The following is a 71,068-nucleotide window of genomic DNA, read 5'->3' as shown; positions in this document are numbered from 1 at the left end:
AAATGTACTAAGGGAGTCCCCGAGTACATAATAGTGGTTTTAGTAAAAGAAATTCACACTAATTTCTCCTGCTGAGGTTGTCACAGAGTCGCTTCATTAAAATTTTACCACGGTATGTTCAAAGTAAGCACTAAAGTTAGATGTCCTAACAGACAATAAAAATTTCAATCTGCAATGTTATTTAAAGGTATACGTAAATATCTTAAAAAGGCTATCTCAATGAACACACGAGTACCAACGCCTACAATGATCAAAGGAAGAATCCGTTTGTCCGTTTAGACATCCATATCTCGATCACAGAACGTCTCCGCCTACACGCATGCAAAATGTTGCTGCAAACATTTTAATGTTGCTAAAATTACATATCTCACGAACGTTTGTCTTACCTAATATAATTTATTAGCTTAGAAAATTGTAAAACAATTCTAAACCTTATATTACAGTTTAATAAGAACACTTTTCCTTTACCTATCTTTTGTATTATACCAACATAAATTATAATTACAGATGGATATTAATGTGTGATGAAAAGTGTAATTTATAATTTTACTAACAGATAGAAGGTTTTATCAAAACCAATTATAATGAGAAACGGTATTTAATAATTATATAAACCATAAAATTAAGTCACATATTATTAAGTTAAAATCTAATGATGTTAACTTCGAGAACCTTCCTTTAAAGATAACGAGTAGAGAGCAATTGGTAATGCAAAAAGTTGCTCTTAACATGAAAATCGTCTTTTTTAATCGACTTCAAAAAAGGAGGTTATCAATTCGTCTGCTTTTTTTTCACATTTGAAGGCATAAACCTTTTCTATTTCCAATAATAAACTAGTTACCGAAATCGCAATTCAGTTCAATGATAAAATAACTCAAACAAAGAAACATTTTTTTATGTAAGATGTGAGGCAATGTTAATTTATATTGAAATTAAAGGACAATAGTAGGGGCTGCATCGAAATTCGATCGGACGTAGCGTAATTTTACAAAACGTATACAAGTAGCGGCTTCCAGGTGACACTCGCATCAACATGCCCCGCTAGAGGGCGCTATCTACACTTTACTGTGCGATAGAAATATTGACCCGTGTTAGATGTAACCTAATACTAAACGAACTAGTCAAGTTTAAAAACCTCGAGTTTTTATGTTAAAACCTAGACCGATATTGTTACAGTAACTAGGAATTCCAGGATGGTAATTTTCTAACTCTACACTTATCACCTTACCAAGTAAGTTAAGAATTTTACTGAATTTGTTACAGCTAACAATAATGAGCCGACACGACAAATTAATGTTATTACAAAATATAGGAGTGAAGTTGTTAGTAGTATTGCGTTTCGTCTGATGAAAAATTGGTTTAAATCTGATCCTTGCGTTCCTTTTATAATCTTATTCCTTACACTCTCTAACTGCCGAACTCATAGTTATTAAGTGTTCACTTAAGAAACCCCTTAGTGTGTAGTCAAATATTATTAAAAGCTTAAATATTTTTATTTATTTTCAAAGTCAATAATATAGCAGGTAATAAATTTAATTTTAGTAATCTTAATTGTATGCTTTATGGTCATAAATTATTTTTAGCGAACGCCTCTTTTAACATTACAGCCTACGCCCACTTAGATTTATATTAAGTTAAGCAACTTATTAACATGATAACTGTTTAACTATGAACAAAAATATTACAAAAGTTGTTAGTTTTGCATCGATTAGAGTTAGCATCATATGAAATGTATTTTAATTTAAAACTATATTATGACTAAAAAAACCGGCCAAGTACGAGTCGGACTAACGCACCGATGGTTCCGTACAAACCTGAAGGTTTAATGAATAAGTAAAGTTTACGGTTTTCACAAAATTTCATTTATCTTTGCTATAAGAGGTCAGAAAAAGAGTCTTGATAGACGGACAGACAACAAAGTGATCCTATAAGAGTTCCATTTTTTCCTTTCGACGTACCGAACCCTAAAATCTGTGACATTTTAAATGAAACACTTGAACATGCTGTGATGAGTTCGTAGAATGTGACATAAGACAAATAGTGTAAGGTTGTTTCTCGTTGGGCCGATCGGCCTAACGATCAATCGGTCCAATGGGATTTTTCCCTTTGGGCCGGGTATAACTACTATTTTACTTAAAATTTTTATGATTACCAACTTTTATCATCGATTCAACTTGCTTCTTGATTCATTGTCGAATTACCTGATAAATTCAACCATCTCATTCATACATTTGGAAAAAAAAACAGAAATAGCAACACTGTCCCTACACATATTTTAAAATGTCACCTCTAATCGCAACATTCATAATGATATTAAAATTCTTAGATAACCAAACGCAATTATAGTCGTAATCTAATATTAGGTCCTTACATATGAAATTGGCGTTTTTCGTACTGGCCACTTTAATCACGAATTTCTCCTCTTTGGTTAGGAATTCCAAATTAAAATTTTTACAGCTATAGACTCATGTATTTGTGGTTCGATGACCGTCATTCATTTGTTTTTTTTCTTCTGTTTTTTTCTGTTTGCTTCACTCTTTTTACAAAATGGAAAACTTAAAATATCGCATTATTTACGAGTACGAGTTCCGCTGTGGCACTAGTGCTGCGGAAACGACTCGAAGGGTGAATGATGTGTATGGCGGTCGTGTTGCAAAAGAAAACACAGTTCGTTTTTGGTTCCAACGTTTTCGTTCTGGAAATTTCGATCTGCAGAACAAGCCCCGTGGACGGCCTGAGACTCAAGTTGATAATGAAGAGTTGAAGGCTATTGTGGAAGCGGATCCATCGCAAACCACGTCCGAGTTAGCTGCAGGCTGCGATGTTAGTGATAAAACTGTTTTAATTCACTAGAAGCAAATTGGGAAGATTAAAAAGCTTGAAAGGTGGGTACCTCACGAATTGACTGAAGCAAACCGGCAAACGCGCGTCGACTGTTGCGTTACATTACTAAACCGGCACAATAATGAAGGTATTTTAAACCGAATCATTACCTGTGATGAAAAATGGGTTCTTTACGATAATCGGAAGCGCTCAGCGCAATGGTTGGATCCTGGCCAGACAGCCAAATCCTGCCCCAAGCGAAAATTAACCCCAAAAAAGTTACTTGTAAGCGTTTGGTGGACTAGTGCCGGTATTGTTCATTACAGTTTTCTCAAATCTGGCCAGACTATTACGGCTGATGTCTATTGTCAGCAATTGCAAACCATGATGGAAAAGCTAGCGGCTAAACAACCTAGGCTGGTCAATCGCTCCACGCCACTGCTGCTTCACGACAACGCTAGACCACACACTGTGCAACAGACGGCTACTAAATTAGAAGAGCTTCAATTGGAAAGTCTAAGACATCCTCCGTACTCCCCGGACCTTGCTCCAACAGATTACCATTTTTTTCGAAATTTGGATAACTTCTTGCAAGGGAAAAAATTCAACTCCGATGGGGCAGTCCAAATCGCCTTCAAAGATTTTATTGATTCCCGTCCGACTGGTTTTTTTAGTAAAGGGATCAATGAACTACCTATGAGATGCCAAAAGTGCATAGAAAATAATGGTTCATACTTTGATTAATTAAATATATTATATTAAAAAATATTCGACTTTTTGTTCCTCCCATACAAAACGCCAATTTCATATGTAAGGACCTAATATAATATATAAAATTCTCGTGTCACAGTTTTCGTTGCCATACTCCTCCGAAACGGCTTGACCGATTTTGATGAAATTTTTTTGTGCTTATCCGGTATATATGAGAATCGGCCAACATCTATTTTTCATACCTCAATTAAGTTTTTTTTAACTGCGCGCGGACGGAGTCGCGGGCGACAGCTAGTTCTCTATAGATATCACTTGTAATTTCCTGTACGCAATAAACTATTCCTAGTAACCGTAGAATCCCACTGCACTAACAATTGTAGTGACTATTGTTGTCTCTATTTTATTGTAGAGTAGGAAAGAGATGAGAATATTTTATGTAAGTGTGATAGTCGAAGCCCAAAGTACATCAGGGTTGTTATCTTAACAAGTTATTTCACAATGAAGGCAAGTTGTAAAATGACGAACCAGTTAAAAGAATCCCCTACAATTATATAAATCGATTTTATATTAATCCATATGGAAACTTTGTTAAAGGCGATAGCACAGTTGCAGCTATGCTATATTCTGGAATATAAAAATAGCAATCGAAAGCTATAAAACAGCAATTAAAAATGTTTTAAATATCTTGTAATAATTAACTCTGAAAACTAGTAATAACATTACATGTTGATAATTGTGTTGTCATAATGTAGGCAAGTAAAAACCACCTTCTAAGGAAACAAAATGGATACTTGAACATGACCGAATTTGACAATTCCTACTATGCCCGATAAAACACTTTAATATAATAACCACGACCTTTAGTAAAAAAGCAGAGGAATAAGAAAGACTTCTTAATCTTCGTATCAAATGTTGATTCAATAAACTTGAATAAAATTAAAATCATAGCATAGCTTGTAGTGTAGTGCATTATAATGTCAACATAATAACTTTAGTAGGACGGGATATTTAATTAATTTTTCACCGGCCCCGCCATTACGAGGTTCGCGCGCAAAAAATATGGCCGCAGCAGAGATGCTATCGCCTTTTAAATTTGATTAAAGATTGCATACATTAATAAAATAAATATTGAACTTATTCTATCTGTGGATTTATCAATTTGTTATTTAATAGAATTTGGCGTTAAAAATTTACGATAAAAATTATCGGTTGTTGACTTTAAATTTGAATAAAACTAACTGTCTAGTCACAATAACCGCCGAGTGACATTTCTCCGCGAAATATTCAAAATCACACAGTCACAATTATTTATGGCATATCTACGAACTCATTTAACATTTCTTTAAAAAAATTACACCTTGATACGTAAAGGTACGCCATCTATGATCTAAGACGACCTCGAACAACACTGTCATTCTTAATCTCTTGTCATTTATCTTGGGAATCTTCAATTTAAGCTTCCGAAGTATTGTGAACGCAATTCACGATCCAATGCAGTAAAACAAATATTCCGGCGTCGTATCTTATCCGGTATTCAAGTCTCCTATGCAAATAAATTGTGATAAATTGAAATACGCAGTTCAGTTTGGTATTTGCAAACTATGAGTTACGTCGTTCCGATGGACTTACGAGTATATTGGCAGAGTGTTTTTTAAGGCTTAAGTTGCTAACACACATATGATTGCACGGCCTAAGTAAACTATATATTAGTGTCACGGATTTACACAAAATCATTCTAAAAATATTACCTTGGAAGTTATTTAAAAAGCTAAAACAATTACCAATGTCGTTAAAAACTGTTCAATCGAGTTCGGTACATGAGCAATGTCAACATATTTATTTACTCGCGGCGCGCGTCGCATCGAATTTTCCACTTCACTCGCTGACGAATTAATCGCACAAGCGAGGCGTGATCGAGTGCGTGACTTATCGAGTTACAGTGGTAATAAGATATTGCACCTCGCATACTTTCAGGGTAAGACCTCTCGGTGGCCCACAGAGAAGATACTCGTAGAAAACCCGTTCGGAGTTTAAAAACTCGTTTTTTGTAAGTAAATCTCAAATTTCTTAGTAATTATTATCTGTTACAACATTTGTAGTTAATAAAAGATCTATGAAAGACATAAATTTTGTCTTAAACTTTTTTTTTATAAATCTACACAATCTTTTAATATCACATTCATATGGTTAGTATCAAAAATTGTATTTAAACTTTAAGCTATATTTAAAACATGCTACAGTCAATAAATATAAATTTAAGATTGTATATTAATAATTTAGTATGCATTCTATCCTGTAATAAAACACATTCTGTCAAAAAAAATATTGCATAAGAACCTTATGATTTAAATAAGCAACATTTATTTATGACATTGAATTGTCTATTGCAAAATTGTTTAAATTCCAATTTGTATGCACAAATTAATGATACTTAATTCACGAAATATTCGTCGTAATCAGTAATCACCAATAACCGATCTCTAACCTTATTTGCTCTTTTAAACTTCGGAAAACTTAATCTTTGGTACAAAGGTGCAAACATTTTCGAATCGATCTTAAAGATCGATTATTGGGTTCGACCATCAATTAAACTAGCGGTCAAGGCTGATCGAAGGCATAAAGATTTCCCTTACGTAAAATAAAAAGATTTTACTGCAAGAACGTTGATTTTCAATCGGACTCTCAGAATCCTCATGAGATGTACGATATACCTCCTGCCCCAATTTCCAGACAAACTCCAAAATAAATCCTCAGAGAAACGGCGCGAAAATTTGACAGGCCGTATAACATAGAGTAATGCGTGTTTGTTTTTAAATGGCCCGTTTAAATGCAACATTATGGTTGGAATGAGGTCGCGAAGGCGGTCTCTGCCATGAGATATAAGGCTTGCTCTGAGACTTTTGTGTTAAATGTTTAAATTTAATGGCTAGAATTGTCTATGTTTTTTTGTCTTAAGATTTCATATGTAAAAATTATTAAAAGCAAGTTTTAAAGTTTTTAAACTTTACGTTACATATTAGTAGCTTTTTATAAAGTTAGTTGAAATATCTATATTAATATCAAATTTTTTTTATGTCAAATTGTTGTACATCTATAATACAGTAGTCATTCTATTTTAGTAATATTATAAATTGCGAATTTTCGAATGTATGGATGGATGAATATTTTTTAGAATGTATCTGCAGAACGGCTCAACGGATCTGGCTGAAATTAGGCATAGACGTAACATAGTCTGGAAGAACACATAGGCTACTAGGTTTTTTTTAGTTCCGCGCGGACGGAGTCGCAAGATAGCAAGTATGTTATATTTTATACCTTTACTGTCATTCATTTCTTAGTTTTTTTTAATATTCACAGTCTGGACAAGGAGACTTTATTATGTAGCGATTGATTTTTATTTGATTGGCATTATTAAATTTAAAAGTTAGTTGATGATATTCATACTTCCATCTTCTTTAGAGTGTTAAGTTTCACTCGATTTAAAACGACTGAAGTTTTCAATTTTATCGCATCCTCGGAAGTAGTTTGAAGAAGTTTCTATGAATTTGTATTAATTTATGGCACAACGATACCGCCCATCGCTCCATTTCCCTTATATTTATTCATATTACGTTTGAAATACGCTTTACTTGACCTATATTTTGTTAAGAATCATTTGCCAAGAGATATTTACACGAAGATTTTAGGAAAATTTGTATTTTATAGTGCATATAAAGTTTATTACTATAAACATAAATATAAGTTATGCCTTGAATATTTATAATGTGATAATTGCAATTCATTTTTAAAGTTATAGTGGGACAAGTTTACCTGGGCCGGTAACAGAGGCGCTACTGTCGCTTATATTTTGTCAGAAAATATGTTGAACTTACTGACATCTACAATACATTAAGGATCTTGTAAAACTTCTTTGACATTGACAGAGGGGCGCCAGTGAGCTGTCATAATTTAGTTTGACTTATCGTTAATTTATTAGTCCAAAATCCGTGTTTCATCTTCATCCCTTTCTTTATATTGATAAAACAGAGATAACCATATGTTTTATTACTTATGCCCAACGTGTTATATAATTTTTACGGTCTATAAAAGTAAAATTCGTGTTTTGATAAATAGCACTTGACAACGTTGAGTCTCCACTGTTATACCTGTATTTCAACATTGCCATCCCTTTCCTTATCTTTCAAAAAAACGGATATAACAATAATGTTAACCATGTGTTAAGATATTTAACGGTTACAATTATCATATATTTACTCAAAAAAGTATTCAATTAAATTTTAAACCTAGATAGAGAATCATGGGCTAATTAACGAGATATAAATTAAATTACTAACTGTGACTTTAGTAAATGCGTTCTGTGCCTTATGACGTCATCGAAAATGTTAGTTCGTAGACAAAATTCAACTTAATGTAAACCTTTTAGTAACTGTGACCTATTTTGACAACATCGAAAGTGTCGTTGGTAATCAGCGAATGTTGTACCAAATAATATATTTGCGGTTGTTGGAGGCGCCATCGGAGAACGTTAATTAGAATATTACGTCTCCATGAGTGAGTGTGAGTCAAGTCAGAAAATCACGAGCGGCTTGTCACGCAAACGACGGCCTGCAGAGTTGACTGGAGCTGGGAGTATAAGTTAAAAGTTTTAAGCGTTTTCGTTTTTTTATTAATTACAATGTTACTATGGCTATTATATTTAGAAAGTATCTAACCATGAAAAAGATAAGTTTTTAAATATTTCAAAAACTTAATAGAAGTATAATATTTAGCCGACGGAAGGATGAAAATAATAACATTGGTAATGTGTTAAAAAAGTGTGCAAAAGATATTAGAACTGCACAAATAACATGCACTTAGACAAGATAAAAAATAAACGAAAAAAATTTATAATATTAGTAAAAACAGAAAGAAATTGCTTTGACTTACTAAAACAACTTAGTAGATATGTAAAATGTTCATAATTTTTAGAACAGATATAATTTTTTGACTATATTCCAGTATATCTGATATATATTAATATCTTGTAGTCATATATTATTTAATTTATTTTCAAATCGCTCGTAACTTGTACCACAGTATAAAAGCGACCGCAACCGCGTCAGGTGCTCATCACATCACGTCTGTAACCCGATCACCTGGCCGGAGCAGCGGCCCAGAAACATCGAGCCCCAAGCCCCGGCCTCGGCTAACTACCGAATTCTGTTGAAGAAATTATCCGACTATAAACGGCCGTCTAAAATTAATTCTACCACGCGATTGATCGCTAAAACAAATTGCTACGGCAGAAAATACATTAAGTTTTAGTTGCAATTGAGTTTTTTACTGTTTGTTGTATGTTGTTTGCAATGAGTTATTTTGTTTGCGAACGTTTTACGGATTCGATGGTTTATTTAAAATATAAATTAAATTGTGTATTGGATTACGCTTATATTGAATGATGAAGTTGATAAATAATAGACAATTTGGGGTTTTACTAAGTTTTTTTAACGTGAATTTAATTTTTACGCAAGCTTTCAATTAAATTAAATATGTGCAAAATTAAGAACAGTTATGTTTGCATTTATAAGAAGAAATTTAACTTATAAAAACAAATGAAACAATTATTTATATTCATTTATTTTCGTAATTAATTTAAAAGTTATCATAGAATGCGATGGAAACTGACATCCGCTTTATTCTCAAGAGTTGATTTTAAAAATCTCCGTAGAACAATTTGCCGCGAAAGCTTCGGAAGACAACGTCGAAGGATTTTTGCACGATTCTAAAACGTAGGAAATGAACCGTTAGAAGACATGTACTGACTGAAAGGAAAAATCAAACGTAGTGGTAAAATCCCAAGAGTCTTTTAGATGGCTGCAAAAAGTTTTAAAATGTTTCTCTATTAGGTGATAGATATTTTTTTCTTTGGTCATTGCAATATTAACCCTTGGTTTTTGAGACCAAAATATTTAAAACTAGCTTTTGTCCGCGACTCTGTCCGCGCGGAATAAAAAAAAAAAAAAAAGAAAAGAAAACGGGGTAAAAATTATCCTATGTCCTATTCCTGGTTCTAAGCTACCTGCCCACCAATTTTCAGTCAAATCGATTCAGCCGTTCTTGAGTTATAAATGGTGTAACTAACACAACTTTCTTTTATATATATAGATATATAATATATTCTGTTCTTTGTTTTGTCAAAGGTAATGACAGGGACGGAGATGTTTTATACAGAAAATTTGGACTCAGAAACCCAAGATTATAGATTATTTTTCTTTTAATTATTTCGTGGTATAAGTGTTAATTTTCTTTATTACTTTAAAGTGGTTTCGAAATTCTGTCTTTTTTATGTCATATAGAAAGTTAACGTTACATTTCGATTTGATAATTTTGGCACAGAAATGCTGCCTATTGAATATTTACATATTGCAATCTTATCTTATATTATATATCTTATATCTTATATCTTATACTCTTTATATCTTATACTATTAATGTCATCTAACATATTGGAGGGGGTTATAGGAAAGCATTTTAAATCGTAAGACTGGTGTGGATCGATGCGGTTTTATAAATAACAGTCGTACCGTCTAGTCGGCGTGACTCCGCCCCTAACCGCCCTACCCTGTGAGCCCAGGTCAATGACATCGTAGGGCTTAGAGTACTAACAGCAAGGGTGGGACATGTGCAGTCGACCGCATGGATGTCTATGCTCTCTGTTTACCCCATGTTGGGAAGGTGGTGTTAAAAAAACTAATGGCCAGCATGTTCGGTTTTGGGTTACCTGTTTATTGATTTTAGTTACACATGATGAATTTTATACTTTCTAATATTTTTAAATAAATGAGAAAGCAACGTTTTAATATTTTGAATATGAACCACTGAACCAATTTTGAACAACTTTGTTAAAAATATTTTTGGTAATGAATCTAAGGATCGCAATCCTAATTGAAAAAGTTGATCTGTCTTTTACAAGGCGAAAGATTCTTTTTTTTTGTACAAAGTAATAAAAATAATCTTAATTTGTATCCTATCTGCAATTAAGAATAGATTATTGGAGATAATAGCTATGAAAGGTATTTAGTATTATCACAAATATGTTGTGAAGTGTGCGTCCGGCGGGCAACAGCAAACTTTCCTAATTAATTAAAGGCAACGCGCAATCAGTACGTTTTATTAGATCAATAAAAGGCAAATCGACAGCCTAATACGAAAATCTCGTATCTTTAGTTTTTGGCCTTTTGGTAGGACTTCGGCTGCGGGACAAGATAGGTCTTATTTAAATGCATGGGTTCTGTTCATATTGAAATGTTCTGACAGGATCAACGGTTTTGTTTTCCATAGTTGACATTTTGTTGTAACCGAAATCATACGAGTATTAGACCAAAGTCTAGTGTGTAAATATAAAATAAATAATATTTATTCGTATTTTAACGATTCCAATAAGGCTAAAAGCTTATGCTTAAGGTATGGTTTATGACATATCGAGCGGCGGGTTCGAACCCAAAACTATGATCTGTTCAGAAGTGGGTACTTTTAACCATTAGGCTATTGGCATTTCACTTAAAAATTTTCCACTAATTACAAAGTCAGAAAGTTTAGCATTTCAATTTAAATTTCTTAGTAGTTGTTTCCAACTGAAGAAAAACGACAGGTGGAATAGATTAAAACCTTTTCAAAGATTCAAAAACAATTTCAAGACAGTAGAAATTAAATTAGAAATATAATTGGTGAAACTTTACAAGTTGTTTTTATTTTGGTTAGGTCTGAAGGGAATATGCAATTACATAGTTAATTTTTAAAACTGTATTTTATGGATACGTGGTGGAACAATGTCAAAGAGATTCAACAAAGTTAGAGTGGACATTCGAAATATTTTCGCACAAAAATGATGTCATAATTATTATCATCTCATACGAAGTACTTACGTAGTCCATTCGCATAAAACATAACCTATGTTAATCAGTCTTTAAACTTCAAATATTAGGTGATTGTATTAATTTGTTACGGAACCCTATGTGTTAAGAGAATCAAGTGAGGGAATTAGTAGATGGTTAAATAAAATACAGCATATTTCGTTTATTTAATCCATTACTTAATTGCGAAATGCCTTATTTGTTTGTAATAAGATTATGTTTACTTTTTGAACTCTTTCAATGGATATTTGTAAACTTTTAAGTAGCTTTAGAATTTTATTTATCAAATTCGTACGAAATAATTAATTTAAATTTACATTTGTTAATATAAACTACTTAATAATATTTAAGTTATAAATATGGAACGATTTCATAATATATTTTTTTGAAATCATCAGTTGATAAGGACTATTGTACAAGCAATTGTGTGAGTTTCTATTCTTACACGTATTTATACAATTTGTCATCTCGGTTTTATTAAAAAGAATGACAGGGATGGTAATAGTGTTTTTATACAAATGGAAACACAACACGCATCTCAATATTCATTACAAAACATATAAGGAATGACCTAACATGATAGGCTGATGTAAGATGACGTAAGCATTTGTTGTCCATTAACGTTTTGTCTAGATGAATATATGTAGTTATTCGTTAGTTAATATCTCTGATTCAAAATCAAGACTAATTGAACCCACCATTGAGTCAATTAGTGCTGAATGAAGATTGACCGAACGGTAAAATTGAATATAAAATAGTGTCTCTGAAGATTGAAATTTATACTCTGTGACTTCATGTTTTTAGTATTATTGAGTACGCGAAATAGTAAAAGGACTAAATAGTTGAATAGTTTGATTAGAATCCACGACCATGTGCTTTGATGTCCTTACCTTTAACCATTAGGCTATTGACGCTTCGCTTGATCTTAACATGATGTTAAGATCCTTCCTTCCGTACAAGTTACTTAGCATCCGTTATATAAGGCTCTTTGAACACAAGGCAATGTAAATTTTCAAAATACGGTGATTTTAGTCGCTCCGCGGTTTATACATTCACGCGTCGCCGACATTTCTATCTGTCATTGCCATTGCCATTCGCTGGTCACCTGTTTGGCAAGAGCGTCGTGAGTAAATCGCTGCGATTTTCAAGATGGCGGAGCAAATCTTTACAGTTGATAGTTTGTAAGTACGCATCAGCCGAGTAGTCGCTATGCTTGTACTGTCAAAATAGACAACTGGCGTCGACGATTCATCGTTGCGATTCGGGACGCAAAGATACAATTAGTTTCAAAGCTTTACGTTGCCTTGTGTACGAGGGGCTTATGAGAATTTTTCTTCGATCTTTCAAATAATATTTAGAAAATCTTGTTTCCATAAACATTAGAGTTCAAAGGGATTTAAGGGTAAGTACTTTTATAACCTCACCGAGTATACGGATGTTGGATTAACTAAAAAGGTAAGATTGTGTATGATCTCTAAATCGGATTTGTTAAGTTTTGTATCCTTCGTCTTTTATCAGGTTTCTTTATAAATGTTATAATAGTTAAGATTGGATGGTTTTTATTTTTTTGTACATAAAAATTCATATTATGTTGGCATAATTAGTGAATAACTCAATGGACTTTGATGTTCAAGTTTGTCTGACTATTTTATTTCTTCTTCTCTTTCTAAAAATAATCTATAACCATTAAGCTATTAATAAAACGGTTCGTTTTCAATGTGATACCGTGGATCAATGGCTCAAAGTTGTTATCAACAGACGACACTGTTTCCACGGTGCGTCCTAACGACTGTCCGTAGCATCATAGACCGTGGAAACGCGGCATTATGAAATTTCCAAACAAGTCTCGCGACGATCCGCTGATAAATGGGTAGCAGTTTGCAGACATGAAATTTAACGCAAGTTGAGAAAACTCAATTTCCTGTTTAAAGGTATACGTTGTGCAAACAGGCGTCGAGTCTGACTTCTGTTTATTTTGAAATGCGAAGTACGCGTATTTATAGAATAAAGGTCATGCCACACGAGTAACAATTGCTTAGAATAAATTTTATGACTTGAATTGATAGTATGTTACAGTATTTTATTTATTTATTAAAAAGGTACACCAATCGCATGTTCAACAAGCACCAACAGGTACATTTTCAGCAACTAAGGTACAGCTTTTTTCATAAAAATTACTAAGGCTATTTAGACTAAGGATTCTTCATCACTTTTTAATCAAACATAAGGTATTTTTAGCCAAATTTTTATATAATTTACTAGATTTATAAAAAAGTGTGGACTTCACGTTGATGTAATAAATAATTATTGGCAATAGATATTTACAAAGGTGAAAAACTTACTGAAATATGTATACCCCAAATGTCACCGAATCTAAAATGACACTTTGTGAAACTAATCACGCACTACAAAAAAGTATTAAATAAATTTACTTTTTTCTCAGCAGTGCGGCGCTACCATTACTCTTAAAATAGCTATCAGAGTAGGAAAACTTATTACGTTCTAAGTTTTTGAATACCATTTTATACAAAACTATATGTTAACTTCTATTTCTTTGTATTCCTCTCTTTGAGAAGAGTGGCCAGATAGAATAGATAAAATTTTATTGTCTGTACTTAATATCGGCCGGTTTTGACATGAACCGATTTTGACGGAAGGTATCTAATGCACTCGGGCATTTTATAACCTACTTGTTTTTAATTCTGCACTGACAAAGGCGAGGGAGACTGCTAGTTAAATATGTCTATATTGGTTTATGTTTTTTTAAATTTTCAGGAAATCTTTCAAGGCCCTATCCTGATAAAACTTTTATAAATCGAAACGCATAGTCAGTTTTGATTTTTTTAATTATAGACATTACTTTTCAATTAGTTATTTATCATTCTATATACATATAAATATAAACGTATATATAAGTTATAGATTTTACGGCTTAAGAAAGCTTTCCCACTTTAATTAAGATTTTCTAAGAGCTCATATATAATGTAGAGGGCATAATTGTGGCTAGAGTCGGGTAGCAGGTGTCAAAATGTCAGATAAATAATTTTGTCGTCTCACCACGACTGTCGGCTGGATTAAGGTCTAATGGATCTGCCGCCTACGTACGTATTTTGTTCGTGGTATTATGAGATTTTGGAGGTATTCTAGACAATAGTTTTACACCCTATTAGAATTTATGTATGTTCATTTATACGTGTTCAACTTCAATGAATACTCGTACCTCTATTTTATAATAATTAACGGCTATTATTTCGAGCTTTAAAGATTTGTAATCTAAATTTTTGCATCACGATTTCTGGCAAGTTTTGCTGAAATATTTAAAAGCAAATGTACTTGTCAATTGCACGGAAACTACAATTTATTAATGTTAAATTGTTACGTCTTAAATATAAACACCTTAAACATGGCCAAATATGATTAATACTAGCCGTATAATTATAAGAATCAATGGTAAAATTGTTCCTGATGGAATTATACGTGAAATTAGGTTGGTATGGTTTAAAAATAAGTCTCGTTTGTAACGACAAAGGTAATTTGATGTTGCTTCATTATTACTGAGTAAATTGGTCGGCCTCTAGTTACCGATTCGATAAAACGCCGGCAAATTGTTGTTAGTCGATCAAAGCGATTTGGCGTACGATGACACGATCACTTTAAAATTCTAATGCCATGTACCAAGATAGGTTGGTCATACTATAATAGTTGTCAGGAAATCAGTAACAAGTAACCAAGTTTTTTCTTTAATTTTTGTTCTAAAAACAATCTTAGATTAAAAATGCTAGGTGTAGCCCGCGATTTACCATCAAGGTCCGTTTAGCCCTTCTGGAGTTACATTAAACATTTATTAATTTATCCATACTTTCGCATTTATAATGTTATTAAAAAAGTATGATGATATAAAATTCCATAAATCCAAGTAACGTCAAACCTAAAAATAAAATAGATGGAAAATATATACAATAGAAAAAAAAATTAAATAAAAACTGCCACATATTGTGGTTAAAATTTTCAATTTTTAAGGGACAAAATAACTGAATTCAAAGTTATATAATTATGAATAATCGCTTTAAACCAAGTTTTACGCACTTTTGGAAATAAATTAACAAATGCCAGATGCCTTTGGTGTGGTTTATCCCTCGTCAAACGAGATTTTAGTAACCTTTTTAAAAAACTTCAAGCTTGTGGCAATTTTTTTGTCACTTTATAATTTTTTTTACAAAGTACATTTTATGTAGGCCAGTAGAGTTATACAATTTATAGTAAAATAGGAATTAAAATTTATGTTAATTATTACCAGTTGCGTTAATACAAAAAAAATCAACATTTCGACATATAATTAAAATTTAGCCTTTGTCCGCGACTCGGTTAACGCGGAATTAAAAAAAAAAAACATATTAAGTAGCCTATGTGTTATTTCAGACTAAGTTCTACATCTATGGCAAAATTCATCAAGATCCGTTTAGCCGTTCCGGAGATACCCTTAAACAAACATCCATCCATCCATTTAAACATTCACATTTATAATATTAGTAAAATTAAATCTATTATAGCGATCATACGTAACCCTTGCAATAAAGCTGGGCTTTAATTATGTAAGCAAAAAGGTAATAGAAACCGCACATAGTCACGCAAAATGTTAGAAAGAAACAATTGCGAACATAAAAAGGGAATATTGAATAAGTTCATGACGGAGCAAGTATTTTAATTTAAATACATAATGGGTCACTGCAAATACGAATGTAATGGCGTTTAATTGTAGCATTTTAAACACACGGCATTTCTCACGGATTTATTATTTGCATAAAGCTTACATTTATACGTTATGAATGAACTTAAAATGTTGCTTTTGTATTTTTAATGGCGCCTCATATTTAACTCCACATTTTCAATTATAACCTCAAAAAAAAGTTTATAAACACTAAAACATACAAATTTGATTTGCAGTTGATCAAAAAAAAAAAAAAACTAAAATTAGACAGAATAGTTTTGAAAGTTCTATCTTTCTACAAAGACCGATACTGAATAATCTAGTTACTAATAATTAGTGATGCAACGGAAGTGTCTTACCGGAACCAGAAACGGAAACAGATGTCAAAAATAAATTTTAGCAGAAACGGAAACGGAAACGGATGCGGAAACAGAAGTGTAAATAATAATAAAAAACATATTTACAAAAATATTTTTTTCGGTAAAAACAGTTTGTATTCGTTTTTAATTTATTAAGGCATTGGATATCGGTGTCCTTTAGCCTTCAATGTATGTATTTTTACTGCGCTGCAATAAGTTAAAATACGCGTTTTTTTTAATTTATTTTCAGGAAACAAAATTACACTATTTACAAATTAAAGTTCGCCAAACCACTCGTGTTGACAAACGACAAATATATTTCTAACTATATAATGATGATGATATATTACATGGTTACCACTTATTCAAAAGTACATTTAATAACTCGTAAGTATGAAATAGTCACATTTTGCCAGTTGTCAAATTTTATATGGACAACAACTAGACAGTTTACTCCAGCAAGAGAAACTGATTGTTTCGATCAGCAGCAGAAAATATTACGCGCTTAAATTCACAAAATAGTTAAACAAACAAATGCGACAAGTGCCGTAAGGCCACGCACGGACTGCACGTCTCGCGCCGCGCATTTGGATCTCTCAGCCGTCGTAAAGTTCCGTTTTATCTCCGTTATAAAAGTTGCGGAAACAGAAGCAGAAACGGACGTTGAAAAGCACGCGGAACTTCCGCACTTGCGGAAACGGAAACAGACATCCGTTGCATCACTACTAATAATATACTTGGGAGGGGGAGTGGGTAGTAAGTCCGTCAAGGCGATAACAAATTAACTGCATGTTGCCTGAGAACATTTTTATAGAATAGGATTTTTCTAGAACCATCATCATCATCTCCTTATCCCACTCATGTGGGGTTGGCGTACAAGGTTTTATAAACCTTAAAGATTTAGCTTCTATTTTTACGGCCGCCAGGCAGGCAGTCACCAACCCTACTTGGGAATTTTCTAGAACATCTTATTTAAAACATCAAATAATATAATAGGTTAGTGTATGTAGTAATAGATCCCACATTTCTTGTTCTTAGTATTTCACAATTATTAAAATAAATAATTAACGTTCAATAAAAGGAAAGTTCGTATTCCTTATGCAACTGTAAGTTATAATTAAAACGGGTATTTCATAATAATGGTGTGCCGATGAGTCCGGCCCTGCATTATATACGAGCCTTCGCTGTTCATTCGATCGTTTCAGCGACATTTATAAAGCTCTTTTGTACTTCACGATACGGTTTTCTTAAATTTAATTTTTTTATATTATTTGTAACTCGATATCTCAAATGTTAAGGAAAATTAAAAGAAAATCGACATATTGAGTCTTCGATTTAATAATTTCAAGATAAGAAGTATTTCACAGGGAATTCCTAGTAAGACATCATTAAAGTTTAACATTGACTTACAAGTCAAAGTAAAAACATGACGAGTGACAAAATATCTTGTACAAATATATATTAAAATGCCTACGAAACATTTTGTTCGAGTTACAAAGTATAAATAATTCGAGACATCGAGTATTTGTGGGTTCTGTGTAAGGGAACGGCATGTTTTTGGACTTAAAATATCTTCCTACATACTTATACTAGTAGTAGAAACTTTTTGACACTGTTGTCTTTTTTAATAACAAGTAAAATAGAATCGTATGTTTAGAGGATCTTCTAGTTTATTATTCTCTTTGCCTTAGTAATCAGGGCGAGTCTATTATGAATATTATATCACTACTGTCTATCGATTTTGTATCGAATGGTCTGTCGAGAAAACTTATTAGTCAGTTACTTAGTTAATTAATTTTGTTTTCATGATTGTATGATCGTTTCTTTAGTTCTGTAGTTTGAACGGGTAAATATTATTATTCGATTATTATACGTTTTTAGGTTGTAGTATGACTGAGGTCAGTTTTTTTTTCAATACCTAAGTTTCGTAATACAATTGCAATTGAAAAGTATTTTCCTCTCTAAGTGATTAGGATCCGTTGATAAGTTCCGCCTCGGCGCAGTTGACCACGCCTGGTCGTTATTTATGATTTCTAACTTAACTGCCCGACGGCTTAACTTAATCTGCTCTCTTCCCTTACCAGTTTCATTGAATTTACATAATCACTTTGCGAACTATATTATATACAAGTTATCTACATTTATTACCCTCATGACTTAAGGTTACTGCCGTACTCATAGAGATTAATCGTTGGTTTCTGAGAACAAAATCTCTGTGTTAAACATATTGTTATCTCTGTTATGTCAAAGTAAATAGTCTCAGAAACCAACGATAAGTCTCTCTTGGTGTAGATTTAGTATTAGAAATGTATGGTAATTTTACTACGTCTTATTAATTCTTAAAGGCGTTAATTCAATCGAATTTACTCTCGTCTCCTTTATCAATAAATGATGAAAATTTAAATACGAAATGTGTTAATCTTTTTTAACCAAATCAATGTAAGTAGCAATGAACATTGTAAATAAGAAAAAAATTATCTTTCATATTTTATCTTTTGTCTTTTGAAAAAGATTTAGTTGATTGTTAAATTGCTTTTAGATATTTGAGCATGACTCCTTTCCTTTAAAATCTAGCTATCATTAATAGCAAAACGAACAGAGCGAGACCGTTAATTATTCATTGCGAACTAAAATAGTTTTCGTAGTCAGCGCTAATTGACCGTCAGAGTGACGGCGCTGTCGGGCTACGAAGTTTTTTGCAGATGGACTTTTGTTGATATTTTAAGGGACTCTCAAATCTACATTTGGTGTATGTGAAATTAGAAAAAAATTACATTAATACGCACTAACAGTGACTTACAGTAGTTAAGTGATTACTTAAGCGACTCTTAGTGAAGATTTCTTCTTTTCATTACATCTTCATAATTGTATGTACCAACAATATTTCTAACTTTAAAAGAAAATGTTACCCATAATTAAATAAAAGAAAGAGAATTTAAAAGATTTGAAGACATTTGAAAAATTACATTTTTTCGACTTACTAGTTAATATACCTATAAGAAAAGTAAAGCTAAGTTTTTAATTACTTTATTCAAAGAGAGGTTTTTGGTCTAGTTCAAGTACAGACATCAAATTAAACTGTTAAATATTACATTAAATTTTAAACATCTAAGAGAAAAAACTGTACATTAACTTATTCAGGAACTACTTAACTAAAAGTATATAAGTTAATAAAGTGAGGTTTCCGAACTGAAAAAAAAAAAAAACGATTTGAAAACTTCAGTACCAAGTTTTGATTGCGTTTATAAAGGAAATTAATTTTATGATCGACTAAGGTTCTGAAATAAGAAACCATACAAAAACTGAAATGAAAACTTTTACAGGCGATGCTTCGGCGAAAATATTGAATTGTCATTGCGCAGTTAAGAAGATTGCCCAATTTCTGCTTTGTATGCTTTCAAAGTTTATTAGTGATGTATCGTTAATTTATCGAAAAAATTATTCATCTCACAAAAAACAAGAATAAATAAAAATATAGATAAATTATAATATTATGGAACACCATTGAATTCCATGAAGTTGAACCAGACGGTTTTAAATTACATATAAGTATGCATGTACATTATCTAGTTTTATTTTTAGTTTGGTATAAGTATTTAGTTTATTTAGTAGTTTTAACATATTATTCATAGTTTTCGTCATTTCTAAAATGTGTAATGAAACAAATAGACCATTCAAAGTATGTATATTTTATTAAACCGTTTGTTGAACATCATCTAAAAGATTTGCCATGAAAGTAAAATATGCAATGTTTTTTATTAAAACCTTATTATTGATTTCGATTTCTGGAATAAGATTCACAACATTAGTAAAGCCTTCATTATATTACACTGTGCTTCAATTGTATCGATATTTTCACCGTAATAAGCATTTTTCTGTTTTATCGATATCAATTTCCCAACACTATTTTGCCGCCATTAGCCAAGTTATATCGCTGTCAACTGTCATCAATCATAATCAGCCATTGTCGGACCCCGGGGGCTATCGGAAAATATCCGGGTAATAAAGGAAACTTCCCGATTGTTGCCGTGATGGGCTCACAAGTGTGTGTTGAAGCAATTTAAAAGGTTTTATTAATCAATAGAAATTTTTGATTTATTACAAACTAGATTTTACCCGCGACTTCGTCCGCGCGGAATGAAAGAAATGCACACAAGATAAAAAAGTTCCTATGTCCGTCTCCTAGTTCTAAGCTACCTCTCCATCAATTTTCACCTAAAGCAGTTCGACCGATCTTGAGTTATAAATAGTGTAACTAACACGACTTTCTTTTATATATATAGATAGATTAAATTATCATTCATGCTTTAAGCCTCTTGTACGATTTTTATATTTTTAAATGTAGAAAGATCTTAAAACTGTAACTCTTGAGTATAGCAAACCATTGCCCTGTTTGAAACAGTAATTTTAAAATACTTATTTGTACATTTATAAACAACTAGCTGTCGCCCTCAACTCAGTTAGCGCGGAATGAAAAAAATTGTGTTCTTTCAGACTATGTTCTACATCTATGACTTTTATTGAGGTTTGTTGAGCCGTTCTGGAGATACCTTCTAACAAACATCCATTCAACCATACTTTTGTATTTATAATATTAGTACGATTGCACAATTGCTGGCCTAATATCATTTTTATAGTGAGAACGAAATTAAAGTAAGTAATTAAATTAATAAAAGCTACAACATAAGTCGTGCTTCAAGAAAATGTGATAGAATATAGTCAAGCTTCATCTTGTAGTAAAATGTTTCTCGTGCAGCGCAATTTATGCGGAAGCATGCGGTGACATTATGTTTTATTTCAGAGTTGAGATTGTGATAAATGCACACTTTACTTTTTTTAATTTTACTTCACAAGCACGTACTCGGCTGTATTGAGTGAGGTGACTTTGTAAGTTTTCGTAGATTGGATGGTCAGTGTTAGGAAGATCAGAAAAGGGAAAAACGGAAAAAAAATAACTTTAGAAATACCTTTTATATCACAAATGATTTTTAGGAAAAAAAGTTCTTCTTGTCTTAGAAATAAATAATTTTACTTAAAAGAATTCTTTAAATATGAATTCGTGCAAATTAAATACAAAAAAATAATTTGGATTCTTATTTTTATTAGATCTATTATAATCATCAAATTTCAAAAGTTATAAAAAAAGTTTATGTAATAGAGTTGATGAATGATGCAAACTTGGTATAAATCTTTTCAAACTACATATTTTAAATACTCGTACTTTACGTAATAAAGACGTAATTTGAACTATAGTAAATCATATTCATCTGTTTACTTATTTTTATATAAAACATTTTATAAAAAAACATATTAAATAAAAAAATATTGCACCTCCGGCTGCGGAATCCCGTGACTCAAGCAACCAGTGGTCAGGGTTGTAAACAGGAACCTCCACACTATGCTCGCGGTTTCTAAAGTAACTACTCTAAAGAATTATGGTTAATGTGAACGAAGGAGTTTGGATAGTCACATCACATATTGCAATACAATAGGTGTATGTGACAGAATTAAGCAAGACATAAAATTAAATGCTATAGTGCGACAAATTTATTTGGCCCCGTGTGAGAGACGCTGTTATCGCGGTTGGTTCCGCAAAAAATATGCAAAACCTATTTAAGCATAGAAAATGATACACAATACAAGAAATATTATCTGACCGTGTGGAATAAGTCAGAAAATTCTTGTCGTATAATTTTTATAGTGTCCCTTTTACTTTTTGATGTCGTTTTCTATCCCCTTGTTGTTTAACATATAAAACTTACTGGTCATAGATAAGTGTATAGTCCAACACGGATATCTGATTTGCTGAGAGGCGCTACTATCGCAGTTGGTTCTGTCAGAAATATATCTACTTAGGCATGGCTTAGGCAAACATGTCAAGACTTGACAAGTTTCTTTTTTGACACTGACAGTTTGGCACTATTATAATTTAGTTTGACTTATGCCCACCGGGTCAGATAACTTTGTCGTTGCATATAAAGAATACTGATTTCCAAGGTTATCGCGAGCGGCGTATTTCGTATGCCATTCATGACCGTGTCACGAGTATTCTGAAGTTACGTTTAATTAACGTGGCGCTAAATGTTTCTATTGTTTGATTTTGTTGAAACACACATTTTAATTTTTCCACCTTACCTTTTTATTTTTCATTTTTAACGAACTAGACATCTGCCTCATCTTAGTGTGTGCATCTGCAGCAAAAAATAATCAACTATGACTACTTAAAAGCTTTCTAATTTATCGTCATAATATAAGTAAGAAACTATTGAACTGTCTCTAAATCCCTTGTATAATTAGATACGTCTTGTTAGATGTCTAGCTCCTTCTAGTCTGTGCTAGACTTAACAGAAGATGCTGATGAAAGAGATGAAAGAGTATCACAACAAAGAGAAATAAAGTTTCTTCATTTTAGAACAAAGCGAACTTAAATTGGACATGAATCTGGTGCGGATTTGGTTCATTCCATCGTAACGTTAACAGTTTTACTCCAAAAACAGTTAGAAACTGTTTAGTAAATGTGTTTTAACTAACGTGGTTGTGAAAGAATATGTTTTACACTTAAATATGTACTTTGTTTTTACTTTGTTATTTGTCAAGATTACATTTCAGAAGTCTACGCCTAATGACAGTTTAAATTTAACGCGTAATGACATTTCAAAAATCATGATTTTAGGTAATTGTCAATATCAGTGTGCGATAAAAGGGTTGACATATATACGAGCTAAAATGTTATTAAAACTCTATCTAATTTTTTATGGCTAGACCCACAGCAACAAGATACATTTTTACTTCGTTTAGATGTCTCCTACGTTAAGCTTCGTTTTAGTTAAGGTTCGCTTTCACTGTAGTGTGCAACAGGAATTTTCTGTTTTTGATATAACTTTGTTTGCAACTATGTAACCGTAACAAGAATTCGGAGACAAATGACGTATATGTAATTATATTTATAGTTACAAAGCATCAAACATCGTTGTCGGAGTTTTTGTAGCACCATTTTATCATTGATGTGGCAATGGGAGGAAGCTTACTACTTCATACAAAGAACAATAAAACTCTGTTCCCGTACGTTAACTCGGCAACAGAAGTTGTTTTGGTTGTAAAATATTATTATAACACGTCGACTCCGTGTTAGAGTGGCCAGGATTTGAAACAAACGAAATATTCATAGATAAAAAACTTGAGAGGTGTCAAGGGATACCAGGATGGAACGAAGTTCCTATGAATTTTCGTTATATATTGTCACGTCGTTGCCATGGTTACTATAGCAAAAAGTGTCGTGACAACTTTTCGTAAGAATTTTTTCCGTCTAGCCCCCTTTCACAACGCGCGGTAAGGAACTTCGTTCCAAAAATAGTCATTTTTACATTATAGTACCAAAATAAAAACTATTTTGAGTAGACGGAAACGGCTAACTTTAAGATTTATTCAGATTACTGTAAAACACCAGTCAATCTTGGCGCATGCAATTGTACTGAAATATCAGGAGCTCAAACATCATAATCGTGGTAAGAATCTCGTTTCTTACAAACATTATGATGTTGAAGAGATTCTTATATTGATATTTTGTGGGCCTTGCACAAATATGCGTGCTTGGTCCACTGACGTATGTCAGTTATAAGATATTTTTATGAATTCTACCAATATGTGATTTCTTTTTGTTTTACGATTTGTGTAATTATTTCACTGTGTGTTTCTGCTGCAATGACGCATGAATTAACATGTTCATGTCTCTGTTTTCTTCAAAGAGAATAAAAATAGATGAGAACTGCAGTCGAAGCCCATAATTAAACAAAATTTATATTATTCTTCTCAATGTTTGCTTCTAGGATCTGTGGTAAATCTGTGGAATTTAAAGTGCAGTGGTCCTTAAAGTACAATATAACAATAATCAAAACATAAGCGCTTAAACTTCAAACTTTCGTGGTTTTTACTAATATAATGTTCGTAAGAAACGGGATTCTTACTAATCGTGGTAAGAATCCCGTTTCTTACGAACATTATATAAGCGCTTAAACTAACCACAGATTAAAAAGAAGGTTCACGTATACATGGCCATAACACGCGGTTCATAGACATTAATAAATTTGAAAATCGAACGAAAAAAAGAGCTTGTAACGTCGCAGTGCGCCAGCCTCGGAATTTGATGGAGTCCAATTTTATGGTAGCGCACTTTATTTTAACGACATTCTAATGCCCAACGGTGGGCGAGCCTCTAAAATGTTACATCGAATCGTGTTAAATGATCACCGCATCGATTTATATCTATTTGAAAGAAGCTTCTTATATCTATTTGATTCGTAGAGTTTCTTATAATCTGACAAGTTCTATTTTTTATTTTTATTTTGATATTTGTGTTTTAGCCCACGTTCACTTCCCATTCTTTTGTTATGAGGAAAATTATTTAGATTTGGCGGAGGTGGGAATGCGCATGTTGGGGAAATATCCTTTATCTGTGCGTCCCCTCCTCCGTTTATTTTAGGTAGGCTACGTATCTGGAATTACACATGTCAGTGGTCAACGGTCGCTTCCCTATTTAGGCGAATTCAGGTAGCCGCTTGCTCGTTTGCTAATTTATAAAAAAAATGTAAAAATATTTAAGACTCTGGGAAATTAATTAACCTTTTTTAACTTTTAATAACGTAGTTTTAAAGTTAAAGAAAACAATCTTTTCTTAGGATACACTTGATTAAAATTTATATGATATCAACTATTAGAAGGAACAGCACGGTTGAGCGGACAATATGATATATTAAGTTCACCGAAGCCTTATTAAATTTTTATACAGCTTTTTCTATTGCGACCATACAAAAGTCTTTCCCCCCTATGTATACCAGTTCGTATATCAAAGTGTTAGAGGTGAAAGTCCTTTAATTAACGCAATATGATAATAAAGGTTTTCTAGTTAAAAAAACACCGCAGCTGCACGCATAGAAAAGGGCGGAGTTTCGCATTGATTGTGAAAACCGCGAGCGCATGTCATTGGTTAATAAAATATTAACGTTCTTTTTTTAACAAGCGTCTAATATGACGAAAAAAATAGGCCTAAACTAGGAAATATTGTACTATAAAATACAAAGTGCTTCAAATTAAACCTCTATTAAGGATTAGTGTAAGGTTTAAAAAGCTTAAATTTAAATAATCTAGATGGTCATGAAACATTTGGACAATATGTTACAAATTAGTAGTATTTTTTTGGGTCGTACACTAAAACTATTTCCTAAAGAATTTAAAACTTAGCTACTTTTTACTCAAAATATAACACTTCAAATTAGTAATGAACAAAACTCATAACTTATTTTGGTATAAATCCAAAAGGTTCAAGTGTCGTGATTACTAAAATACAATTCTCGATTCTGATTGTAAATTATTTTGATGACGCCATAAGAAAAGTTAAGTTTGGTCACTATTGACTACTTGTTTGTTTTTGTTATTTTTTCTGGTTTACACATTTTTAAACATTACTGAATATACGCTATCTAATACAGTTCTTGTCTTTTATTTTTTCTGGAGTGCCACACTTTTTAAACTACAAGTAATTTGTGTTCGGTTGAAATAATTAGAATCATGGCTATCCTACAATATAGGCATTTTGTTCGACCGTCAGAAGCGAAACATTTTCTTAAACGACAACATGGCAACACTCAGTCAATTGTTCCCGCCGGCGTCGTGCGCAATGCGCATACGTCATGCGCAATAAATCCAATACTCACCAAAAATATTACTTATTGTATTGACTAACAATTTTCAGACAAAAGTGCATTTTGTTCTCAATCGTGTGACTCAATGTCATACAATGTATGGTCAAATTCAATGGAAATGAAAAATTACATTTACACATTTCACTGCTTGATAATGTCATTTATTGTCTATGGATTTTTGGAACGAAGTTCCTTATCGCGCGTTGTGACAGGGGGCTAAACGGAAAAAAATCTTACGAAAAGTTGTCACGACACTTTTTGCTATAGTAACCATGGCAACGACGTGACAATATATAACGAAAATTCATAGAAATAAAATGTACTTCTTGTGAAGACTTAAGTTTTTTATCCATAGAATAAACATTGGTTCCTTCACTAATTAATTGAAAGGAACTTCATTCCATCCGGGTGTCCCTTGACACCTCTCAAGTTTTTTTTCAAAGTTTAAGTTTAAATTGATACAAACATGTCTGTTTTTTTTTAGTCTATGATTACAGCCTTATAAAGGTAAAATTGTTTAAATAGGTTTGTTACAATTTATCAGATCTATTTAAATCGACAATAATAAACATGACACAGTTTCTAGCCCGTTTAGAAGGGTAGGCAGAGATTACAAATCTTGCTTCTTTTATATCTATATATCTACGCATGCATTTCCTTGATAACGAATACCCTTATATGCTTTTAGGTATCCAATGTCAAAAATCTTGTTTGAAATATTCTCATATTTGTATCTCTGTTCTTTGAAAGATAAAGCCCCTTGAAATATATAAAGTGAACGTATTCCGGCACTATGTTACGATAAAGATTAGAATATTTGTTTCAATATACAAATATTTGCTCCATCTATTGACAAAATAAGTAATTTCATGATTCGTCTCCTTTGGGAGTGATAAAAGTGTAAGTTACTAGCTTTAGCCCGTCCGCGCGGAGTTAAGAAAAAAATTAATAAGTAACCTATGTGTTCTTCTAGACTATGTTCTACATCCGTACCAAATATGATCAAGATCCGTTGAGCCGTTCCGGAGATATCTTCAAACAAACATCCATCCATCTAAACTTTCACATTTATAACATTAGTTAGAAGGAAGATATATGTTTTTATTTATCCGAAAAATATTTAAATTTGGAAGCGGAACAAGTAAATAAAAATCCAATTAACAACGTGCCAAAACGTCAGAATAGTGAAGTGTGCGATAGATTCAATATAAATTGAAATTTATTATTAATCCGTCCGCCTATCGATATGTAGTTTGCTCTTAATAAAAAATTAAATCTCGCGGTGAACATGAATGTTCTACGAATTTTAAAACATATAGGCTGTAGCACAATATTTATACAATTTCATGAACTTTTTTTAATCATGGCAACAAGGTTTAATTTTTTACCCTTGTTCTTGATGAAGATGCGTTAACAATAAGTATGTTTTTTTTCATACGTAACTTTCTTAACCGACCAGTGTTTACTTTTTTTATATTACAAGGTGGCAAATGAGCAAGGAGCCATATATATTCTCCGAAATGGTGAAGCGACCGCTGCCCATAGACATTCGAAATTGCAGATGCATTGCCTACCCTCAATCGACGAAGGAGGACACGCACAAAAAGAGAATATTTAACCTTCCTATGCATCTCCTCCTCCATCAAATCCACCTCCCCTTCCCATCCTTTCCTTATAAGAAAAGGGGTGGGTAGGGAAAGAGGACTAAAATTAGGCCTCCGGCACCACACTCATCAGACGAAACACGGAATTACTTCCACTTCATGCCTGTCTTCTGTGTGGTCGTGGTATTTCACCGGGCGAGCCAGCCAATTCGTGCAACTGATGTTGTTGTTGCTGGCGTCTACCACTTATACGTTAGTTTCTCCAAAAAATCTTCATTTCTTATCGAAAAACCTAAAATAAATGACCAAACATACTTTCTAATCTGATATAAAAATATTTACTACAACCCGAAAATAATTAACACCCGTTCATCAATAACTTTACTGCTTTAATGTTCGAAGAAATTATATTCATAACATTTTATACAGCCCTCTATGGAATTCCATACAAACCCTTTACGTAACGGACCCCAGCAATAACAAAAGGCCATGCCTGACCGACGGACAAACAACTTTTATTAGTTTATTGCGTTCGCTGGGATTTTAAAGCCGTTAGAGAAAGTGCCAAATCATTAAACGGATTACGCATCGAAATTTCCTTTTGGGCAATAAACGAACCCTTAACGTTTCTTGTAACGGGTTACAATAGATAAAGAGTTATAACAGTTCCCTGTTTATGACAAAACAAAAGGTCCGGCCTATAGATACTGTTACCGTAAACCTGAGTCGAATATCATTTTAAATGAGTTTTAAAAATATTTTGACTCATGTTATAGATTTTGTTTTTTTTAGCAAACCTTGTAATTCGTTGTTTTTTGTTTACATTTAAAGATTAAATTATAACTACCAATAAATATAGCATAAACAATAGCATCTTGACTAGAAATATGAATCTATTCCCTAATGTATTTTGCTATAAGATCTCATATCTTTTGATCCTAACCGTATTAAATATAAGAACTATCCAAAAGCATTTCGAAATGTCGACAAAGCTCTTTTGAGAAGTTCACATTTGATAAAACGTCTATTTCAATTTTATTATACTTATATTTTTATTTGATATCTACTGAAAATATTGATCGGATAACAGAATTATGTATTTTAGTAATGTTTACCATTTGTTTGCATTACAGAAACATTTACACCAAACATGTTGCCGTAGTTATTTTAGAGGGAAAGAAAGATACAACACAACTTTTTACCACAATGTTTTCTGCAGTGTGTTGTTTAGTAGTTTATAGGTTTTAAATATTGGTTCATAACGATATTGGCTCACCAAAACATTTGACAACTAAATCTTACTAATATTATAAATGCGAAGGTTTATATGGATGGATGGATGGATGTTTGTGTGATGAAATTTAGTACAGATGTAGAACATAGTCTTGAGAACATAGGGTACTTATAAAGTTTTTTTTTTTAATACCGCTCGGACGGAGTCGCGGGCGACAGCTAGTATTATATATCTTTCAATCTAAATTGGCTGTCCGAGTTAATTTTTCTCTCATTATCCAATAAATTACATTTATAATATCTTATTTACAGACTTCGTTTTATCGTAGATTACTAGTTTTAATTAATGCAAATGTCGATAGTCAAAAGTCGCTTACTCGTAGTTATAACTACACGCACTCGCAAATAGAAATGGCGCATTTTTTAAAACTTAGTTGGTAAAGCTAGAGTTATTTTAAAAATATATAAGTTTGGGGAAAAAGAAATCCATAATTTTAAGAAGATGACTGTAGTGATCGATATCTTATAATGTATTGATCATAGAATTTTAAAAAGCTAGTTATTAAGGTATACAGATCACACTTAAAATTTTTTAGCTTCTCTTCATTTGCACCATTAATTTGTTTAACTGAACTAGAGGATGTTAAAAATGCAAGCCAGGTGAAATTGTTAAATGTGTGTATTCTGTGCAAAAATTAAGTAAAAGTTACCTAAGCTATACTTAATTCCCTCATCTTATTTAGACTATTTGTTGTATAGTTAAAAGTTCTTTTCAATTTACGTCATAGATGATAAAAATATATATATTAACACCTTCATTTGTTAATAACTTAATCAATTAAAAAATATGTGACAACTTTATAAAGCTTTTAATGAAGCCGTCAAAGCCATTCGCACTTTATTCGCGCCTGAGAACGTGTGGGTGTTGTCATAAAAATGATCTCATAAGATTTATTGTGTTATTTATTTGGTGAGAATAATTATTGCGATATTTCAAAATAAAATAGTCAAAAGAGAAATTCATTAAATATTTATTTTACATTGAAATCTCTTTTTCATTGTATTGAAAATATTAAAAAAAAATTATTTTAATTCCGTCCGCACGGAATTAAAAAACAAAAATTTTATTAGTATATTTTTCTTCAAGTCTATGCCAAATTTAATCGATATTTGTTAAGCCGTTCTGAAGATAACTTCTAACAAACATACATCCATCTAAATATTCGCATTTATAATATTAGTAACATTAATTCTGTTTCTCAGCTTTTATTGCCGTCCCAATTAACAGTGTTATAATTATAAAAAACATTGAATACTCGTACGATAACTATCAAATTATCGTTTTCTATACTGAGATCTCGTAACTAAAGTTTCCATCAATATAACCTTTGTAATTAAAAATGGACCTTTTTGTTTGATAACGAACCGACAACAAATTGAATTTAATAAACCACGATAAAACATCTTCAATTAACTGGGTAATAAAACCAAGGAGGTTTTAACGTAGGCACTACTGGGCATACGAAAAAATAAAAGAATATCTGTGATTACAGATCTGTTTATGATATAATCTGTGCTATGAATCTAAGGCTAATGTTAATTAAGATCACTGTTGTATAAGTAGTATATTTTACTTTTTAATTTGCAATTTTATATCTTCTAACTGGCTGTCGCCCGCGACTCCGCCCGCGCGCAGTTAAAAAAAAATGAAAAATAGATGTTGGCCGATTCTCAGACCTACTGAATATGCTCACAAAATTTCATGAGAATCGGTCAAGCCGTTTCGGAGGAGTACGGTGACGAAAACTGTGACACGAGAATTTTATATATCTAATATATAAAATATATATCTAATATATATATAAAATTCTATATATCTAATATATAAAATTCTCGTGTCACGGGGTTCGAACTCGAACTCCTCCGAAACGGCTTGACCGACTCTCATGAAGTTTTGTGAGCATATTCAGTAGGTCTGAGAATCGGCCAATATCTATTTTTCATTTATTTTTTATAACTGCGCGCGGACGGAGTCGCGGGCGACAGCTAGTCTTAATATAAAAGGTTGCATGTCCTTTCATTATGATAACATTTATTATCATTAATGACAGTGATGATGGAGATGACGGCAGACAGATTTGGAGGAAGGAAACCTGGTGCACCGACCCTACGAAAGTGGGATAAGGAGGTGATGATGACGGTGATGATTGACAAAGATATTAAATTCGTACTTGATTGAATTGTGTGAATTGAATGATTCAAATACGTACGAGTATTGCACGAGTATTACGAGTATTTAAGCAAGAAAATTCTATAAGCGAGAGTTGTCCGATTCCGACGGACGAACTCCATAAGTAATAATGTTTTCTTCTTTCTTGGTGCCCTAGCCTCTCGTTTATCCAGGTTCGACTGTATGAGTTCCCACACCCGTATAAACATTTTGTTGTTTCAGTTCTAAAAAAAAGTAAAAGTAGCAATATTTTTTTATACAACTATGAAGTGAAAACTCAGAATATTACTTTGCGTGACAAGTTGCCACTCGTCGTTGCATCATAATACTGAACTTTGAATATATTATAATTTAAATAAATTAAACACACTTGCCTTGATAATATCTTTGTTTTTTTGTTCTTTGTTGATTTATTTGAAGATTTTTTACACATTTGCTTAATTTTACAGATTAGGAGTTATTTAAGGGGGGAGTAAAAATAAGAATGAATATAAGAATATTTTACTGTGGAAAATAAGGAATAATTTATAAGGAAGGAATAAAATTAATCCGTGAGTATGTTATAATGAAAAAATAAAACATATTTCGAACATACGATGTATTTGCGTTGCTTATATGAAAAACCCAATTTATTAAAATTTTCGTCTGTCTATCAAATCTGCGTTTGTTCCGGGTTTAACAGATTTTAAGTATACGATCATTGTAAATACGGAAAAAATTAACATGGCGACATTTATTACATGCTTTACTGCTGCATTCAGCGCTCTTTTATGGACCTTAGCGTTCCCTTAGGTTGATTGTGAATACGGCAGTTAGACAGACAGTTTTACTGGGAACGCATCTGGAGTACTTCAGGTGTTGCGGATGTCCATGGCCGTTGATGTCCATAGCGCTCGTTGCCCCCTTCTCGTTGGGCCAGTCTTATAGAAAAACGTTAATTTCGATTCGATTAGTAACATAAGAACCTACATAGTAACTCTTTAATACATTGACATTAAGAAAGGGAGCGTTCTCGTCACTTATAAGGTATGGGTCATTATATACAATTAAGCGGAAAGCGCTTAAAACTTTTATTCCAATTGCAAACTAATAAATTTGAAAACAACAGCGTTGCTGCGGTTCGTGTTTAATAATAAAATAGAAGTAGACGACATAATGATCTTAGCTTAGTGTATTTTATAACAAATCTGGCCCGGTGGGCAAAGGTGACACGTAATTATTATAATAGGTCAGGTTAGCGCGCCACCATGTCGATGTGAATAGTCTTCTAAGATCCTTATGTTGTTGTTACTGTCTTGACATACTTTACTTTTATGTAATTTTCTTTGTTGGTTTTATATTTTTTCTGACAGAATTAACTTCGACAGCAGCGCCTCTAACGGTTCCTCTTATAAACTTAAATATACCGTCTCTAAAAAAAGACTACTCGTAATTAAAAAAAAAAACACTATTTTATTATAAATATATTTTATAAAATATACTTACAAACGCATGTACGTAAGTGTATGAGAGTACATAAATTAAATTTAATTGAATTTATCGTATTAAGGAACTTACCTAATTATCTAAAATTATCTATTTTATCCTGGTCAAATGTTCATACACAAATTATAAAACAATTTTTATAAATATAAATGAGTACTAATTGCCTTATACCTGTAACAAGGAATGCACATCCGTCGAATATAACCTTTTTAATTTAGCAAAATGCAAAAATCTTGCGAATAACTTCGTCCAATGTAAACGTTGGCATGTTTAATTTCCACCTAAAGAGTGCTAAAAGCGGCATACTATATTAAGATGGTGACACACCAAGATGTATTGAAATTAATATTTACAATAAAGATAAAGAAATACAAAGAAAATGATTAAATATTTTCTTTCTTTCTTATTTCTTATGAATTTGTATTAACATAGTAGTTGGAATCGATCTTCGTTTTTATAAATCTACATTATTAAATTGTCTAAATATAAAAAATAATTTGAAAGTACAATGGAGTAAATTCGTGAAGCACTTATAGGCGGGCCATTTTAAAACGTCACATTTGACACTTAATCAAAATTCAACCTTATAACAGTTAGCATAAAAAAAATTGTTTATTATTTTTACGTTATAACTACTCAGTTGCTTACCTTTTTTTTCGCATTTTGATACAGATTAATTGATTTACATGTTTATTAATCAATCGAACGTCGTCACCATTTTGCGTCAATGAGCGTATTCTTTTTAAACATTAAGGTTGATGTCATCAGTTTGTTAATTAATAATCAAATTTATTAAAGAAAATTTCCCCTCTCATTGTGTCGATGTAGCGTAACTGAGCAGCTATCAATAAGACAAACAAACAAAGGTTTTAAGTTACTAATGCATTGTGAAATACCTACCGCAGGAGGTGGACCGACGTTTTAACTTTCAATATTGAGACGTATCTTTTGTCTTTGCGGTTTCACAAACATGACTCAAAGGTATGCGCGAATTGACGCCACTTCATGTCAAATTCTGTCAATATTGTGAGAACGTGGTATTGAACTGTGGTATGGTTTATGACGAACTTATTTAACCCAGTAGGATTTTTTTTATCAAAACTCATTGATTGTTTTGACATTTGTCCGTTAAATGGTTCAATCAACAATAATGTTAAAATTATTTATTATTGGTTGAAGGTTGAAACGTATGTTGTAAATTAATATCTAAATAACAAAGGAATAAAACCATTTCTTCTGTTGTTAATTTAAATTCAATATAAAATGCCTCTTTTATATAAAATTTTAATTTGTAAAAATTAATAAAAGGTCTCAATTAAAAAACGGCTAGATTTAAGTTATTCTTTCGTGACAGCAATATTGTATAGCTATCAACTAATATGTCAACCGCAGTAGCAATAAACGTGTTGGCTACATCAATGGAAGTTTTCCTTTAAACGTTCTTTCGATTAATTTGATGTCAAAATATGCGAAGCGGCTGCCAAGTTGCAATTCTGCGCAAATTATAGCGGCTCCAAACTCCAGGATCATTACGTCCTGAATTTATATTGAAAAGGAATAAAATATTATATTTATTTTATAATTCATAGCTTTATACAGATCTGGATATAGTTAGTGATTGTAAAATAAATAGATAGTCATTCTTTTGTAGGGAGTTTTAAATAGAAAACACATTTTTCGGTCTGGAATCGTTAAAGTGAAATTGTACTATCTGCTTTTTATAGGGACGACTATAATATCAACATAAAACTTAGGTTAATATTTACCCTTAAAATTTTAAAATTGCCTATAAACTAGACAAGCTAATGTCCTACAGGGCCAAGTTTAGAGAACCCAGCTTCGATTAAAAATAATAATTATAGATTTCGGGTCGCCGCTATAAATACGTCTTGCTAAATTCAAATACACTTGAAAAGATTTTTTTTTTTAACTCACTTGAAACACAGCTAACATTAACATGTCTCTTTATTGATTATTTTTTGTGATTCGTTTTTTTAATCATGCCCAAAATATCAATTTAACTATAGGAGTATCTTATTTTAGGAATCCCTGGTTAATTACTGGGTTATATTGACAGATATGTAGATGTTTACTTATATTTATAGATAAACAAACAGACACGACTATCGGTAGCTTATCTGTCATAATAAACATGTATAACATGACAACTATTTGTGTTATTCGTTACTTTATCTGTGATGTCTAGCCAAAGCGTCTGTTCCATTAAAAATAATCAAATATTATCTAAATTCTAATGTTTAAAAGAAATTATTTAACTGAACGATATATGTACTTATTTTTTCTTTAACATAAAGAAAATTTCTGTTAGTTAGTGATTAGTTTAAAAGCTATGTAGCCTGTCTGACTCTACAACTAGAAAGAATATAAATCGAATAATGCACACTGGAAAATCAGTCAAATTGTGTAAACTACCGGCCGTTACAATAGAATATAAAATTATTTTATTAATGTATGATTGTAACATGTTACATACATTAATAATATAATTTTATATCAGAAAATACATATCTTTGAAAAGCATCCTCCTTTTGAATACCCTTCCTTTAATCGTATAAAGATCCTTATTTACGAATTAAAGTCCGAAATTGATATAAACCTGTCTTATTTGTGAATTTTGAATCATAATTATTCCACGTATTTATTTTATTGAAATTCCGAAGAAACAAATGACTGAAAACATTTAATTTCCTTCGATCTGGCTCAGCGATGTCAATTTGGAATTCTTACAGTAATAGGATTTGTTAGGCATAAGTTACTAAACTTCATAAACGGAGCGGACTGTTTCATGACCAGAAACTGATGACCTATTTAGAAATTTTCATTACAACTTCGTTAATCTATCAATTATAAAGTCAGGGGTAAAGTTATGTTTATTTTTTTTTTAATAAATTTCCCTTCTAAAGACAAAATGATGGATGAGAGAAACAAATAGTTCAATATGTTAAATATATCTGCATGGAAAAAAATCAGACTTCAAACTGAAAGATGTAATTTTTTGTCTAAAAATTTTGCAAAAAAGAGCTTTTTTTTTAATTTCAATTACAATGCTGCTTTTACAGCAATATGTTTAAAAACGTTTAAACGTTAGTAAATTTATAAAAACGGCGACTTCTAAGATTTTTCCATGTTAAAATTAGTTTCCAGTTCTTTAGTACTTACGGTGTGATTATTAATAGAGTCGGTTTATTTGATTTTTTCTAAATTGTGCGGCGGCTCCACATAAAGACTACTTTATCATTCCAAGAAACCATAAAGAGACATAATTTGCGGCAACACGGAATGAAGTGATATCTAAGTACGACGTTAATTAGCCCGTATTTGATCTGTAATGAGATGAAATTGTGATGTGACCTGTTAATCATCTGCTGGGAACACGCTCGTGTCAAAATTACGAAGAGATTACACGTTGAATATATCAAGGTGTCCATATTTGTATTTCTATTCAACCTACAGTTTAAACTTGTAAGATTTTGAAACACATATAATATTTAAAATGTTGTTAAAATGCAGCATTATTAAGAAAAATAGTCTATAAACCAAGCTCTTAGTAACCTTGGCTAAAACGCTTTGTTCAAGATAATATCAGAATTAATTAATTGTAATATAATTAATTGAATACATTATAGCATCTCATGACGGACAGTTAGAAGGTAAACTGTTACATATTAAATAAAATTTTCTGTTTAGATGGAGCAATTATCATAATTTAATCAGCTGCGTACTTAATATCGTACATAAAGCTTCTACTCTGAGCTTTTTGTAAGCTTTGTCTGTGGTATTCGTCATTTTGGAAGACCCAATGGATGCGTTCATAGGCGATGAACTAGTATCTATGGATTTTTATTTGTAAACATTTTTAGTAAATATATGAAATGTAATGATATTGCTAAAGTAAAAATAGTTTTATTTAATACTAAATGATTAGGTATGTTTAATATTAGTGTAGACAAAAATTGTAGCCTTATTATTGGTTTGGGTCTCTCAAAATGACATGACGCTAAAAGTTCCAGTCGTTGGAACGCGACCGTAACAGGCGCAGGGTGTGAGGCGTCCGGAGGGGCGGGGACGAGCCGCATGCGTACCGAGGGCTGAGCTGCATTCCAGTAGTTCGGCCGACCGCCGCGCGGCGTTACGTGTACTCCGGCTGTTTGCGACGCCCGCTCTTACCACAAAGAACGCTTCAGTATTGTAAAAAATCTGTGATGTATTGATTAATTCCAACATTTTACCAACACAAAAACCGTCGGCGAACTAAATTAGACTCGATCTGGACACGGTGTGCGTTGTTTAAGTGAGCTTCTCTAGCGTTTTACTGTGGGCCACGTCCTATGGAATTCCACATTTATCGATGAATAGAATCTAGTGTGTGGACCGAACATGGTGGACTTTACGGTGCGATGTTGAATGCGTACGGATTGTTAGTGTTTTCTGTGTTAAATTCCTATATTTTCTAGTGTGAAATTGTGGATTTTGTGACTATAAATATGGATTGGTATGCGAATGCTTAAAACGCTATCCAGGAGGGATAAAGTTTGCGTCGGATAATGAGAGTTGGGGAACGATAAACAGTAAGAATGGTATCGTACGGCTACTTCGGGCTCCGGCAGGCTCCGTGGACGCTGCTCGTCCTCATCTTTTTCGTCGAAAGCGTGATGGGAAATTACGCAAAATCTTTCTATATACATTGGAACACAACAAACAGTATATTCAGAATAGACAATACCGATCACGTATTTGATCTAAATAAAGGAAATGCACAGTTTGAATACGACCAAGTAAACATAATATGTCCCGTTTACGCTCCGGATACATTCGAAGAGGACATGGAAAAGTATATAATATATAATGTAAGTAAAGAAGAATATGATTCGTGTCGAATAACGAATCCAAATCCGCGGATTATAGCAATATGCGATAAGCCGAACAAGTTGATGTTTTTCACCATTACCTTCCGGCCGTTCACACCGCAACCCGGCGGTTTAGAATTTCTACCGGGGAAAGATTATTATTTTATATCGACGTCCAGTAAAGATGATTTACATAGAAGAATTGGTGGCCGTTGCCTAAGTCATAACATGAAACTAGTGTTTCGTGTGTGCTGTAAGCCGGAGGAGCAGTCACCCGTGCCGCCGCCGCAGCCCACCCTGCCGCCTCCGCCACCGCCACCTACCGTCCCGCCGACGACCACTACAACGACGACCGTCAAACCGGTCACTAAAAAGACGCACAAATACGATAAGACACCTAACGAAGTGGTGAAGAGCGAGGAGCTTTCGTATTCGCGCGGCGCGGCGTTGGCTTCGTCCCTTGCCCTCGCTCTCGCGGCGAGCGCGGTGCTGGCGCCCCTGGCTCGGTGAATGTGCGCCAAGGCGGCGCGGCCCCCGCGTCCCGACCTGCTGGCGAAGCCCTGCTCAGCTCACAGCACACAGACACTACAATCTCTCCACTTGCGCCCGGACACTCTAGTCTACACTTAAATCAGTGTAAGATAGTGCTGTAAACTATGTGGTGAACTGTAGGTTAGTGACGGGTCGTTTAGAAACGCCCCTGTGATCTATTATTGTGTGTAAAGGGATTTCCTTTTAGTACTTAGTGCTGTGAGAGCCGGACTTCGGGTTTGGTATCGAGGGTCGATGCCCGTGAAGTGCAGTGACTTTGTAGATTTGTGCAAAATTCCTAGGTATTTCTATATAAAGTTCCAATGACTTTAGTCCTTAAGGAACCTAAGTCGAGAGCCTAATTTTTACTATTGTAATTAAAGTATATTGGGCCTACTGAATAATCGAACTAATATATTATACACTTGAAGATCGATTCGTAGAAACACAAGCTGCGAACGTATATATAAAAATGTTAACATGTGTAATGGTAATATAGATTTCTTAAACCATTAGGAATTAAACAATTTTTATATTTTCACTTATGCAATGAAGGATATTTGACTAAGAATTAGTACGCAAAATACAGATATTATAGGAGAAATCTTATATAGTTGACGAGAATTAGTTAAATCTTAATTTAGTTCAAAAGACAGTTTTTTTTATTTTTCATGCGACGTATATTTAGAATTTATTTATACGAAAAAAAATGCTCGGACAAGTTAAGAATCTTGTCCAGAAAATACTGTGATTTTGGTTTTATTTAGGTGGTAATTTTTCTCTTTATGCTTTCATTATGTGATATGAAACTAATTGTATTTAATGTAAAAGCATTTTTTTCAAGTAATATTATTTCTTTATTCGACTGATTTTTGCGAATACGCTTGTTCTTAATATAATTTTATAATGCAGTTTTAAGGCCTATTCACAACCGCAAATATAATTTAAGAGAGAATAACTTTTGATGAATAGCTTGAGGTTTGGATGAACCGAATATTTGCGATATAGAAATCTAATGGCTTCTATATTAAGCATTGTTACGTTAAAAATTCCACTACCATCATTGGGATTTTGATGGTTAATGAATTTTGTCATGAATTCATAAATATATTTTCCATCGTCTTTGAAAAAGACATTATTATAAGCACAGTTGGCTGGACCGCCATTGTGTTGAAAGAATGAACTTGCACATTGTAATGAAATAGTCAAATAGTTGAATAGTAGTTGAAATAGACCGGTTTTCAGTTAGACATACGCATTTAGTGACAGGAATATAATTTTAAATAGTACTTAAGAATCAAATGCTTGAGTTTCATATTATATTGAAATAATAACTGTGTCTTAACGAAGAAAAAATAGTATACATAAGCTATTGAAAAAAATCCTTGTCTTTAAAAATATTGCCGCTTATATAGAAATACATGAGTTTATTACTGATCTACTTCCATTCCGAAAAGCAAAATGGAATGAAATTTATTTGGAACGCAGGAATACTATGTTTTGATTTGTAAAAATAATTATTGAAAATCAAACAAAAATAATTTGTACTTAAATTCGAACATCGAAAAGGTTGTCGAATTTAACTCCCGCAAATGGTAATATTTCAAGACAGAGAATACTTTCTCTAAACCTTTCAGTCTTATACTTATTCATCTTGTTTGGCATTTTTCAGTACTTTTACTCTGTATTATAAATATTTAACTGATTCTTAACAACAAAGGTATCCGTTACGAAACAAAAAGTTCTTATTTTTAAAGGACTTATGTTTCGGTACTAACCTATGTAAATTTATTCTCTGGGAAGGAAGGAAAGAATCTACTCTAAAATAAAACTAAAGGAAAAAATTTTATGCTTCTCGAGTCGAAGGGGAATTAATGCTAATGAATTCGTAACTGATTCAAGGTAGCCAAATGCGCAAGTTTCAATTGAATGATAAAGAATAAGAAAATGTACGGACAATTTTAAAACAATACAAGTTCAGAAACTGGATCAATTCATAGATATAGCTCTGCGAAATGAACATCAAAATTACCACAGTTAGAATGATATAAATGGGATAAGTGGGAATTTCATGTACCCAAAACTCAACAAATTATAGCCTAGTGACGACCTAATAGTCTCCCTTAATATCACACATGCTTTCACTGTATTTTCTGATTAGTTTAACCGACATAAGAGCCTACAATAAATGAGATATTGTCTCGTCCTACATCATCTGTGAATAAAAAAATCTACAAAAATAATTCCTCAATAATGAATGAATGCTTCTCCGTCGAAAACCACATATGTTACCAAATAAATAATGTTCAATGTACGATGTTACATTGTAAAACATATTTTATTGATGTCAAAAACAACAGTTATCATAAATTAAAATGAAACTGGATGCCGAAACAATCAGATTAACATATCAATAAATTTGATGATCCAAGATATTCTTTTCCAATTAATAACAATGTAATAAAGACGCTATTGATACAGAGATGTAGTCAAATTATGGACTTTCATTTTATGGACAGTGGAAGCATCGGTTGCAGATCTTTACCTTTTTTCATCAATTAAAAAAATAACAAATTCAAAAGCAGCTATAACCTATTCCTTAATTTCCATGACAACAAGAGTGTACTTTATTTATGAAACATTGCGTTTGTTAAACTTAAAGCATACTTTTTTCTTATTACCTGTACAATATAATATCTAAGAACATCAGGTAGACTATTCAACCCATTTCCATTTGCACTTTGTCTTTCTGTTACTATTTGAAAGTGTTAAGGGACAAAAATTTTAATGCATTGTTTTCTAAACAATGTGATTTACGAAATAAATAATTTTATGTTAGCACCTATTAAGTTGGTTGACTCAACGAAGGTATAGCAGGGAGTGCTTCTATTTTTATATTCACTAAACAGTTTAAATGTCCGCTTAAGCGTTTCTTGGTACGGGCGTTGTTTAAAGTTGTCTTTTGGCTATTTTGAGATTACTGCAGCAAAGGGATTGTGAAGGGATAATCAGCCTAACCTGGCCGTGATAAATTCAGGGACGTGTTTCTTTACTGTTTGTTTCGGGGCATTAGTTAATCCATTGGGTAAAAGATAAATAAACAAATCTGTCTCAAAGGTTATCATACAAGCGTATTAAATCTACTAGGTTTTTATATTTACATCAGATTCTTACAGTTATCTTCCTATACTATTTATTTGCAAAGACAAAAACGTTTTAATTTTCTTTTGTCGATTAATGTACTTATAAATGCCTTGCAAAGAAAAATATTCACATCTCCTTTTTATTATCTAGTAAATAATAAAAGTAGAAATAAATATTTAAATCTTTATTAATAATAACTGAGTTAATCTTTAATTTAACAAAACAATTGCAGATCCAATAAATCTTCAGTTTGTTGAAAAACTTTGATAATAGTATAATAGTCCAAGTTTATTTAATCTATCATGTTTAGACAAATGATGGGACAAAATCGTATAATTTAAATGGACGAAGCCATTTTATTTCTGATATTAATGTTAATCAGTTGAAATAAACTGCGCACCTATTCGCGTAACTCGTAAAGGCGTGTCCAAAATGACATTTTCCCGAGATTTATGTAACACAGTTTTCGTGTTCACTACACTAAGAAATAGCTCGCGTATAGTTAGATGTGACATCAAAGTATCCAGGCCGGGAGATTAATTGATGACTTCATATTTATTTACTAAGGGACAAGATTGAAATGTGTGCTATTTTCAATCTACGTTCAAATTTACTTTTATTGTTTGTCTTTTTTTATTTCAACGTTCCTTTTGTTTCAACACAACTTTTGTTCTATAGATTTCAACTGTCGTAACGCTTATTAGAATAGTATTGTTATCTTTGTTGTTTTCAAAGGATATGAGAAGGATAGCAATATTGTTGTAATTCCAAAGTTACTACAATGAAGACTCGTCTAGAAAAACATAATATGCTTTAATTTGCGTTAACAAAATCTGTCTTTAGTAAAATAATTGTAGTAAATAGTTTATTAGCTAACGAAAAATAATTTTTTGTCTATTCACCCCTTGAGTTCTATCGGTATCATTTTCTTGTCTTAACAAAAAAACATGGCTACCGGTTTCTAATTTTGTGCGTTGTTTTTGTTACATAAAAAACAGTGAAGGGATGAACGGAAACTGTGTTATTATTATTAACATCAAACAATAATAATATAAACCATTCAATATAATATGAAACTCAATCAGATGACATAATTTTTTCTTAGTATTCTATCTCATATTAGTTTTCGGTTAGTTGTGCTGTGTACTTAGAATAATTAATTGCCTATTTTTTTAAAAATGACCTCATTTTGAATCTCGAAAGAAAATCAGTCCGCTAGTTTTAATGATGAAGAAAGCATAATTTTATATATTAATGTTTGGACTATCTTTCAACTAGAGACTAGAATTTTCTGACAAAACAGATTATAAAAATCGAAAATCTTTATTGTAAAAAAAAATGTTTTTGTAATCTGTCCTTTACAAAATTGAATAGTACAATTTGTTATTTATACTTTTTATTAATTCTTACGAATTGAATCGAATTACATTTTATTTTGATGTGATATTTTAATATTTTGACGAATGCTGCGAAAATTTAGTCTCTAGTTGGGGGATAAAAATTATTTGATAAATATGTAAGTTATTATATGTGACGTATTTTTTTTTAATTATGGCATAGTTATAAAATTTTAAATGGTTCGAAATCAGTAAAGTCACGTAAGTACGCTATTCTAGAAATTTTATTGTCGTTTAATTGAGAAAACTTTATTTACTTTTTTTTTTTACTAAACAATAAAACTGAATATGTTAATCTGAACAAATTGGTAAATTGTAAAGAAGTTCCTGCTTATCCTATTTGTATAGATTTGAAAAAAAAAGTCTATCTTTGGTTTTATTAACGAAATTTCTCTTTTAGATCCACGTTGGTGCTATAGCTTAGCCTAAATTCATTTTATGAAAACATTTTTTAACACTTTTACTGCCACTGAATCATAGTACAAGTTCACTTTAATACATATGTCGCTGTGGTATTGAATATGTTGAATACTTTCTCTATTCATATATTCATGAAGCGACTGAAATTATGTTCGGATATGTACTTAAGTTTATTTTTATTTTGTATATAGATAAAGTTTACATTTTTAAAATGGTTTAAAGATATTTGTATAAATAAGGCCATAAATTTATGTGACATTACTGATATCGACCGTTTGTGCTTTCCTATTTAAAAAAAGAGAAATCATTCAGAATCCTCACTATTCCTAAAAAAACAATTGTTGGTTATTATGAAAAAAAAAATGGTTAAATCATACTTAATAGGTTGTAGGATCGGTGTATGCGCCGTTTAGTTACAATACGTATATTTTTTGCAGCTGTATCTTTATTATATTATTGCTATTTACTATAAAAAAGCGGCCATAAATATAATTAAAATTGTTTTGGAACAATGTGTTTTGGAAATGTCAGTAAGGGCAGAGACTAACTTATCTTTAATCTATTTGTACTTTTTTGTATCCAGGGATAGTTTTGATTTTATTATCGTAATTTTACTTAAAAAAAACTCTTGTATTAAGACATATTACTATCTCTATTTTTCATATAGAGTAAGAGGGATGACATATAATTTAATAATTAAATATTTTTATATATCGTCATTGTTAATTTGGAATATCATTTATGAAAAAAAAATCCGTGAATAACTCGTGTTTTTTTTGTAAATACTGAAAAACTATCACTGCCAACTAAAAATAAGTGTTTTTATTTTTCTTTAAATATTTATATTGAGATAAATTTATATTTTGCAATGACCATAAATTTTAACCTTGATGTGAAATTCTTGTAACAATCTGACTCACAACTACGCAATCGCTTGTTCAAAATACACAGTAATCAATTCATTGTTTATATGAAGTTTGTAACCTAAATGCCATTGCGAGAGTTGTAACTCTATGTATGGTCTTGTATGACTCGTGTTCTACAATTAAATTGTTCATTATAGTACAACTGGCCACTTTGACATCTTATATGAATTGAAATAAATCAATTAATAAGAGATTGAATTTGTGCCTTTGTATTATTTAAAGTTAATCAAACATATGTGTAATTTTCTCAAAAACTGGTCTGTAACATTGTGTTAAGTGACAATATTGTTAAAAAAATAGTCTCTGCCCTACTTGAAATTATGGGACGAACAGTGAATCTGAAAATTGTCTGTAAAAAAATGAAATTGTAATAAGAGAATGATCTGTAAAAATAGAGTTTGGAAATGGATGGATTGGGGTTGGATTCGAAAAGTAAATAATTGTACCTATTAAGCGAACTTCGTAAGGATTATTGTAAATATGTTGTTAACTTAAGCGTAGACCCCGTAGGTATTTATTTTTACGATTTCGGTCCTTTGTTGAAATCCAAAGTTTTAATTTATTTTTCGACCAATAAATGTTGGAGAGAACTATGGTTTTTCTTTCTTCTATTACACATTACAATCATGTAAAATCAAACACGAACGATGATTGATTATTAAATCTTGCTTATTAAAATACTTTATAAAACACATCAGCATTTGAAGAGACAGTGTTTTCTCTTATAGTAATACTTAAGGTATTCTATATTGCAACTTGATGGAAATATATTTGATACCTGACACAAATACTCATTACTGACACCACTTCAAAGCTCGTTACGCCATCTACTGTCACCAAGTGACAGCTCACGCGCAACACGCTCTGATGCTAATATGTGATTTTGGCATCAGTTAGTAATTAAATATCTCTGCTTATCATACTGAATACATAGTTTATTTACGTAATTAATGATGCGAGTGACAGTTTCTTATTTACTACTAGGTAATAAGGAATAGAATTTAATAAACGTTTAGTGCCACATAAGAAGAATGCAAGAAAATCAACTTAAAAACTACTATAGTTGAAAAAAACAGCGAAGGCCATCTCTGCGCTGATAATCAGCTGGCCCCTAACATTATAACAACTGGCTCTAACATTATACATACTTAGGTTCCAACTAAACTTAAAAAATAATGTTTAAATAATCTTTTCATTGCTAAATAGTATAAATTTTTTACAATTCCATAAAAACAAACTCATAAATTTAATTATATAAAAATAAAAATAACGGTTGGCGATAACAATAAAAAATAGAAGGATAGAATAATGTTTTCGTGTACAATGGAAACCTACGGTAATATACACTAAAACCTCTGTATTTCCATTGTTGGCACACTTGTATACAAACATGTTCTAATATCTTCTCTTTTTAACAAGACTGACACCACAGGGATGCATTAATCTGAGTGTCGATTGCAGCGACATTATTTTGACATATTATTGTCTCTGTTACTTTCAAAGAATATGAAAGGGATGGCAATATGTGTCAATACTAGTATGTTCACAGTGTGAACACTCAGAATAATATACACGTATGTATTTTGAAGTACACAGTCGGTTCATTATAAGTTGCGTGGTGTTCTAGCCGTGTTTACCCCTCTCTTTTATAATTGCCGTTTCGTCATCCGATACGTCTGAAGTAACACAGCTCCCGTTTATATTGAATGTTATGACTCACTTTTAATTACGCATTTGACGTATACAGATAAAATTATGAAAGTTTCTGTTCAATTAAATGAGCCGTATTTTATGTTCATATTAATTGTTAACATGTTTATATAAAGAACATGTTCACACTTAAAGGCTGATTTTAATAATTAGGAAATTGATTCAAACATTTATTAATGTCGTCTATTAAAAAGAAAGAAGGAATCTTGCAGCCATATGATTGAATGCAAATAGACTTAAAAATAATTTCGTAAATTTTTGCGAGAAATGTATGACATAAATATGTTAAGGAATTTAGGCGGTTTACCTGTTATTAGAATAATTCACTATGATTAAAAGAAAAAAAAAAAAACAATGGATACCCAATAACTTAGTAGCCAGTATGAAATCATGAATGGGGAATATTCGAACATTAACGACGATATAATGTGGTACTAATTCGTTCGATCCAATCTAGTATGGAAAAGCAATCTTAGCTCTGCCATTTTTCACGTTTTAAAACATTATTACTTATTACCACTAAAGAATGTTTGCATAACCGTTGGTTTCTGAGACTAAAATCTCTGTTAAAACATATTCGCATCCCTCATCCATCTTTGACAAAATAGAAACAATATATTTTAAACGAAAATTTTGGTCTCACCCACGGTCAATTACTAGATTAATTTCCCAGAGGTCCTCGATTAAATTTAGTGATGAACTGTGAGTATTAGGTAAAGAAAGCCATACACCTATTACTACCATTGACCCATATTACTTAGTTCTTACTGTTATTATGTTACATTAAACAATATCAATAGCACAAATAAATGATGCAACGAAGACAATGCCATCTTGTGGTCATTAGAGCGAACTGTGTGGTCTGTCGTAACTTTAATGCGATTTTCCTCGTGCTATCATTAAGATGTGTACTTTATAATGGAATCTAAACATTAAAGTAATCATATGACCCATTAAAAAAGTTACATTTCTTATGAGATCTATTAAGAGGTGTAACTTTTTTCGTAACCTGGATCGATAGTGATTTCTTAAGTCTACTAATAACGCTTGATTAGGGAGTTGTATAAATAACATTTAATTTGGAAAACCTATTAGTATAGGTTTTATTACTTAAAATGATCTAACGAACAGTAGGTCTCGTTTCGTAAGTGATAATAATCATAGAATAGAACATTCTAATAACACTTGAGGAGCAAGTCCATTTTCAGTCATTAAGAAACTGTCAAGTAACTCTTTAGTTACTTAACTCTGATAAACTTTAGTCTTCGATGAAGTAACAGATATATAAAACTGAACTTTACTAAGTTCATCGAACATATATCACAAAGTACCTGATTTAAGTCTCTTTCGTTTAGTTGTAATCATTCATTCGTCTTCAATATAACACGAACTCCACTGCAGTGTTATATTATATTGACATCCCTTTCATTGTATTTTTTTTTTACTCAGTAATGCGGTATTTATTACATAAAATTACATAAAAAGAACAAACTTAGCCTACGATTACATGTATCTAATTCTATACTAACTTAAGGTAGGTATGTAATTTATATTAACTAATCATACATAAAATAAAATAATGATGTAGGCAAATTTGTTACATAGCAAATTATTCAGCTGCCCTCCGTACTAGTATAAAACTGTATTACGGCAGGGCAGTGCACAAAAAAGACAGTTGACAAAACAGAGACAACAATATGTATTAATATAAGTGTTACTGCAATGGAAACATACAATAATAGAAAACTGCTTCTGTAAGGCCCTTCGTACACAAGGCAAACTGTCGAAACTTATATATTGTACATTTGCACCGCGAGGAACGCGTACCGCGCGCTCACTATGAACAACGTTGAATCGTCGACTCGAGTCAGTACAGGCATAGCGACTACACTGCCGACACGAATTTGTCAACGTATAGATTTGCTCCGCCATCTTGAAAATCTCCACGACTTCTCTTACAATCGCATGCTACCTGTGTCTCAAGATAGTCATCTTGACACACAGGTAGCATGTGACTGGTTTTAACGATTAAAAACAAAATGTAAGCAACGCGTACTGTATCCTTTACCTTTACCTTTGTCATTGTATTGCGTAAGTCGATTTAGAGACTAGAACCCCTGAGTTTCGAACATTTACACCGTCTTGTGTACGAAGGACCTAATAGTTATAAACGTAGTGGTATTATGAAAGAAGTCTCAAATAAACCAGGTACCGACAACAGAATGTCCCGTGGCGGTGTGTCAGTCTGTAGTGTAAGCAAAAAAGAAAAAAAGAAACGAATTCGCAGTCAGTGGGCCCGGTTGATGACTTCGCAGTTCGCGGCGCTTTTAGGATTTTAGGTGAAGTTTAATAGAGTGGTTTATTTTAGTTACGTGATTCAAATTTGAATACTTAGTAAACCACAATTTAAAATTATATATATATAAACAATGGTAAATAACAGTTGTATCTCGTCTCCAACCAATATTATATATAATTATTAGGGACCAAAGAAAAAATTAACACATTCAATGCTATTACGGTATGAGTCGATAACTGAAGTGTTACGTAGAGAGATAGAGAAGAATCGATGACAGTCGTTCTCTAGAGAGTAATTGTAAAGGGAGTAGTTAGGTAAAGAGTAAGAAGGGAGATTTTTAAGAGAATACTTTAAGACGTAAAAACTATCTTGATAACAACTCTTACAAGTCTCACGAAATGAAAGAAAAAATTATAGTACTGTCTCTTAATTTAATCAGACTTTAATTGAATAAACAAGTTAGCGCTTTTCTATACTTGTACATGTATACAGTATACTTTAAATATATACAGTATAGTTATACATGTATACATTAGCCGTTTTGTAAGCCGTGAATAATGCCTGACGCCCGTATTTAGCCGTTCTATTAACACATTTTCCGCCTTTGATCTTTGCGCTGATCGTTTTGCGCTTTACATTTTCTATTTCTGTCCCAATTGTTATACTAATGTCTTATATTTTGTCTAGAGAATTTTTGGTATGTGAGAATTTATTTGAAAGTCAGATAGTGATCACAGATTAAATAATTTTACATTGAAGTACTGTTTCTGGTTGGTGTTTACCATTTTGTAATAAATGTTTTTAGTTGTTTGAATTACGTCGTACACTTTTTATGTGCGAGTCTCGTTGAGGTTTGGTGTCGGATTTTCGATATTAAGTTGTTTTACGTCGTAATTTTTTTATTACTCTACATATTGACCGGTTATTTTGTACCTTGAACTTGTAACAGTAAGTACACGGTAGTTGTCGATTTTTTTACTATCACTTGCAGTGTCGCTAAGTGGTCACTTGGGTAGACCCTGAGTGTGGATTTTAAAAATAAAATTCACACATATTACATTGTATACTTTGAAATATCTTAGCCATTATTATAAAGCTTTTTCTTAATTTCAATTAATAATACTACATCTAAAAATATCTGTAGAAATGAGTCACTAAATCTTTCCCAGTTCGTTGGCATTAAGCCTTAAAGTAAAAAGTATAAATTTTTTGTGATCGGATCTCACGGTAAGCTGTGATAAATTAACTTAGTTAACGTAACGAAAACACTTTAAGTAAATTTCAAATTAAATCGATTTACCTGTTCTATATTATGTCTTAGATTTTAATTATTATAACATGACTGTCTTACTGAGCTTATCATCTATTTGAACACTCGTATACATATTGCCAACTTAATAATAAAAGTAAGAAGACAATCATATGTTCTTAATACAAGAGTTATGTGTGGCAATACAGAGTTATTGAGTAAAATGAATCCTACGGGAACGGTATACATTTCCGGAATTATAGATAGCCTATGTGTTCTTCCAGACTGTGTTCTACATCTATAGCCACTTTCATAGAGATCCGTTGAGCCGTTCTGGATTTAAAATATTATACTCGTATATAGTAATACTGCCTATCCCTCCGAGTTAGAACTTGAGTATATCATACAGTTTTATGTTTTGTCTGTTTTATTATAATCTGTTGTGTAATTTATAAATTTTACGAAGTTTACCTAAACTCGGGATGCGTCATAATAAAAAAGAAAACTTTAACTTTTACCTACCTTCTAGTAACATGCGTCTAGTTTTTTTCATTCGCTTCGCTAATGATGTACATTACGCAGCCCCTTATTCATTATTCATATGTCCAGGAAGCTACGCTCTATCCTTTCTCATTACGGTACAAAAGTCTTGAGTCAGATATGTAAAGGGAGTTATTCTGTTGGACTTAAGTCACCATAAAATAAAGAAGAAAAAAAACGTATTGTAACACAGTTGGGTCAGATGCAGAAAGTGTAACGTTACGTACTTAATAATAAATTTTTCATAATTAAAAAAAAAAAAAAACAAGACCTCTCATTTTATATAATTCAGGAGAAGAATATGAACCGAGTAACACCTTACACTCGTAAATCGGTTTTGCGATTTAGGATACAAGCGATTACAATAGAAAATACACACGTAAAAATATAAAAACTTGTTCTCTTGTATTATTTAAACAAAAATAGATATATTTATACATTACTTTGTCGTACAGATGAATTCATAACGTTTTGACATTCTTCAAATGCATTCACAGACGTAGGTATGATCTTCGAATATGCAAATGCCACGTAAGCGGGGATTTTCCATGAATTTTGTCACTTTGCGCATGGCACTTACTAATCTCTTCTTAAAAGATAATTACCCAAACATTTCAATACTTTGAGTTGAAAAACTGTTTTTATATTCTTTGTCGTTAGTAAAGAAGCAGTTTAAAAGATTAATGCAATGTGAAGTAACCCAATGGCTTTATCTTTACTCAGATCTGACGTGCATAGAATAAAAAGCGGTTTTTTGTTGTGTTTGGCAAAACAATCGAAAGTTACCACTACTGAATTAAATTTTAAGTTGGGATATTTTTTTTGTTCGAAGACAAAAGAAGAAGATATTTGTGTAATGAAAAAATCAAAGGGTTTTTGGGGATTTGCATGGGAAAAAGAAATCTGCTTTAGTTACTTCACGACATAACATAGTAGTTATTAGGGAAATGTTCTCTTTCTGTGTTCTCCTCCGTTGATTAAGTAGGCAACGCATCACTCACAACAGTCGCTTCACTCTTTCGGCGAATCAGGTGGCCGCTTGCTCGTTTGCCACCTTATAATAAAAAAAGTATATTTCTTACATGCCAGTATTTTATGTGGTCCTGGTATTTTCAGATTTAGTCTCTTTAAAATATTTGAAAATCTATTAATTCCATAGGTAGCAACTATTTATATACTATACATATTCGTTCTATAGGTATATTTGTTATTTATTAATTGCTCACCAAATATGGTTTATGGTTCTTGCTGTCTCTTAATCAGATCTATAATATGAATTATAACTTACATTAAGTTATAAACTGTAATAAATTAATAATTCCGGAGTATATACAATAAATGTTGCCATACTGCGAATTAATTTCCCGCGCTTTCATTATTCAAATATTGGCGGCAAAGTTTATTGCAGTGCGCGATCTAATTAGGGTTGTGCAACACTCGAGCGGCTGAAACTTTGCGTAACGTCAATAAAGTTGTCATAATGACTATAGATATGCAATATCTGGCGCCGACAACAATCACTATGTTATATGCAACCTTTTTTAATATTCTTTGTCTTGAAAAAAAAAACTCTTATACTATCCTTAGTGTATATTTCTTAAATTTAATTTGTACTTCCTTCATAACATTTAACGATACTAATTTTAGTAATAAATAATTTAAATAAAACTCAATTCTCATAATGATTGATACATAATTAATTAATCAATAATGTGACAGGATATAAACTTACATAGTGAGATAAGAGTCGACTAGATATGGACTAAAATATGAAGTAAAGCAATGAAGATGTTAGAACAGTAGTAGACGCCAATAACAAAATTATCTATTGCACGATTTGACAGGCGTCAAGTGGAACTCATTCCGGGTTCCGTTATGAGTGCATACCGGAGTCCTTTTTCTCTTCTCATGAGGAAGTAGAATCATCAGAGGAGGGGATGCATTGGAAGGGAAAATATTCTCTTCCTTCGCCGAATAAAAGTAGCCAAATCTGCCGCTGCGTATGTTTATGGATAATGATCGCTTCGTTATTTCAGCGAATTCATTTTGCTTGCTTGTTTGCAACCTTAAAATATAATAATCAAATCCAATGATAACCTTCATGCTTAATTACAAAAGATACTTGTCCAAGATAGACAACACGTATTAAATTACATTTAGCAATCGTCAATCTTTGTAAGAATAACAAATAGGATATTGGTTACTAAACATTCACAATCAGTATAGAATAACATTGTTACCGCTCCGACTATAGCTCTGCGGTCGAACAAGGTTAAACTTGGCCGCGAGTCGTAAGATCGAATCCGAACCATCACTAGTTAGTTAAGCAAACAGTAGCTAGAACTTTGTACAACTTTAGACAAGCAAGATTCTACTATTCAATTCTTATCTTTAGTTTCCAGTTGAGACATCTGTGAAAAACATATTGTTACTTCAATTATTTCAAGAAAAATAAGAGAGCTAAAATTTTTTCTACGAGTGCTTCAGTAATATAAACTCAGGACAATGCACAGATTATGTTCATTGATTAACAACGATATGTACATCTGTGGCTTTCCGAATATTATTTTCTTAATAATTCGAGTACTGTTTTGTGTGTATTATTTGAATCAATTACCGAGAGAGATGATGAAGAAGGGAGTTACTACTGAAATGAGGAAGATAGATCAATATGGAGTACGAAAACATGGTGCGATTATCGCAGAGATGATGAACGAAACATCTTTCATTTCTTCTACATTCATACTTCTACTAATAACAGGCAAGGATATATGATTATATATTTTATCATCTTTAATTCACCATTATTTATTACCAAATCCCACAGCTATTTATATTTTTGTAACTGTTGACCCCTACTACTTTCTCACCCCTACCATCGGTTTTCGAATTAAATAACTGTCGCTATAGAATCACGCACGAATTGAGTCCGAGATCGATTTGCAAATTCGTTACAACGATCGTTGCGCAATTCGATTGTTACTTGAATATGACGAAAGCACGGACCCCGGTCACGAATCGACACAAATTATATTGAAAAATATTATGTGGGCACATTTTTTCTTATTGTAATTAAAGAAGGACAGCAACTTGATGATTGTAAGGATACACACATCTGCAGAAGTGATTTCTGAAAATCGATTCAGTTAATACTACTGGGAAATAAAGGCAGAATGCACCTGAGCTGTGCCTAAGTACCTATGTAAAAAAAATAGCTTTTCTAGATATGGAAAGGAGAATTAGACTTTGATGATGTTTTAATAGATATAATTAGATTAGATTCTGATGATGTTTAGTTAATTATTGACATCATACGTAAGAGTGATAGAGATAGAAAAAGAGCGATGGGGATAGACATGCCAAAAATTATTTAATAAGTGAATACTAGTTCCTATTACTTAAAGACTATATTTTTAAAGAATAATTAGAAATCACTAATTGAAAAGATCGGATTAGGAATAGCTTTTAAAATACTTGATAATTTTAAGCATGTATTTATTTTAATTATCACTTGGAGCTTGGGAGTCCGATTTAAAACGCAGCTGCGGCAACTCCCTACCAATTAGTCCTTAATCATTGGACGTACGTCGCGCTACACGGTCTTATAAAGATGTGTTATTAAATAATAAATATTGAATTTGATAGACTGTCAAATTACCATCCCTTTCAATTTTTAAAGCTTCAAGCGATTGTTTATTTGAAATTCCAAATATTTAAAATTAAAATAATATTAATACTCAAACTAATTCATGTTCGTATAAACAATTATATAATTAGGTATTTGTATTGCTATTTTTTTTACATACATTTTGTATATATTTTGCAAGTACTTTTATGTCCAAACGTTATCAAATTTTCTAACAAATGCATGCGTTTGTTGTAGTTTCAGATTTGTATTTTAAAACAAATAAGGTTGGCAACATTAAAATGTCTAATATATTGTTTTTGAATATTCGATAAATTCTAAGATTAAATAACTTTTAACTAATTAAAGTATTTCTACGAATGTAAATGGAATGAAAACGAAGAACCTTTTCCTTTATATTGAGAATAGAATTAAAATAGAGTTAATTACAAACGTAACTAAGCACTTTTAAGATTCGTAATTAACTCTTTGTTTTCGTCTTAATGAAAAGAAATAATTTAAACGGAATAAATTGCAAAATAAAATACTGCTGATTTATTTAAAATAACGTTAAGCAATTTAATTTTATTTAATATAAGTACGTAAAAGAGTTTTTTTTACAAAAAGTCTATAAAAAAGTAACATTAGGGTAATTATGTATAGGGTATAAATAATTCTTAGTTGTTTTTTTTTTTCAGGGAAATTAATTTTGATGATTTGTATTTTGTTTTTGACTTAGATTTCAGTGAAACTTATATATATATATATATGAGACAAGGGGGCAAACGAGCAGCAGGAACACCGAGATGTACATCAATGCCCATATAGACATCTGCAATACCAGAGGAATCGCAGTTGCGTTGCCGGCCTTTGAGAAGGTGATACCCTCGCTTCTTAAAGGGCCCTAAGTCTTAGTGGTTTTGAAATATCGTCGAGGATAGACCATTCCATAACTCGGATGTGCGAGGCAGCTAATTACCTCACATGAATTTGAAATAGTTGAATATCCCAAAAAAAAAATTGATAACCATTTCACGAATATCCGGCAAAATGTTACCACATTCACGCACAAACAGCGTCGAACACGGAAACCAAATAAAGTAAAAGAACGCGCCGATACGAGTCGACACTCGAAAACATTAACAAGCGTTGTGTGTGAAATCTCACACGCGAATAAATTACGCAATTGAATTAATTCTGTCACTCAATCGCTCGTATGGCACTTCGACCCTATTGAGCCGCGAGTGAAATTGGTTTTAAGCCAATTAGATGCTGCTGAGGCTTTTTAACGTTCGAAAATATGTTGTCGTAAAATGTGTTTTGTTTAACACATGTATTGAAAAAGCAAACAGTATTTCGCACATTTCTGAACTGTTTAGAGTCAATACCACAATGTGTCAATACATAATGTGCAAAACAAATATTAATGTGGCAAATATACACATCGACGGACTGAAGGTAGGAGCAGGAATATTGGTATAGAACCGAAAAAAGTGGTGTGACAGAGAAGACGGGACTTTAAAAGCGGTAGACGTCAACAACATCAACATCTATTGCACGAATGGGCCGGCTCGACCGGTGACATACCACGAAAACACAGAAGAGTAGCATCAAGTGAAAGTAATTCCAAGTTTCGTCTGATGAGAGTGCGTTCCCAAGGCCTAATTTTAATTCTCTTTCCATTTCTATTTTTTCCTTATTAGAAAAGGGTGATAAGGTGAAGGGGATTTGATGGAGAGGACGCATAGGAATTGGAAATATTATCTATCTGTGCATCTCCTCCTCCGTTGATTAAAGGAAGACAACGCATCTTCAATTGCCTGATAGGCAGCGGTCGCTTTCCCGCTTTCAGGTGGCCGCTTGCCCGTTTGCCACCTTATAATAAATAAGAAAGACAAATATTTTCAGCAGTAGATTAATTAAGGCTGATAAGATAATGATAATGTATAAACAGTACTCTTACTATACACAACTGTGATATGTTTGCATTAGCGGCTAAGCTCCAACATTGAAGATGCATTTAAGAAAAAGGAAAACTTATTCCAAAAACTTTGAATTCTACTAAAACAACATCAATAGTAACCTTGCCTTAACCACGCTGTACAATAGAACAAAGGATCATAGGAAGTGTCTAAGCCACGGATGCGATCAGAACATTTCCGCCAAACCTAATACCTTGTCTGTTTGTTTATTCAAATTCAAACTTCAGTCGGAGTACAAAACAAGGACGTTTCTATCCGAATGATGAAACTGACCTTAAAATTAAACATATATACATAAGTAAACACTTAGTACAAAAGTGCAAACTTAAGTAAGTAATCTTACTAATATTATACGAGTAAAAACGAATGTTTGAATGTATGTTTAGTAGAAGGTATCTCCAGAACGGCTATATGGATCTCGCTGAAATTTGGCATAGATGTAGAACATAGCATGGAAGAATGTATAAGCTACTAATTTAGTTTTTTTCGGCGCGAACAGAGTCGCTGGCAACACCTAGAATTGTTATAAGAACTCGACATAATTTTTTGAAGTGGTTCAGTTTTATATACGATACTGAACTGATTTGCCATTTAATTGTTACGTGTAAACAACAAATGGGTAGTAGGTAATTCCAGAATCCATTTAAATTTTTTAGTAGGATTTATATTTTCGTCACATTTGTAAAAAATCTATATTTCATTCCATATGATGTGCCGGTGTTAGGATTAAGGAGAAATTCGAGAAAGATATCAGACAGTGACGAGTTTTCTAAGAAATCCGTTCTCAATATATTACACCAGAAAATATATTTTCGAAACGTATCCAATTGTAACGGTGTTAGGTAAAAAAATATCTATATTATATGTATCTCATGATCCGTAGGTTTTTCCCCCAAACTAAGCCAATTTGTATGAATGAAAGAGAGCTTCCTGTCATCCCTCTTGATCTTGCCCTTTGAGTACAGAGAAACGGACTAAGCAGAGCTGTCGTTGTACTAAACAAATTCTGTCGCTTTTCGCGTGGGTGAGATAAAAATGACAATCACAGATGTGCATATCGTGCTCATGTTTTTATGAACACATACTAACTTAAAAAATATACACACACAAAACGATCACACAAGCAAGCTTAGTTTAGTACGTATTGTTAGTTTTTATTTGACGGAGAGCAATGCGCGAGCTTGACAGGTCCTGTCATTTAAAAGTCAAAGATCTTGCCGATGGAAATTTTATTCCGCGAATATAATCTGCATAAGAATGGCTTTTCCGGTGACGTAACATCGGTACTGAATAAAGATTGAAACGTATTATTTGCTACTACCCTCCATCCTTTAGATTAACAGAAACAATACAGATCGGTTTAATGAAGGAAGTTGCAAGATAAATATTTCATTCAACTTCCTTATTACTCGCATAACTACTAGTGATCGCTATTTGGTTGAAATACAACCGTAGTACATAATCAATGATTTTTAATGATAAATAGCTTTTTACACTTACTATCTGTCGCCCGCGACTTCATCTGTGCGGGATTAAGAGAAAACTTGATTAGTAGCCTATGTGTTCTTAAAGACTATGTTCTACATCTGTGCCAAATCCATTGAGCCGTTCTGGAGATACCTTCAAAAAACATCCATCCATCTAAACATTCGCATTTATAATATTAGTAAGATTAATTAAATAACTAACTGTATCTTTCACGTTTATCCGTTTACGCAATTACTTAAAAAGGTTGCAGTTTTTTCTTCATGTAATTAATACCTTAAACTTAATTTTCTTAAATACATTTTATAATTTTTGTGATTATCGGGAACAAATCTTTTCATTATAATTCCTGTAGGTAACAATTTTTGATTACATCCAATTACAACTTAACGTGATTAATTAATTTATTTTCGAACATATTAATTTGTGGATCACGTTCTAGTGTCAAAGGTAAACCTTTAATCCGGAATATAATAGATATTCAGTATTTTAAAAACATGTTTAACCTTATTGCAAAAGATGTATGATAAATTTAACGAGAAATATTGCTTTAAATTTGTTTTTACATTGATTTTCGTTTGTTTTTTTTTTCTTATAATTAATAAGATCGATATTCGCTTATTTATTTTTAATTCCTCATGTAATCAGCAAATAGTTAATACAAGAGTTGTCTATGAGAACTCTACGGCTCTTGAAATGTTAAAGTGCTTTATTAAAAAGGTCAAGAGGTTGTTCAATTATTGAATTATTATAAACAAAACTAGGTCTCAAAGCTACCTTATTTAGTAGTAAACAGGTCAGTTGTTTGTTAACTTGATATTAATAAACTTATTAATATTACTAGGAGAACAGAAAATAGTGGGTTAATTATCCAAAGATCAACTCATGGCACATATTTGAACCTTGACATAACATTCCTGTCCATGTATTTAAAGAAACGTCACGAATATTAATATCTCTGTTTAATTCAAAGATTTTGAAAGGGATGGCAAAGTTCTTATTCAGTTGTTGCGACAACGGAAACTAAAATTAACCAATTTTTTTTTGTGACTGAGTAGTCACTGTTTGCCTTGAAGAGGCATTTACAGTTTCACCAGGCTTGAGGTGGTCGGGCGCAGATGGCGTTTAGCCTAAACCTCTGTCAACCAACTACATGCTAACAGCATTATATGCTAATTTCAAATTAAATTTTCATGGTTTTCAAGAATTTGATAATCTGTATCTAAACTAATATAATAAAGAGGAATGATTTGTATGTTTGTATGTGAGGAATAAACTTAAGAACTATGAGACCTATATCAAAAATTATTTTTCATTTAAAAAGCCATATTATCACTTAGTAACTTAAGTTACTTACTACTTATTTCAAGAGTTTTTTTTCATAATTCCGCGTGAACGAAGTCGCGGGCAAAAGCTAGTTACACATAATTTTGAAAACCAAACTCATAATATGTTAAGGTTTATTTAAAGAAAAGATTTCTAACATGGATAGATATCTTTCTTGATAGTCTTGGAAGTCTTTTAGAAAAAAACATTAGCAACGCATCTGCAGTTCTTCTAATGTTGTGGATGTCCAGCAACTAACTTGCCTACCTTTGACATTCACCTTTATAAAAAAATCAACTCTATTTACCTTTACAATCAACACATAGAAACACTTAAAAACTAATTATTGATTTAGTAGCATTTTACTAAATTAACTAGACAACGCATTCAACCAACATTACAACGCACTGATTGAGTCATTCATGCAACTAACTCGTTTACTACAATATACTCAACATAATGGCGACCGCAATTCGCAATTATAACACAAATAAAACCCTCTCTTCGTAGACTTAACAGAAAATATATGTTAACTCTTGAGAATTACGATCCAGATCTTAATACGCGTCCAGATATGATGGTTATTACTATAATTCAAACACAAAATAAATTGAGTTCTATTTCTAAAACCATAAGGTTTATTATCGAATGAATTGTATCAACAGAGTGGACAGTAATTTGAGAATAATGCAAGGAATTATGATCACACAGTGAGATGCGGGGAGCCACAAAATGGTATGCCTTCTTTTAATCGAGAACAATGTCTTAACATGATATAATCATAGAACACCGTGATATTTAAACGTATTAATACATATAGTAGTTTCATTTATGTCGAAGAGAAAGAAAGAGACAACAATATAATAAAAGTCGCAGCAGTGGAAGTCTACGGTAATCTGGTTTTCTAAATACTAAAGTTTCGGTCAAAAGCAGTTGCGCTCGGCCGTTTGTTGTTGTTTATTTGCATCGTACTGGTCTGTAATGTTCTAACTGTTGTTAATAGATTTATAATTTACATATAATAAAGATAAGTAAAGGACGTCTACAAGTAATCAAAGTTATTTTTTTACTACGACAGAAATAGATAAATCTGCGCTCTCTATATAATTTTTTTTTAATTATAAATTAATTAGCTATCGCTCGCGACTCCGTCCGCGCGGAATTGAAATAAACTTAATGAGTAGCCTATGTGTTCTTCCAGACCATGTTCTACATCTGTGCCAAATTTCATCAAAATCCGTTCAGTCGTATTGGAGATACCTTCAAACAAACATCCATCCATCCATCTATCTAAACATTTACATTTATAATATTAGTAAGAAGTAAGATAAAATTGCCATGGCAAAGTTACAGAATGTTTCTGTATTGTATATAAAAATGTGATAAACAATCACTAAGAGTATAATTTAAACATTTAATTTGTCGACATCGAAGTCCGAAAACAATTTTCTTCGCATTGAAACTTATCCCGACAACCATCATCATACTTGTTACCAATCTAAACTTATTTAGTAACAATTACGCGGCGCGATTTAAACTCCCTCATTACCATAAACAAGCCACCATAATGACCTTGTGTTGAATAATTTTAAGACATATAAACTCCTTGCATAAAACATGATAACATTACATGCGATTAAACGGTAAAGGTTTTATTGCATTTTATTGCTAATGCGTTGGTACATCGCGACCTTACGAAAGAGGTTTTAAGGTGTTTATTTTTTTTTTTAACTCGAATGCATCGGGCATGTTCGGTGTTTTAAAATAAGAAGTGTAGACAACGCCCGCTGATATGGATTCATTACAACTATCAAAGCCACGGGATGTCGGAGAGGAAGGCATTTTATGTACTTATAATTTTTTAATGTTCGTAAAAAAAGTTAAAAATATTTTTTAAATGTTATGCATGTTTTAAAACTTTAAGAAAGTTGATTCTGAGTTTAAAATTACCTTCCGACTGATTTAAAAAAAAAAATTGTCAATTTCAATCTTTTTGTCAAAATTTTTTTGTTATAATTCCTTCAAATAGTTTAAGTTTTTAAACCACACATCTTGTAAAAAATCCGTTTAACTTATTGAATATTAACCAAAGTACATTACAATTTAAAACATCAATAATATGTCGGTTCATTTTTTCTCTCACACACCACGGCAGTTTATCTGTTTTATTATTATTTGTACAATATTTTGAATGAGTAAACTCGTATTATCTATGACATCACATCCTTTCAGTTAATCAATAACGTGACTAACAATACCAGAAGAGATTAACATGTAACAATTATAAAATAAATTGCACAATATCACGCAAATATTTGCATGACTAAACAAATGAATATTAATATCGGTTAAAATTAAATTTATTGCAAAATATGTTTTCCACATTAGGGTGTTTTCCGGAAATATTTTAGATTCTAAAATGTCAATGTGCTATGTAGTTTTGCAACCCTACGAATACTGCCTATACGTATGAATGTGGAAGAGGAGAGATAGTTGTGCGAAGAGTGCCAGGAAGTCTGTTATCTCTGCCTACCCCTCTTGAATACGGGCGTGAGTTGGGTCGTTGAATCCATTACTTACAATATGCTTTTGTTTGGAATAAATTGTGATAATTCTTTGAATTAATTTTGATTTGATTAACTGTCTTTATGATTTGAGCTTTTCCATACATTACAGTTGGCAATTTTAACAATAAAATATTATTCGAGCAATACAATTCTTGGAACGTTCTGTGTGTCCGTGCTCCGTACGTGCCGAGATGTGTCATACAGGTTGGGAGTGACCGCCACCACTCTAGTTAATGTCGCCGCATTTAATACAGTCACAAGGAGGTAATAGAAATCTCGATGTGACAAAGGACAAGTCATCATCATCAGCTCACTATACGTCCCCACTGAGGGGCTCAGAGCCTACCCCAAGTTAGGGGGTGACTAGGCCATAGTCAACCACGCTGGCCAAGTGCGGGTTGGTTGACTTCACACATATCTTTGAATTTCTTCTCAGATATGTGCAGGTTGCATCATGATGTTTTCCTTCACCGTAAGAGCGTCGGATAAATGTATATATGTAGGTCGAAAATCGAAAAACACATTGGTACATGGCGGGATTCGAACCCAGGACCTGCAGATTGCAAGTCAAGTGCTTGACCCCTGAGCCAGCGACGCTCTCAAGGACAAGTACAGTTATTTAATTAATGATGAAAAAGTTTATATAAATAACAAAAATCATTAACATTATGGCGATTAAAAATGCTTATGTCTTGAATCAAGGCTTGGTACTACAAGGAATGGTAATGGTGGTGAATATTTCTTTTTTTGGTACAATAAAACTTATGTAATGAGGTTGATTAAATATTGTTTTTGTTATTTCCTAACAGTTGACTTTTAGTGACTACGTACGTGCTTTTAATGTTCGTGAAGGTAAGTATCGAAATCAATAACATTAATGTGAATGGTAATTCCTTTGCCGCGCGTGTCATGTCGGACACGCGAGTATATCCTGTCAAATATTAGTTGTTGGTTTAAAATAATGTTACGACCCTTCAAGGCTTCAAACAGAGCCGGCTTGTGGGAACCTTTACGATGGTTCGATTCCCATTTTGAGGAAACTATCTAAACATTTTTTTTTTTCGAGTTGTCAAGCGAACTTAATTTGTTAACATCTAATATCTGATTAGAGGATGATAAAAGTAAATCAATCGTTATTCTCAAATCAATCAAATAAGAGACAACAATAATAATGTACTATACATAGCTTTTGGCTATCTTTAAAAGATTTCCAACGCGATACCTAAAAAAGGGTGATGTTTGTAAAAATAATTCTCGAAACGAATTTAATATTTTTTTCGTATGCAGTTTAAGTTCATTGCATTTTAGCAATTGTCAGAAATCATTTACAACATCAATATATTTATATATATAATATTTACAGCCTACAACACGTCCTTAAATATTTTAACAACTCGACTGCTTGATATTTTGTACGTTGCATATTAATAAGTATCGTAAAGTTACCAACTTAATGTCAGTTTGTATAAAAATTTAATTTATTCTCAAATACGTGTTAATTATGACGGGTTTCTTAATTAGCTTTTGAAACTTCGAGTTAATTTGGTCGCGAGATATTTCAGTTTATACAACCTATGTCATGTTAATAAAAACACGATTCGATAAGTAAAGGTGTTAAGAATTTTTCCGTCCCACTAGGCTAATAATCGTAAAATCTAGTTTATACGTTTGTAGATAAAAATAACTGCTGTCATACTTAGAGTTGATTAATAGACACTTAAATAGTCTCTTATTTTAGATTTCTATTCATCATACTAAATCACCATTAAGAGATTTTAGTGGAAATCCTTTACTGAACAAAATGTTAAGTTCTTTTTAGAACATCTTTAGCTTTTTCCTAATAAATATTAACACACGTTTCAACAAGGATGTGCAAATATTACTCCTCAACAATACATTATTCGCACAGTAGGTACACATTTTGCGGGTATACAATGATCGTAAACATTGGTTTTCTCAGCGCAGTATCCGATTTAATGTGCGGGCTGATAAGATCAGGGAAAAGGTCAGTAATGTCAGACGCAGACGCGGGAGACAATATACATCAAGATCTGAGACCAAATACACGATATGTGGAAGTTATCTGAAAAATTATAAAGCCTTACAATATTCTTGTTAAGATTTATTGAAGACAACATCTTTGGCCGTTATCTATGATAATATTTGATTGTTGGTTTGTTTGCATTGAATAGACTCCGAAACTACTGAACCGATTTGAAAAATTCTTTCACTGTTGGAAAGCTACACTATCTCCGAGTGACATAATATGCTATGTTTATTACTAGATTGTCGATAATTCGTTTTAATTCGCACGGACGAAATAAAAAACTTCAACGGCCATAGTTCACACTACACCTAATACTCTATATTATTTAGACATGGTAAGATTACTAATTAAAACTTCATGGAATAATTGTGAAATTCAAGCCACATCTTTACCATGGATTAGTGCGACAATTTCACGGATTTTGATATTGAATAATTTTATCGGCCATAGGAGGGAAGGACAAGTACTGTTGCTGTACAGCCGGCTGTAAAATTAAACCAAAACATAAAGGTTTAAAACCTTGTATGCCGACCCCACATGAGGGGGATAAGGCTTGGGAGATGGTGATGACGAGGGAAGGACAAGAGTGTATATATTTATTTAATATTGCTAATTACCTAAGCGTGTTCACTCACACTGAGTAATGGGTATCTTCAAAGCCACAAGAATTGTCAGACAATAGGCGACCTGTGTAAATACGTGTAGGGAATACATTGTTTAATGTTTGAATTTCCAAGTATCGCAAAGCATGAATGGATGAGGCATAGAAAAATGACGTAATGTGAAATGTATTGAATTTTAATATATGACTTCATTGTCATTTGGTACCTTTAGACTAAATGTAATGTTTGATTTTGTCATTTTTACATCACCTATGTATGTCGGAAATTTAAATAAAATCTTCAATGATGTATTCAACATGGTTGGAGAAAAACTAAGAAATGGTATGTGGTTTTTAGTTTGTACCTGTATAAAATAAACCATACAAATGGATCAAATATCACTAATTCATAATCCTGGATCCAAACCTCAATATCGTTGTGACGAAACATAAACGAGGTCAAGTCTTTGCATGGAAGCCATATTTTTATATATCTATATTATCCGTTGGTAATCTAATTTCGACTAAGAGTAGGTAATGATTTTAGGTTAAAAGTATTATCCAACATCTTATTATCATTAAAAAACTAATAAAAGCCTTATAAGTAACACCGCTACATAATTAAGTAAACACATTTAATACTAATAAATTTTAAGTTGAAAAATTTCAAACGATACCTTTTGATACAAAATCAAATGTTATTAGATCAACGTACTTTATCGTGAAGATAATAACAAATAATATTCATAATTAAAACCTTCTTAATATATAGCCCGCTGAGCTTATACAAAAGGTAGGCTAAAATAAACAAGCCCGCGATTTTATATCTGTATGCAAATTGACTACGTCCACGGTATGCGAGGCGTCCAATTCATTATGCCAACTGATAGTATGTCGTATTAAGTCATAAAATAAACGAATAATAACTAATTCGACACGACAGGAATATGTTTTAATGATAATAAAAAAATGTAATTAAAATCAAGCTGATATGAGGTGAATTTAAGCTACGTTTTATTGTGATGAATACGGAGTATATTACGACTGGATGGAAGGAAAGGATGTGATTGCGTGTGATTGTTGAGTCGTATCTTTTTTGTGTTATCTTTTTCTTTAGCACACATATGTTCCAACCGAGGGGCTCAGAGGTTACGTGTCTCTAGGCCTTAGTCAACCACCTTGGGCCAGAGAGGCTTTGTTGACTTCACATATATCTTTGAATTTCATTGCTGATATATACGGGTTGGATCACGATCTTTTCCTTCATTGTAATAACGGCGGATAAATGTACAAATGAAATTTGAAATTGAAAAACACATTGGCACATGGCGATGACCGAACCAGGACCTGCAAATTACAAATCAAGCGCTTAATCCCTCAGTCGATATCCAGCTATAAGTAGTTTCCTTATTCTATCTATATATATAAATGAAAGTCGTGTTAGTTACACTATTTATAACTCAAGAACGGCTGAATCGATTTGACTGAAAATTGGTGGGCAGGTAGCTTAGAACCAGGAAACGGACAAAGCTAGTATCTTTATGAAATTCGAATGTTTAGATTAATGGATGGATGTTTGTTTGAAAGTATCTCTGGAACTGCTCAACGGATCTTGATGCAAATTGACACATATATAGAACATAGTCTGGAAGAACACAAAGGCTACTTATTAAGTTTTTTTAATTCCTCGCGGGCGACAGCTAGTATAAAATAGTTATGGTAAAATTAGCTATAAAAAAATATTTTTATGCCATGAGATTTGATATGTTAAAACATTTATTGAAATTGATACTGTCAGTATTATTGATATTAAAATGCGTCCCTTTGGTGAAATTAATACGGTGTGCGTTTTATAACCTTGATATTTCAATTTGCAATTAAACCAGTTACGAGCGGCCATAAAAAAAATTCTTTCGACATTATTGAAGGAATAGTACACAGATATTTTTAATGCTCTCCATCGCGTGAATTATAAATTGGGTTTGATTTTACCATACCTATATATAGGCGACGATAAAATAAAAATTGCTGGTAACGGCTGGACCAGACTAACATCGGACAGGAAGACATGCAAGAATCTAGAGGAGGCTTTCACCGCTCTAGGCGGCCCTTACACAGAAGATCAAGGAGAAAACTCACACTAACCATACTACTAACGAAACTAACAAAACTAATGCATTTCTCATTGGTAGTAAATATTGGTATTATTTTACTAGTAATAGTTTATTGTTCGCAAAATTCTGTTTAACAATATTAGTAAGATTGTAAAAATAAGTATTTTTCTGTAAATTATTTTAGTATTTACGTACTATAGTATTAAGTGTTAACTGTATCCATTGTTTAAAAATATAATCCTTCGTTTGGTAAACGCGAGATTTTTACCAATCTGTTCTAACCTATTAGTTTATTGACACCTTTAATTGATTTTTATATCTGTCAATAACATTTTCTGAATTTATTTCCGATAACATTTATAGGAATGCTACATTTCATTATACCTAAGCATCATTTATAATATTATTCGACTGATTTTTAAGATTTGTGTCTACCCGCTGCGAGGCGGTGGGTGTTCCGATTTGTTTTTTATATTCTTCTTAAATTATTTATGATGAACCTCTTTAGTTAATTGATGCTTAATCATTTAGAATTAAGTCTATATTTGCAAGTCATGTAAAAATTGCCTCTGGACAATAATTTATTCATTTTTTTTGGACTATCAATAAAATGTGTCTGTTATATAAAAATTAATATTCTAGGACTTTAGTCCTATTTAAATAGTTTTGTTGTATTCGTTATTATGTGTAACATTAAAATGCTATAAAATTTTATTCAAAAGTTTGAAAAATATGCAAACATAGAATGTGTTATAGACGCTAATGTTATTGAATATTATCGTAAATCAAAACTGGATAAGATATTATTTTTAAAAGCACATTTTATTAAAAATATAAAAATAAAACTCTTTTTGTATCTATTCTATACAATAAGCCAAATTTTTTCCCACTCTATTTTGTAAGATAAGTAAGGTGAAGTATATTAGACCGTGTAGGGAACGCATAGGAATAGGAACTCTCCTCTTACTGTGCGTCCCGTCCCTCCTCCGTCGATTAAAGGTAGGCAACCAATTTGCAAATGCGGATGTCTATGGGCAGCGATCGCATCGCTATTTTTTCGAATATAGGTGGTCGATTGCGCGTTATCACCTTATACTATAAATAAAAATCAGTCTCACTATTTATGAATAAATATTTACATAATATAAAATCGTATTTGATTTCTTCGGTTAATGAAAGACTTTGCCACTCCTCCGAAGGAAAAAGGGCAGTATAACGATGATGAGTTAAAGTAGATTAGCATTTAGAAGAACTACCAATTTGTGCATAGATTCGTTGATACAAAAAAGTGCCGTATAATTCATTACCAGTTACCGATAAGTCAGTAATTCTTCCCACCAAAAATCACGGTGCCTTTATTATTTTCGAAGAACGACCTAAAGTCGATGGCGCGTGACGCGAGGTGACCCCGTAACGTCTGACCCGTGTGAATCTTTGACATCGTGACGCATTCGATTTGTCGAATTTCGAAAATGGAACGTCACGGACGAGATATTCGATAGGATTTTAGAAATTTCATTCGATGTAACCACGGTAACGAAAAATACGGCAATTAGAGGCCAGTACGTAATTGAAATTGAATTATGTTCGAGCACTTTATTTGTTATTTAAGTACTTAATAAATCTAAGAATATAAGGTTCAGATAATTTAGTGGTTTCATTTAATGTGATTCTGACATGTCTTGTCTTGTTACTTTCATTTTCTCTATTTTCCTAAGAATTTTAAAAAGACAGACTACAATAATTCGACGAATGTAATAGGATTAACTATAACAATTACTGAATTAATTAATGAATAATATGGACTTAACATTTTTAATGTCAATAACTGATGACTATATACAGTCTAAATAATTTCTAATCTGTATTGAATACTAATCATAATATTAAAAGAAAACAACAAGTAGTTTTACTATAAACAAATTTTATAACTAGCCAGTGATTTATGATAAAAATCAGCGTGTGATGGACCTGGTTCTTTTTTTAAACTCCGCACTTGTCTGCCAGTGGTAGTTTTTTTTTTTGTTAAATAAAAACAAATGAGGTCACATGCGGTATTAGTACGCGCAATATGATTCCTAAGTCACAGTACGTCTAAATATAGAGAATTTCTCACAACTCATTAGCTTCAAAGTCTATAAATCATCGCTTCACTGACGTGTAGGAGGCACGAGTTAAAAAAAAAAAACTCTATTAGGCACAAATGCTCGTGTTTTTATTTCTATTCGATTGATGGTCGCAAATTATTGCGACACGCTTTTTAAAATAATTACATAAAAACTTTTTGCTTTTTTCTTTTTATATTAAAGACTTGTTTTCTTATCTTGTTTTTGCAGTGGTAATATTACCTAATGTCATATTCTAAGACATCATTAATTTTTTTGATATTTTCAAATAATATATTTAACTTAACAGTTTATTTATCCTAATACGTTTCAAATGTTCATTCTTCCTAATATTATAAATGCGAAAGCTTAGATGGATGGATGGATAGATGTTGTGAAACAAACATCGCCTTGATCAATTTTCTTTAAGTCCTCAAATGATCCATAAGTGTTTCTTTATGTGTATTTACTATCTGAAATGTATACGACTTTGCTGTCGGTTGTTAGTATGATAGAAGTACAGTCAGGTACAAACGAAGAAGTTTTTAAGATAAATAATTTTCTAACCTTACTTTTGTACTTGAGGTAAATAATTATTTAAAGTGGTGTTTCGCAACGAATCCAGCTAAAAAACTCGACTGACAAAAGTTATTCAATCACGTACAGATGTCGAGATGTTATGTAGAAATGTAAGGGGGTGTTTTATCATCAAATTCTGAGCGGCGACCGCGTGCCCGGATCTCTTTATAAGCGAAGGGTGAGCAAATAGGGGTGTCTACTATAGATTAGGTTACGGTAAAATTAATTATTATTATACAATGTCAAATGTTTTTTAAAAAAAACATATAATTACAATTAAAATCGATAAATAAAACGACAAGACGAGTTTTTTTAAATATGTAAAATTTAATAAATTACATTAAGGCACAAGTTTTGTATTGTTTTGATCGCAAACATCGTTAGTAAATATATAATTTCGTTAAATATATAATTTAACGAATTATATATATAACGTCAGAGTACTGACAGGTTATGTAATTTTTGCGTTTAAAACAGAGCTAAATGATTAAAGTCACTTAAATCAATAATGATTACGACGAAATATTTTATGTGATTAGTTTTTGAATATAATTGTGTGACAACCCTATAATTGGGGCGCCGATATAAACGTATCATAGAGTCCTCTGGGCCCAATTCGATTAGATGAATTTTACGGATCGTACGAGTGTTCCCAACTATTTAGAATGCCCGTCCGTCCGTCCGCGGCCTCATCAATATAATGATTGTATCGGTGAGGACCCCGCTGGATAGTTTTTTACAATTTGGATTTAGGGTTTCACTTAAATTTAGTTTAGAGGGGTTTGATATAGCCAATATGTTTAAGAGCTTAACAGATTATTATATTTATTGACCTTGTATGTTGTATCGCTTCATATAGTTTAATCATACTAATATTTTGTAATGTTTAGATGGAAGGATGTATGGATGGATGTTTGTTTGAAGGTATCTCTGGATCGGCTCAACGGATCTTGATGAAAGGCACAGATGTAGAATACAGTCTCGAAGAATACATAGGCTATTTTTTAAGTTTTCGTAATGCCGCGCGGACGGAGTCGCGGGCGACAGCTAGTTATATCTATAGAATTAGAAAACAAAATAGATGTAAAAAACTACTCCAATAATTTCTTTATTAATTAAACTATCAAGACTAACAAATCAGATTATATCAACTAAATCTGGTAACTTCTTTTACTCAGAAAAAAACTTTCTCAGAATAAGTACAGATTTTTAATAGGTACCTTACCAACAATATATAGTTAGTCAAAGTGAACGTCTAAGTGTCTTCAGAACAAGCATAAAAAATGCATCGAATTGCATTTTTTTATGCTCATCAAAAGCAACAATGATTTGGATTACCGAGAAACGAGGTCGATAGCAAGATACTTTCAAAATAAGCAAGGTGTTAAATTTAGATCAAACATTGTATTAGAAAAAATAGCTGCTTGACTAAAGTGCGACAAACTTATTTGACCCGGTGAAAGAGGCACTGTTATGATAGTTTTGTCAGAAAATATATTAAACCTACTTAGACATCGATACATAAGATAAGACATATTACGAAAGCTTTAGTCGGAAAATCTGAAAGCTATAGTCCGAAAGCTGAGGGAGGACCCTATCCGATCAGTGTTGCAACGTTGATTATAAATATTTCTTTATTCTAATGTAATTGTGATTTAATTCTGTGTTATGTATTTATAATTATTTTGTGAAATGTTAGTTTTTAATTGCGTTGTAATATGGTGCAAAGGATTAAATGATATTTTATTTTATATTTGAAAAAATTTAATTTAGTATCGTTCATGCCCACCGGGTCAGATAAGTGTTTAGCTACTCGAATACAATTTGTAAATAAAAACAAAGAGATCATTTGACAAGATATCCCACGGAGACCGTTATCTTCGCGATGTTCGATTCGAGACGACACAGTTTATTTTGTGCCGATGAAATCGATTCAACTGAATTATCTATTTTCATGCCAACTTAATCAGTTCGTCGTGAAAGACACTGACATAAATAGTTTATAAATTTCCGAAAAATTACAAATTTATCAATGTCGTAAGCTTATATACGTTGAGCCTAATCACAAATACAAGCACAGTAACGCTAGTACCGGGTATATTAGTTGACTTCACAAACATATTTGAATTTCTTCTTAGCTTTCTATATTTTTTTTAGAAGAAGGGGACAAATGCGCTGTGGATCGCCTGATATTCGATTATTCGATGCCCATGGACATTCGCATTACCAGAGAAACCACACTATTCGTTGTCGGTTGGTAAACGCTCTATTATTAATTACATGATTTACAAACTGATTTTTGCTCACTCTGGCATCAGAGCAATTATAAGTCCATAGATACTCAAATCCGACGAGTATTCAAACCTATAACTAATATGGTAACTAATTAATTTTGCTCAATGCAATGCTAATTTAAATAAATTTCATAAAAAAGCCACACGATAAATCTTATATATAAAATTCTCGTGTCACGGGGTTCGAACTTGAACTCCTCCGAAACGGCTTGACCGATTCTCATGAAATTTTGTGAGCATATTCAGTAGGTCTGAGAATCGGCCAACATCTATTTTTCATAACCCCCCCACCCCCCATTTAGATATTTTTAACTGCGCGCGGACGGAGTCGCGGGCGATAGCTAGTTTTTATATAAAAATGTACAAGATGTAAATCTAAACTTCAATACGAGAAGATGTCAAAAAGATTTTTTTTTAAATATTTCATAAAAGTGTCCAAAAAGGTTAGTCGCAGTCCCGAGGCCGCAAAAAACTAACAATTTCAGCTTACCCAATCGAGACATTGTTCTTGCAAAC

General features: G+C 32.1%; 1 protein-coding gene across 1 annotated transcript; it reads left to right on the top strand.

The window, feature by feature from the left end:
• The first annotated feature begins 36,881 nt into the window (after window positions 1-36,881).
• LOC106715236 (ephrin-A4) lies at window positions 36,882-38,757 on the top strand. The gene has a single exon (XM_014508473.2). The coding sequence runs from the start codon at window positions 37,339-37,341 to the stop codon at window positions 38,119-38,121; it is 783 nt and encodes a 260-aa protein (XP_014363959.1). The 5' UTR covers window positions 36,882-37,338; the 3' UTR covers window positions 38,122-38,757.
• The last annotated feature ends 32,311 nt before the right edge of the window (window positions 38,758-71,068 follow it).

This window comes from Papilio machaon, chromosome 19 (assembly GCF_912999745.1).
Source record: "Papilio machaon chromosome 19, ilPapMach1.1, whole genome shotgun sequence".
In the NCBI taxonomy this organism is placed as follows: domain Eukaryota; kingdom Metazoa; phylum Arthropoda; class Insecta; order Lepidoptera; family Papilionidae; genus Papilio; species Papilio machaon.
The sequence above is the reverse complement of the archived record's forward strand: the minus strand, read 5'-3'. Positions and strand labels throughout refer to the sequence as shown.

Bases quoted from the DNA above. Each gene is read 5' to 3' on its own strand.
- LOC106715236 (XM_014508473.2), top strand. From the start codon at position 37,339: ATGGTATCGTACGGCTACTTCGGGCTCCGGCAGGCTCCGTGGACGCTG.